Consider the following 57,100-nt stretch of genomic DNA (forward strand, 5'->3'; position numbering starts at 1 on the left):
AAGCAGAGAACAGATATAAAAACAGAGGCAGAGGAAAACAAACTTTGGCAGAAATACAGGGAGAACAGAGGGACCATGACAGAAACATTGTTAAAACAAAAATCACACAAATTTCCTTACTTTTTATGCAAACTTATTTCATAAGGCTTGAAAAAAGCATTTGAGACTTTGTACTCTTTATTTTACTTTTATCGAATCTGATGGCCCTTGGAAGAAGGTTAGTAGCACTTGCACATGGCTTCATTTTCAGACCAAACAAATTTATGTCAATCTTATATAAAGTCTCGTTGATTAGCTTCTATTCCAACATGGATTCATTTTAGACTTATTCTCATATGAACTCAAGCATTGCGGAAGTATGGAATATTAACCTGATTGTGTAAACTAACAGAAAATGTGGGCTCCACCAAACATAGTAAATGTGGAACTATTTCATTATGATTCAGTGGTTCATGTTGGCCAAAAGTTGTTTTTTTTCCCTTTAAAAATCTTTACTTTCATATCATCATTTCCAATTAACAGTGAATTCTGTATTTATAGCATTTGTGTCCTCTGCCTAATGGCATAACATTCTTGTTTAATTGTGTTCCTAGCAGAATGATCCTGATGAGGCTCTTTTCATGTAAACCAAATTCTTCTCTAATCATCAGTTTGCCTTTGATTTGTTCTCTGGCACAAAATGTGCATGTTTAAGGCTTTTGTAAATGAAGCTGGCAGCCCCTGTTGCTGCTTCAGTAACTAGACAGCACCATTCATTCAGAAACAAAGGGGTGATGGGTACACAGGCTTCAGTATTGAACAAGCTGCTCACTGACCTTCTCCCAATTGCTCCCAGGGCTGTTTTCTGGGATAAGAAAGATATCCCCGGAGGGCTGGAACTGCTGCCTCTGACTGGTGGAGGGGAGCCAGGCTTCCAAAGTAACCAAACTACTTATCCGGGATTTTGCAAAGCACAAGAAGTTTGGTGGTCTTAAGCAAAACAGCCATAAAGCTAACTATCATAAAAAACTATGAAAAAACATGAAGTTCCTTAATGCAAGACAGGGCTTGCTGCCAAATTGCCAGGTCCATGTTTCTGTTTTTTTTTGTCTTGGTTATAGAGCAAACACAATGCAGTTAAAATCTCCCTAATCTAGTTGAGATAGCAATGTTCAAATGTATCTAATGACTGGCTCTGCTCTTTACTTCATTTACACAGGTGATTTTATGTGTAACCATCACCCTGACTTCATGCATACAAGCAACTGAATTTGCTCTAACAGACCTGAATAAATATCAATGGTATTGAAAGTAGCTGTACATAATGTTATATCTGGAGATGGCCATGAGTATTTTTTTCTCTAGTGGTTAAAATTTTATTTGTGAAGAAATTCATGAAGTTGTTACTAGTTAATGTTAAAGGAATGCTTGGCTCAACAGAGCTCTGACTTTTTAAAGGTGTGCATTTGAGAATTATACCAGGGAGTAACTAAACAAACAAACCAACACAATGATCAGAAATGTGCAGGAGCGGCAGGTGAAGAGGCCATGCTGCTAGCAAGTTGTTATGAGCTAAGCTAAGCTAGCAAACTCCTAAAGACAAAAAACTATAAGTCTGCTGACTGATGTGAAACTTATTGGCACAGTCTGCTGCTGGCTTCCACATCCAGAGAACAAAGAGACAAAGAAGAGAAACTTCAAGATGTGAAAATTTTGAATTTCCAGGGATGCTATAAAAGACATGATTCAGGATTACGCCTCAAACTGATGTTTGTGGAACCCAGAGAGTTCATGAATTGCAGATGTTTTTCATTTGTCAAGGGAAATAGGAAAACACAATACAAAAGGCCCTTTTAAATTAAAGTCCAGTTAAAAGTTCCTTTAGTCAAAGTTAATGTGATAACTGGGAAACATCAACAGTGATTGTGAATATGAACATAACAAGCACCTCTGTTAGACAGTGGAAAACATAGTAGTGCTAAATGCTAAAAACGAACCACCCAATGCTAGCATGCATCTAAGGCAGTGGTTCCCAAACTTTTTTTGCTGGGCCCCCCTTTGTTTTACAAGAAAAATGTTGCCCCCCCCCCCCCCGCACACACACGCACGCACACATCCTCCAACCACACACACCCATATTTTGCTCCATTGCGGTTTATTTCACACCTCAAACATTTAGTAAACAATTAAGCAAATACAAGTCACCTGCAATAAATGACAGGTAGTAATAAAATAAACTACTAACTCTTTTACGCTAACGTCCGCACCTATATTGTGAGGTATTTTTGAAAACGCAGCTGTTTCGTCCACACGTAAACGGCGTTTCGAATCACCGAAAACTGAGATTTTTTAAAACTCCTTTTTTGCGTTTACGTGTGGACGAGGAATACAGAGTTCTTCACGCAACGTCAAAGGTATGCGCCTTTTTTTACGTCACGCTGTGCGCCACGTTATTGTTTATATGAGATGAATTGCAGAATGGCAGATAGAGACAAAATACTGTTAATCTGACTATCTGCAGGTTTTACACGCTTACATATACACAAGCAGTTACTGTCCCTCCATTTACAAAGGCAGAGGCGTCACGGTGAAATTATTTTACGTGTAGTTGTTTTTTTCCCTGTGTAATAATATTCAACATTGCTATCAATACATTTTTCAAAAAATGCCTCTCTGTGCAAAATGGGTTTAAAAACATAAACAACTGTGGGATCCTGTTTGTCTGTGATTTGAACCGGAGGAACAAATCGTGGCAGGATCAGCCTGATATTATTTGTATCCAGCTGTAACTTTACTGTATAAAGTATAGTATACTATGTATATCTCCAAAATGTCAGGAGTAGTAAATCATTCCAACAAGTGTTTGTGAACTAAAAATCAAGAATGTGGGATACTGTTTGTCCGTGATTTGAACAGCCCAGCGCTGCTCCCGATGAAGGGAAAACCAATTCTGCAGGGGAGACCTAACTTGGCACTTGTGCAGGTGAAGCCAAAGGGCAGATGTGCTTCACCATATTTTCTAGTCTTTGGCTTAGAATGAAGTTGGTTTGGAAACATATTCAGCGATGCTTCATCTCCTGCTTTGTGTTTCTGTAGGCGCCCGTGCTAGCAGTGTCCAAGCGTTTTGTTTTTTTCTCCCCCCCTTTTCATCCCGCGCCCCCCCTGCCATGGCTCTGTGGCCCCACACTTTGGGAAGGTCTGATCTAAGGATTACAGTATGTTAATTCTAAATTGCTCTTAGGTGTGAATGTATGTATCAATGCCTTTCGCTCTTTCTCTGTTGGCCCTGCAACTGCCTGACAACTTGCCCAGGGTGTACCCTACCTCATTCCCTATGGCATGGCTCTTGCCCCACCACGACCCTGAATTGGATAAGTAGAAGAGAATGAATGAATGGATGGATCGATGAATGTTTAGCTGTATTTGTTTTGTACATTAACACTAGTAGCCCAGGTTCCACCATGCTCTTATCATAAGAACCTGTTGGTCGCACTAATCATGCTAAAAGGAATATTTTCTGGACACTGAAATATGTATGCAGACGGTGTTTTGTTCAACAATCTGCATTCTTGTTTTAGGCTGTGTTAAATCTAGTTGTTTTATTATTTCCTCAGGACCACTTGCTGCTTTGAATGACAATACACAAAGAGAGACCACGTTATGCTTTCCGGGGCTTTCTCTTTCCTTTGGAGTATTAAAGCTTTTGCTTCATATGTAAAACATTTGCAAAGTTGCAAAGGCCAAAGAGACTTTCTCCCACTGCCTGATATGCCTTATTGGCAGGCTTTCTTTTGGTATGTTTTTTCCCATGGAACACATTTGCATAATTCCTTCCTAGCAGCATGTTTGGTACATGCTTCAACAAAGCTGGTTATAGCAGACGCCTGGGAAGAGTTTAGCTAGAGGTGTCACAATAGTGAGATTGTGTGCACTAATCAAGGCAGAATGGGCTTCTGGGATTGCGAAAGAAAGAAAAAAAAAAAAAAGGAGACTTTCAGACCGAGAGTGAAAAAAATACCACATAAGACCACAAACGTAGTAAAGATGACATTTTGACATCCAAGTCTATGGAGAATGACTCATTTTGGGAGCCTGCAGGTTGTTGCTTGCTTTAACAAATCAAAAGAGCATTCATCTTGACAGCTAGACTGATCTGTGAAATCAAATAATATCACACAGTCTGTACCACACAAACTGCATAAAAACTGCATCAGTTTTTATCACAGCCTCCTATAGGACCTCATACCTTGTGAAAGACAGGTAACTTTTTGGGTTTCAGTCAGGAACAGACAAAATTTTATGACTTGATAATTGCCTAATCTGACTTAGTGACCACTGCAACACAATTTGTAATCTTTTAGCAGAACTTTGTCTCCAGTTTTTAACAAAAACATTTCATTTAGCTACAGTTTCAGTGTTATATATTAGGTTCACATTTTTACGTGCAAGATACTGCTAAATAGCTTACGATCATCAGGAATAACTGATACCTCTGGTTGTAGCATCCAAATCTAAGGTGGGAACATTAATGTGTGCTTAACCTATCTGAAAGAGAACAGGGTGAAAGAAGATAATTACGAGGAGAAAAGTGGGGGAAATGATCATGGGGCCTTTCTGCCCAATTATCACAATGAAAGAGCCCATTAATTGTGCGTCAGTATCCATAATATATCTGCTCTGACAGAAAACAGAAGCTGTGATCCTTTGGTAAATTGCAATCTGGCTGCGGAACCTGGATTTCTAATTGTGTTCCCCCAAAAGTGCTGGGTGAAAGGGTGGGGTAGGATCAGCATGGGAAGCGAGTGCGTTTCCTCAGTGAAGCATCAGTATGGTCAGCAGAACATTCAGTCACAGCCAGTGACCTAGAAATGCTCTGCAATCCCCAACAAAGCAGAAGAATCAGGACAATAAAGCTCTTATTACCCCCGGACGACAGTTTCCATCTGACAGAACAGATTATACAGGCAGCTGAGCTGAGCCAAGCTGGGCCAGGCTGGGACCAGACTGCCAAAGCACAAAGGGTGACGGCTCTACCAGGAAGAGACTGTGGATCAGTTCTTTTTTGACAGTTTATACATGTACAGTGAGGCCTCACGGTGGAAATAGTATCACCAAAGAGTGACGAAATTATGTTCACCTGTCTTGTTCAACTTTCCCCTCTACACCTAACCCTATGCTGAGGTTTAGTTAACAGTGTTGGATGTATTTGTTTACTTTTTAAAATGACTAAAATAGTTGCAGAATTTGTCTGACTGTGTAAATCACTGCACAAAGCTGCAAAGTAGTTATGTATCCAATCCTTTGATTATGTCTGTGCATGTAATTGTAATCAGAATCAGAATCAGAATACTTTATTGATCCCTGGGGGAAATTATTTTTTGTTACAGTGCTCCATTATAAACCAACATTAAGACAAGACAGACAATATGCTAACTAAGAATAGTACAATATATACATATATATACATACATACATAAGTCACTCATAAATAAATAGCTGGAAAAGAAACATGTGTAGTTGTAGCAGTAACCAGTGTGTTAAGTGGATGCGTTGTACAGGGAGATGGCCACAGGCAGGAAAGATTTCCTGTGTTGTTCGGTGGTGCTTTTCGGTAATCTCAGTCTCTCACTGAACGTGCTCCTGTGACTGACCAGCATGTCATGGAGTGGGTGGGAGGTGTTATCCAACATTGTCTTTATCTTGAACAGCATCCGCCTCCCCGACACCACCTTGAGGGAGTCCAGCTCCATCCCCACAACATTACTGGCCTTATGGATCAGTTTATCGAGTCTGTTGGCATCTGCGACCCTCAGCCTGCTCCCCCAGCATGCAACAGCATAGAGGATCGCACTGGCCACAACAGACTCATAGAAAATCCTGAGCATTTTCTGGCAGATGTTGAAGGACCTCAGTCGCCTCAAAAAATAGAGACGACTCTGGCCCTTCCTGTAAAGTGCTGTGGTGTTTTTAGCCCAGTCCAGTTTATTGTCGATGTGTACTCCAAGGTATTTATAGTCCTCCACAATGTCAACACTGACCCCCTGGATTGAAACAGGGGTCAAGTGTTTCCTGGTCTTCCTGAAGTCCACGATCAGTTCCTTGGTCTTTGCCACGTTGAGCTGCAGATGATTCTGCTCACACCACGTGACAAAGGAGTCGACCACAGCCCGGTACTCTGTCTCATCATCCCTGCTGATGCATCCAACCACCGCAGAGTCATCAGAAAACTTCTGAAGATGGCAGGTCTCTGTGCAGTGGCTGAAGTCTGTGGTGTAGAGGGTGAAGAGGAAGGGGGAGAGGACAGTCCCCTGTGGTGCCCCTGTGTTGCTGATCACCTTGTCAGACACACACTGTGGGAGACGTACATATTGTGGTCTTCCTGTCAGGTAATCAACAATCCAGGACACCAGAGAAGCATCCACCTGCATCACTGCTAACTTATCACCCAGGAGGGTCAGCCTGATGGTATTGAAAGCACTAGAAAAGTCAAAAAACATGACCCTCACAGTGCTCGCCGGCTGGTCCAGATGGGTGTAGACACGATAAGGTAAGGTAAGGTCACTTAGCTAGATTTCAGAGGACAGCTGTTACACTGTGATTCACTATTATGTTTTTGATCATTAATGTCTGTCAGCTGTTAAGGAGCTCTAGTTCAAATGTTAAAGACGCACCTGTAAGATAAGTACACCAGTGCTGAGATACCAGGGAAGAGAAGAACAGGACCCCTGATTTAGTAGTTTTTTTTTTTTTTTTTTTTTTTTTTTTACAGTCTTTAAATCCAAATCTAGTAAAACTATAAGATGTATTTTTATATATAAAGCTAACCAGCAGTGTATAATCTAGCTGCAACATTAAGGTGATATGCAAATCACCGATAATTATGATGACTGATGACAGTGTTGTTTTATGTAATTTCATCTGAATCTAAGTAATAAAAAAGTAGTGCCTATTGTTTTTCTACAGCAGTTTACTTCTGACCACATTCTAATTAACTGTGTAAGAATCAAAGAAAAAAACAAAACAAAACAAAGAAGGAAAAAGCTCAGAATTTCAAATGGTTGCTAAACTTTCAAATCACAGCAGAAACCAGGAAGAGAACCCAGACATAAAATATTCATGCAGCCCACAACAGGCAGGCAGATACTGAATTCTTCTGAATGCTGACCACTCCTGAATATAGATGAGAGGACGTGAACAGAAGCCAAACATGTGTTCTAACATAAAATGTCACTGTGCCCTGGAATTCAGTTATTCACACAACTAAACAATGAGTGAATGTCTCAGTACTGCACTCTGCACATACCACAATACAGCACATTTTTACAGCGGACAATGCATCTTGTTGTCACTTTAACGTTTTGAATCATTGTATTGAGGCAGGTTAGTCTCCACTTATTTCCAGTCTTTATGGTAAGCTAATCTAACCAGCTGTAGCCCTGTGTTTAACATGTGGATGTGAGTGTGGTAATAGTCTTCCACTCTGCATCCCAGTTAAACTTTTCCTGTAAGATATGAGCACTTTTAACTCAAATCTCCCACTATTATAAGCAGAGATGGGCAGTAACGCGTTACTTGTAACGCGTTTGTAGCACTTACGTGGAGTTACATAAAGTACCAATGGATAATTACCAAAGTAATAAGCAATTTGGGCTAGTATCAGAAGACCGAGAACGACTCTTAGAGCTCTGGTACACGAATGGCAGAGAAACCAGACAAACACAGTTGTGTGGCTTTAAAAGTACTTTAGTGATGTTAAGCCTTGTAAAAGAAATTTGTAAACAACACAGTATCACAACAGGTTTTAACAGAATGTCAAGTATAAAAATTTCCCCCAAAGTAGCAAAAAAATAGAATTAAATAAAAATTGTGCACAAGTAAAGGAATTAGTCTTTTTTTAAGTCCAAATGGTACCGGTGGGGCCCATAGAATTCATCTGACAAGGAGTGTGTGTGTGATTGTCTGTCCTACCGTACTACTTGTACAGTAGAGGACTGTAGTCCATCAATGTGCAAATGAGTGTGCGTGTATATGTATATCGCCTCCTAGGATCTTGGGTTGGCTCGCCATCCAGTGAACACTGGAACACTCTGGGTTCTGGAATCGCTGACCTGGTCTTTGGATTCGTCCCATATAAAAACCTGACCTATAAACAATGGCCAAATATATGTCACGTACCCTTTAAGGATGACTCTCACAAATTAACCTAAGGTAGTGTCACAGTGCAGTAACAACTATTCAGATCAGCTATCATCAATTCAATCATCATCAGTTCAGTCATGTTGTACAACATTAAAATGTCAAGTTTCAAAGGTCAAAGTATCAATATCCAAAATTTCACAGTATCAAGGTTCAATACTTATTTGTAACCTGCAGTAACATTAAAGATTATCTACAAGGTTGCAAACATTCAGGAATTATAGTCACCATATAATTCACTTTCATTGTAAACATTAATTACATCCATCAAAATAACTCACTGTACATATATATCTAATCACAAATAAATAAGTATATTACCCCTTTTAAGAAATGGAATAATATGCAAATGCTTATCAGAAATTGAACAAAGTGCAAATAATCAATTTCAATAACACGTAAACACAAGGACTCAGTCCACAAATAGGAGTATTAAAATAGACGTGCTTAATCCCGCTTGTACCATAGGCCTACTAGTACAAGTGGAAATACACTAAAAATTACCTCCAAGTGTTCAATACTGAGTATTGTAAAACAACTGATTGACATCAAAATTTAAACAGGAAGCAGGATAAAGTCTGCTTACAATTATCTCTCATAAAGTTATTTTTAGCTGCTTTAACCATTTACAGCTTTTCACATGTTAATGACTTAGTTAATGATCTAACTAGCATAACAACAGTGCGTTTCAGAGACATCGAACAACTGTACCCACACTCCGCACATCACGTGTCTGATTAGCCACATTTAGCTTACCGCCGTCGAGTGGATGCTCAGCATTTACGTGGAGCCACAGCTCAGTAAACCCTCCGGTTTCGCTCTGCCCTTGACAACAACAAGTGCAAATACATAATTTGTGAAAAATATCAGTTTAGATGGTATTTTTTTAACTCGTTAGAGGTTAATTTCTCCAGCTTACCGATAACAAAAGTTTTAGTCCGTCTGCTCTGTTCGGCTGTAGAAGCAAGAGACTGAAAACTTGGGAGCTGGTACTAAGGAGGGACAAGAGCTGCCTAGAGCTTCACCGATTGGCTGACATGTGAGGAGTGGAGTAAAACAATAGGCTCTCATCAGAGCTCATCAACCCTCTGAGAAAACTTAACCCTTGTTTGACCAGAGTATATCATATATAACCTGCGTCCCTTCTATGTTTAAATAAATATTTTGATCTCATTTCACTTTCATTAACCGGGACAGTAAGGACAGAACAATGAACATTAAATGTTTTAATTTTTCTTCTCTTTTTGTTTGAGATGATTTTAGGAACTGGGTTACACCCTCCCCTCTTGAATTCATGCAAGTCCCTTTGCATGCCTACTGTGAACTGCATCATCTAAGAACAATAATTCAGCTTTAGCATTTAAAGAGTCAATGAAAGCTGTGGTTAAACCCTGAAATAATGATTTGACCACAGTGACAAGGGGATTTCCCAATTCAGCATAGTCTAGCCTTCTTGGTGGCTGGCGACTTCTTTCTGATCTTCGAACAGGAATTTCTTTGCTTGTTTGTTCATCTCTCTCTTTGTTTACTGTTTCCCTGTCAAATATCAAGTCCTCTCCTTCCTCATCACTCCCTAACATGTCTGAAAGAAGTAGGATTTGTTCATCCCTCATGTCAGGGCGATCCGTAGAAGGTAAGTCTCTTTCCTTTGCAGGTTCGTCACTTCCGGGTAAGTCTCTTTCCTTTTCAGGTTCGTCATTTCCGGGTAAGTCTCTTTCCTTTTCAGGTTCGTCATTTCCGGCTAAGTCTTCCCCATACGAGGCTTCTCCATAACTCGCAATCTGATTGTCATAAGGTTGGTTATGGTCAGCATGACTGGCTGGAACAACATCGGAGATGGTGTCTGCACAAGCTGGGGTATTACCAGCCAACTTGTCTTGATCTGCCGTCACATCATCTTGACCAAGACTTGATTTATGGGTCAGCAGAAGATCTCGCTTGACAATGTACGCCGAGTCATTTGGCACTGATCTATCTGCAAACCAGTGGACTGAAACAATATCATCCTCGTCCGAGGGGTGATCTGCTCTTTCATTGTCTTTCTGAGTGGTCCGTCGCGTTCTGGGCCTTTTCTTGGGTTCTGGTTGTTCAGGTTTCACTTCCTTGGCTGCAGAGAGGAACCCACAAGGGAGTAAGAGGTCTCTGTGTAGGGTGCGTATGGGGCCATCCCCGCCCTCTGGTTTAACAGTGTAAACGGGGAGGTCTCCAGCTCGTTTCACCACCACATAGACGGTCTGCTCCCATTTATCGGCGAGTTTGTGTTTTCCTCGAATGCGTATGTTCCTGACCAGCACTCGGTCCCCGATTTCCAAGGTAGATGTGGCCACATGTTTGTCAAATCTGGTTTTGTTCCTTTCGGCTACCTTTGCAGCACTCCGTGTAGCTATTCTATAGCTCTCCTCAAGATGGGATTTGAGGTCTTTAACATATTGGGAGTGTGACTTGTTTTGTCGTTCTCTCACAGGTAAACCGAAAGCCAAATCGACAGGCAACCGTGGCTGACGCCCAAACATCAGCTCATATGGTGTGAATCCAGTTACCTCGTTCTTGGTACAGTTGTACGCATGAACTAAAGGCTTTACAAAATCCTTCCAATGTAACTTGTCTTTGTTCTCCAGAGTTCCAAGCATACTTAAGAGTGTTCGGTTAAAACGCTCCACTGGGTTGCCCCTGGGGTGGTACGGCGTAGTCCGAATCTTCTGTATGCCTGCTACTTCACACAGCCCCTTGATCAACTGAGATTCAAAATCAGGCCCTTGATCGCTGTGTAATTTTTCAGGAATGCCATAGTGTACTATGAAATGGTCCCACAGACACTTTGCGACAGTCCGAGCTTTTTGGTTCGATGTTGGGATAGCGACTGCATATTTAGTAAAATGATCTGTGATGACAAGAACATCTTTCACATTACTGCTGCCTGGTTCAATGGATAGGAAATCCATGCAGACTAACTCGAGGGGTCTTGTCGTCATGATATTCACCAAAGGTGCAGCCTTCTCAGGTAACGTTTTCCTGCGCACACACCTGTGGCAGGTCTTTATCTTTTTCTCCACATCTGAGGACATTCTTGGCCAGTAGAACCTGGCTCTGACCAGATCGAGTGTGCGCTCTATCCCCATATGACCCATGTTGTCATGTAGGCTTGTCAACACAGACTCTCGCAGGTCTTCAGGTAAGACCAACTGGTAATGTTTATTACCGCCTTCTCTTCGTGTTCTGTAGAGAATGTCATTGCACAGCTCAAACCTGTTCAACTCTCTCAGCAACAGGACTACGTCTGGAAGTTCTTTCCTCAATGTGGGAGGGGGTTTCTCCCCACTCTCCATCTGGGTAATAACATGTCTGATGCACCGATCAGATCTCTGGCTGTCTCTGAGATCTGCCGGTGACAGGTGGGGAATGATGTATAAGCCTCCCAATGTTTCTTCCTGCTCAAAGCTGTCAGGTACAGCATCTCCAGAAATGGCAAGACTTTCGACAAGGGTTATACCTGCATCATCACCCAAAGCTTCAGAGGTGGTTGAATGATAAACAAACTGTCTCTCACAGATAGCATGAACAACGTCCTGATCGACTGAGTCAATATTGTCTGGATCTGACAGATGTTGTTTTGCGAACTGGCATATTCGGTCTCTCTCTTTTTGAGATGTAAGGTCATCAGGTAGCCTGCCATGAGGACGACGCGAGAGTCCATCGGCATCTCCATTTTGTTTTCCAGAACGATACTGGAGTCTGAAATTGAAGGTAGAGAGGGCCGCCAACCACCTGTAACTGGTTGCATCGAGTTTTGCTGAGGTGAGGATGTAGGTCAGAGGGTTTGAGTCTGTGACAACGGTGAACTGATTGCCATAGAGGTAGTCACTCAGCTTCTCTGTTACAGCCCACTTTAAAGCCAAAAACTCGAGCTTATGTGCTGGATAGTGGGACTCACTACTTGACAAACCTCTACTCGCGTAGGCGATAACCCGCAGCTGTCCCTCCTGCTCCTGGTATAAGGCTGCTCCAAGGCCCGTAGTGCTCGCATCCGTATGAAGGATGTAAGGCAGCTTTGGGTCAGCAAAGGCCAGGACTGGAGGCGACGTTAGCTTGTCAATGATAGCCTGAAATGCTTTCTGGCATGCAGGGGTCCACCGTCCATGAAACGGCTCCTTTGGATCATGATACTGATTACTCCTCCCTTTTGATTTACAATGCTTCCTCAGTGGTGGATAACCGGACGTTAGATCGTTCAGCGGTTTCACAATACTTGAGTAGCCTTTAACAAACCGTCTGTAATATCCACAGAATCCAAGGAAGGATCTCAGCTCCTTAAGGTTCTGAGGGACTGGCCAAGTTTTAAGTGTGGCTGTCTTTTCTGGGTCAGTTTCTACTCCGTGTTGAGAAACAACATGCCCCAAGTACCGAACTGAGGACTGGAAGAACTTGCACTTCTCGGGAGACAGCTTTAAGCCATACTCCTTTAAACGTTCCAGGACTTTCATGAGTCTGGCTTCATGCTCCTCAAGGGTTTTCGAGAAAACTATGAGATCATCCAGGAAAACAACAACTTCCTTCAGATTTATGTCTCCCATGCATCTCTCCATAAGCCTCTGAAAAGTACTTGGCGCGTTTGTCACTCCCTGTGGCATACGGTTGAACTCCCAGAAACCTAGTGGACAGACAAAGGCAGTCTTGGGCTTATCACTCTCTGCAACTTCGATCTGATAATAGCCGGACTTAAGATCGAGTGTACTGAACCACTTGGAACCTGAGAGTGCGGTGAAGGTGTCGTCCAGTCTTGGGAGGGCGTATGCATCTTTCACTGTTTGTAAGTTTAACTTACGGTAGTCAACACACAGACGTACCTGACCGTTCTTCTTCCTGACCACAACAATTGGCGAGGAGAATGGGGACTCGCTCTCGCGGATTACTCCAGTTGCGAGAAGCTCTTGCAGATGCTTTCGAACAGCCTCTATGTCGTGCGGGTGAATCGGTCGGGCTCTGTGTTTGAATGGTGTCTCATCTGATAGCTTAATGTGGTGTTTGACCTTGTCCGTCCTTCCAAAATCCAGATCAGTCTGGGCGAAGACCTCTGGCATACTGCTCAGCTTTTGAGTAATGCGGTCTTTCCAGTCAGAAGGGATAGGAGAGTCAGCAAAGTCAAATGTCACACTAGAGGTCCTGGATGGTTCACACTCTGATGGCTCACTCACAATTTGTTTGTGAGATAGGACAGTCTGTATTGCACTGAGTTCTGCAATCACACTCTTTGCTGGGATGGTAATGTCATGCTCTGACTCATTGGAAACTACTACAGGTAGCTTGCACAACTGGTTACTTGGCAAGTCAAGGAGACAGGTTTGCACCAAAAGCCCCCCAGGCAGGGAAGATACTGAAGGATATTCCAACAGGGCAGATCTCTCAGTGTAAAATTCCTTGATTGATACTGTCCCCTCAAGAACGACTGTTTTCCCAGCTGGGACGATCACTTCATCCTTGCCACGCATCCTCACTAATCCAACGTTTTCATCTGAACCTTGCTTTTGCCGCAACTCCAGTACTTTGAGTACGGTTCTGTACCCATGAGGAATGGGATGGTAGCCCTCTGGATTTGCCTCTCTGTACATTTCATACACTACATCAAGAGTGTTTGTTCCAATCAATACACAAGACTTCGTTAATGTCCCGGTGTCTGGGACTACTAGAGCTAGCGTTTTGACTTCTAGTTCAGCACCAAGAAAGTCTTTAGGAAAGGTGATTCCAATCTCAACATAACCCAGGTAAGGTACAAGCTGCCCATTGGCCCCTTCGACCTCCAGAAGGTCATGTAGTGGCTCTATCTGTTGCTCAGACAAATACTGGTCATAGTAGGACTTGGTGACAGTGGTCACTTGAGAACCTGTGTCAAGGAGACAACTGCACACCTTACCTTTGATCGTGACTTGACCTGTACTCTTTGTGCCTATGAGCCTCTTAGGTAGTCTGAAAGGTTGTTCTCCAACATGGGATTGCCTCAAAGTGGCCTGTGCTCTTGGTTTAGCTTGACTTCCAGATTTAGCGGGACGATGTTGACCTGCTTCAGTCCCAGTTTGCCCCACAACTGAGACTGCGTCTAAAAATCCTGGTCAGCAGATGGAGTGTTTTGCATCTCCCAAATGCGACGCTTCTCTCTCAATTGCTTCCTCTTATCAGCGACAAGAGTGGGGTCTGGGTCATTACTGCAACTTGCTGAGATGTGGCCATCCTGACCACACTTGAAGCAGTACCATGGTTTTGGCTGGCTGCTCTGCCGCAAGTTGGCAGGCTTCGCACTTGTGACCTTGATGCTAGGTGTTGCCATAGCCATCTCACGTAAATCACACTCAGCCTTGTCCTTAGGCTTCGAGCTTTTCTTCTGTTTCTTTGCCATCAAATTAGTAAGCTGACTCTGTAGGGATGCAACTTGCTTCCTCAGATCTGTCAACGGGTCAGAATCAGATTGAGTCACTGCCTGCAGCTCACTACAGGTGCAAGACTTTTGACAGTGTGCCACAACCCGCTGCCGGGTTGAACCAAGGTGTTTCTTCATCCGTGTAGCTTTAGCTGCCAGTCTATCTTCTTCTGTTCGGAGCATTAATAGAAGTTCTGAGAATGTTGGAGGTTGGCTTTTCTTGTTTTCAAGATTAAGATCCGAGAGCAAAGTGTGGTCCCAACATCCACGACAAAACTGCTTGAGAATGTGTTTATCGGCATCCCCAGCAGAGACTCCTCCCCTCTTCAGAGTAAGGTTCAATGCGCCCTGAAGACGGCAGAGGTACGCAGAGGCCTTTTCACCAGGATCCTGAAGAGTGTTCATGAATTGGGCGAAAAGCTCCTCTCCATTTTCCACTGTTCCAAAAGCTGCATCCAACAACTGAAGGTAAGTCTCAGGTGTAGCTTCTGGGCTCAGTCTGTTGACAATGTCAGCTGCAGGGGACAACAAGCTCTCAAAGATCTTTCTAGATTTTTGAAGTTCAGACATGGCAGGGTCTTTCCTGAGAAGTTCGACATGTGAACGCCATGTGTCATAATCTGTCTCACCGCTGGGTCTGGGGATCCTGCCAGAGAATGACCGGAGTCTCATTGGAGAATATGAATGTGCAATCAAGTCATCTTTCTTCACGATGTGTTCCACAATGACTTTCTGAATTTCAGGTGGGTTGAAACTGTTTGCCGCACTAAATGGGCTCTTTTTGAAATCAACAGGTAGGTGTGGCTCCGCACCACCTTGAATCAATCCTACCTGGGGTGGATCTTCAGAAAACTGCTGGCGTGCAATCTCAGAAGTTTCAAGAGAGGGGTGAAGCTGGTTCTCCCTGTTTGGATCATCAACTTGCATGGAGGAGAGCATACATTCATCATCGGTCTCTGAACTCCCAATGATTTCACTGATCTCTGTCATCATCGACTTCAGTACCTCTTCAAAACTTTTGCCACTCAGTTTTGCCACCTGCTTTATTTCATCTAAGTAGGACTTAGTAGCACTGCCACCCACCTTGGCAGTGTAAACGCTGGAGAGAGCTCTTACATGGTATTTCACACCGGGCTTCCCTTCAACTTCATATGTGTACGGCAAAAGATCAGTTAAGGCATCAATGGAGTTACCACTTCGGTACTCAACGATCAGGTTTTTAAAAAATTCTGAGTTTGGATCTACAACTGGGACGGCTCTAAAGGTACCATACTGCTTCAAAAAGTCAAGAACCCCTTCATCATCCGATGAATTGAGTGTACCACTAACAATTACTGCATTGGGGACTTTGATACCTGAGCTCAATACAAAATCCATCTTGTGGCAATAGCAAAAGATGTTTCAATGACAATACACACTTTAAGGAGGTTTCACTGCTGATATTCATGCACCAAAGAGCTCCTGGCTGGCTCGCCACTTTTGTAGCACTTACGTGGAGTTACATAAAGTACCAATGGATAATTACCAAAGTAATAAGCAATTTGGGCTAGTATCAGAAGACCGAGAACGACTCTTAGAGCTCTGGTACACGAATGGCAGAGAAACCAGACAAACACAGTTGTGTGGCTTTAAAAGTACTTTAGTGATGTTAAGCCTTGTAAAAGAAATTTGTAAACAACACAGTATCACAACAGGTTTTAACAGAATGTCAAGTATAAAAATTTCCCCCAAAGTAGCAAAAAAAATAGAATTAAATAAAAATTGTGCACAAGTAAAGGAATTAGTCTTTTTTTAAGTCCAAATGGTACCGGTGGGGCCCATAGAATTCATCTGACAAGGAGTGTGTGTGTGATTGTCTGTCCTACCGTACTACTTGTACAGTAGAGGACTGTAGTCCATCAATGTGCAAATGAGTGTGCGTGTATATGTATATCGCCTCCTAGGATCTTGGGTTGGCTCGCCATCCAGTGAACACTGGAACACTCTGGGTTCTGGAATCGCTGACCTGGTCTTTGGATTCGTCCCATATAAAAACCTGACCTATAAACAATGGCCAAATATATGTCACGTACCCTTTAAGGATGACTCTCACAAATTAACCTAAGGTAGTGTCACAGTGCAGTAACAACTATTCAGATCAGCTATCATCAATTCAATCATCATCAGTTCAGTCATGTTGTACAACATTAAAATGTCAAGTTTCAAAGGTCAAAGTATCAATATCCAAAATTTCACAGTATCAAGGTTCAATACTTATTTGTAACCTGCAGTAACATTAAAGATTATCTACAAGGTTGCAAACATTCAGGAATTATAGTCACCATATAATTCACTTTCATTGTAAACATTAATTACATCCATCAAAATAACTCACTGTACATATATATCTAATCACAAATAAATAAGTATATTACCCCTTTTAAGAAATGGAATAATATGCAAATGCTTATCAGAAATTGAACAAAGTGCAAATAATCAATTTCAATAACACGTAAACACAAGGACTCAGTCCACAAATAGGAGTATTAAAATAGACGTGCTTAATCCCGCTTGTACCATAGGCCTACTAGTACAAGTGGAAATACACTAAAAATTACCTCCAAGTGTTCAATACTGAGTATTGTAAAACAACTGATTGACATCAAAATTTAAACAGGAAGCAGGATAAAGTCTGCTTACAATTATCTCTCATAAAGTTATTTTTAGCTGCTTTAACCATTTACAGCTTTTCACATGTTAATGACTTAGTTAATGATCTAACTAGCATAACAACAGTGCGTTTCAGAGACATCGAACAACTGTACCCACACTCCGCACATCACGTGTCTGATTAGCCACATTTAGCTTACCGCCGTCGAGTGGATGCTCAGCATTTACGTGGAGCCACAGCTCAGTAAACCCTCCGGTTTCGCTCTGCCCTTGACAACAACAAGTGCAAATACATAATTTGTGAAAAATATCAGTTTAGATGGTATTTTTTTAACTCGTTAGAGGTTAATTTCTCCAGCTTACCGATAACAAAAGTTTTAGTCCGTCTGCTCTGTTCGGCTGTAGAAGCAAGAGACTGAAAACTTGGGAGCTGGTACTAAGGAGGGACAAGAGCTGCCTAGAGCTTCACCGATTGGCTGACATGTGAGGAGTGGAGTAAAACAATAGGCTCTCATCAGAGCTCATCAACCCTCTGAGAAAACTTAACCCTTGTTTGACCAGAGTATATCATATATAACCTGCGTCCCTTCTATGTTTAAATAAATATTTTGATCTCATTTCACTTTCATTAACCGGGACAGTAAGGACAGAACAATGAACATTAAATGTTTTAATTTTTCTTCTCTTTTTGTTTGAGATGATTTTAGGAACTGGGTTACACGTTACTGTAATCTGATTACTTTTTTCAAGTAACGAGTAAAGTAAGGGATTACTATTGCAAAAATGGTAATTAGATTACCGTTACTTTCCCGTAGGAACGCTGCGTTACTGTGTTACTAAAACCGTGATTTTTTGCGAGAATGTCTCACGACAGTGACGTAAGCGAGTGCGCCGTTAGTGACAACAGCTGTGTGCAGATCAACAATGGATCATATATCAAGTGTGGGAGAGAGTATGAGCGTGCAGCGTTTAAAGCGTGGAAGTACTGACCTTACTTTGAGTTTGATTCCATAAAAAGTGACAAAAACATTAGTGTCCGTTGTGCGTGGGAAGAAAACTTCTTTTTACAGCGAAAAAACCCCTAAACAAGCACCGAGTGCGCAACGACGTAATGGGAAACTCACAGAGAAACTCGCGGATTCTTCAACTGACCGCAGCACACCTGCACCAGGGTAAACCTCCGCCTACATCAGTCCTGCTTTACAGGTGAAAATAGAGCAAAAGGACCGCTAGTCTGTGACTTTATTTATTTTCTGCTGTGTTTTACTTGCATCTATTTGAAAGACTGAGTGTAAACACAAAAAATATTTTATTTTATGTGCTGGAATGTGCAGAAAATTACGGAGCCCCGCAGGGGACATGGGAGAAAAAAAAAATAAGACGGACTTTTGCGAGATCTCGCAAAACAAACTCGGGATCTCGCAAAACTTTTGCGAGATCTCGCAAAACAAACTCGGGATCTCGCAAAACAAACTCGGGATCTCGCAAAAGTATTGCGAGATCTCGCAAAAGTTTTAGCCACATTCTTCGGAGGCCGCCAGCTCGAAGCCGACCGGGAGGTCGAGGCACGATGTGCCGGGAAAGCGGTGTTCCTCCCGGCTGTAGTAGGTCTCGACCTCCCGTTAGCTTCGAGCTAGTGGGTGTCAGATCTCCAAAAATGTCGGAGCACTTTTGCAAATATGTGATGTCTTGTAAACCGAGCAGGTATCTGACGTTTACACAATTACATTCACGCCTCAAAATATCTTAAAAGTGTATTTTGTGACCCAGAAAGAGTAATATTACAACTAAGTAGCTGCCGCCATTGTTGGAATTCAACTTTCGCGAGAAAGTTTTGCGAGATCCCGAGTTTGTTTTGCGAGATCTCGCAAAAGTTTTGCGAGATCCCGAGTTTGTTTTGCGAGATCTCGCAAAAGTCCGTCTTAATTTTTTTTTTCTCCCATGTCCCCTGCGGGGCTCCGTAGAAAATAGGTTTAAATGTTAAACTAATTTATTCAAGTCAGAGAATGTTGCATATAATTAAATTTTTGCTTGATGCATAAAGTTAAAAGATTAAAACTGATAAAACAAGTTTTAAAAAGAGACTTTTCCATTTGATTACATTTTGTATGATGGATTATGCAGAAAAAGTGGAATTGGGCTGAAATATCTATCGCTTTATCACCTATTCAGGTTGTAAATCGTGTTTTTAAAAAGTAACTAAGTAACTAAGTAATTAATTACTTTTGAAAATAAGTAATCAGTAAGGTAACGGGATTACTTTTTTGGGGAAGTAATCAGTAATTAGTTACTGATTACTTTGATCATCTTTTCTAACACTTAGGGTTGAAATACCACAGTAGTAATTCTTTCTGTTTTTTATGGCAGAAACATTTATGGAATTGTAGAATTTTTAGCATGCGTATTCTTGCATGCAACTTTATTCTTCAGTGCAAAAATGCCCTTTCTGGACCTCATTAAAATTCAGTTGAATGTCTTGCTTATTCCAGTTGTTTGTAATGCATATCTTTTTAAGAGGTGCAAAAAATTTTGATTTGGAAATAAAATGATGTTCTTTTTTCAGATAGAAAAGGGGGTTGCTTAAGTTGGTGTCATAGAAAGAGCACCACCTGTGTCTGTTATTAAAACACACCTGACACTAAATTGTTCAAAAATCCTAATGCTAAGCATGTTATATTCACTACTCACTAGTACAGTGACAAAGAAATTATGTTAGTTGCAGCTGATAATTGTTATCATAGTTATTTTATTAACCAGCTTGCTTTAAGTACCACAGCAGATCAGAGCCAATTCGAGGGCCAGTAGCAGGGCCTGAGGTTGTTAATTTTAGCATCACAATGTTGCATTTTTTTATTGATTAAATTTTGGGAGGCTTTTATTGTGTAAATGTCTAATAATAATAGAATAAGGCAGTATTTGGTTGTGAATTTTGTGCTGGTAAAAACTCCTACTGTGGTGACCTCTTGTGGCACGATAAGAGCCATTATGGAACATGGCACAGGATATACCCAGTTCTTTCTGATCTTTGGTGTCAATTATCGGTATATAATTGACAGGTAATCACAAAAACACAGGTTAAGTCCATTTTAACCCTTTTTTAGTTTAGACATATTTTATGAAAGAAGGCTGTTGAAATGAAATAAAAAGTTCCTTTAAACAAACTTATGATCGTCTATCCACCGGAGGCAAAGGCAAACACACATACACAAACACACTCACTTACTCACTCACAAACACCCACACCAAGACACACAAATATAAATGTACATGGAGGATGGAGTGTGTCCTATCAGCAGCGCGGTTCCTTGTGTTGATGACTGCGTCGTGAATGACATTGAGCGTAATGACCGACCGGCATGGCTTTTCAGTATAGCACATGCAGTCAAAGTTTTTGTCGAACAAGTTGATGTCATCTTGTGAGAGACCACCGCTCACAGTCAAAGGTCCACCCAGGTGTTGCTGCTTGGTCTGGTAGTGACATGAGTGCAGATGAAGGAACACGTCATCATCCCAGTGCTTCCTTATACAGCGACCTTGGCCCTGGCAAAGTGCATCACCACAGAGGCGTGTTGCAGTGGAAACATTCACAATGTACCTGTTCATAACCTGCTCCAAGTGATGTTGTGCATCAAAGCAAGAGTCCTGCAGGGTTGTGGGATATTGGAACATTTGATTAAAATGTTATGATTGAAGTCTTGCATGAAAGATACCTAAAAGCAACCAATTTCCTATCAAAAGTACAATCTACCTCTGTGTCTGTGACATTCATGTCTCCCCAAGATATGACGCCAGCAGCACCCAGAGCAGCAGCTTCTCCAATGGTGTTAACCAGATCAAACTGCACAAACAGAACAGAAAGAGTCAGAGTAATGTTGACTGATAGTTGAAACTCATTATTCATGTATAAGACTAAAACAAGTCTATTCCCTAAAATACATACTTTGTAGCAATTACCTAATACCTAAACATGTGTTTGTGTGTGTGTTTTTAAATGTCATGTATTGTTACAGGTTTTTATGAAATCATTGTTTAAGACTGAGTGTAGGAACGTGGGTGTAATCCTGAGTATAATGGAAGATTTGATAGGAAATTAAGTAAACAAACCATGTTTATTGTTGTTCCCTTAAAGCTTTAGCTTAATCCAGTGAGTAAATAATACACTATAAAAGTTTTAACTCTAATAAAAGATAAGGATAACAAAGAATGTAGCTTCAGGACAATTAATACTGGTTTCACTTTTGAAGGCTTTTAAAAATTGAAACATAAGAACAAAAAACAGAATTGTATGTTTCCATGTACTCTGTGCTCTGCTAAAGTAGCTTTCCATGATTCACTGTCTACTTTGACATCAGAATGAATAAAGATGAGGAAAACATCTGCCTGAAAAAAAAAGTTTTTTGAATAGCCTGAAGCCTGAGCTATAGTGCTGGAAGATGTTAGTGAACAAAGTTTACTGTGAATGAGAGCCTTGTACTTAGAAAGTAGTTCATCCCTAAATTCTATGTTGGATGGCAGATACCTTTCATTCCATCAAGGATTGGTGAGGCACACAGAGCACAAATTGTTTCTCAAGGTAATACAATACTGTGTGTTGAGCAGTGATGTCTTACTTCTGACACATAGTCATCAACGCTGTCCTTGTACACAGGTCTTATGTAGGCATAGATAGGGATTGAATGGGTGCTTTGGGGGAGGGTTGATACCCTCATGGCTTCCTGGATGCGATGGCAAACAAACAAACGAGCTTTCCAGGAGTCTTTGAGGACCAACTCCAGGTAGATGGAAGGAAAGAGTGCCGTGGACTCTTTTCAGAGCCACAAAAGATTTTCATTCCTCTGCTTCTCAATATCAGGACACTCTCCAGTGAAGCCCACCATGTCCTGGTTGTAGTCATAGTTATAGCAGTCAGGATACAAGTAGTAACCCCAAAGTCTTTTTGGCCTCAGTTTCTTCCCAATTTGGATGATTCGGACAAAATACCTCTTGGCTGCTCTTTCAAACACAATCTTTGCCCTTTCCTCTGCCTCATCTTCAGAAAGTGAAGTGTTCTTCTTTTTGACCTTTTCGATTGAAACCTCTCTGTAGATATCTTTGCTTCCCCAGTTTCGAATCCACTGCGGTCTCCACTCTTCAAAGTCAAGCACAGCCAGGCCAGGTCCATCGGTGGGAATATAGTGCTTGATGTCATCTGCAGCATCGTCATGGTGGTCCTGCATGTCTGTTATTTGCGGCAAACCTTCATCATGCATTTCTCCAGTGTCTTCGTCAATATAGGGAAAGATGCCAAAGCGGTCAATGTAAAATATGGAGATGCTTTGGTTGGTCACCGTTTTCAGGGTGCTGCTGACAAAGCTGAAGTAGGAGAGGTCAAGGGGCATACCAAAGTGGATGTTACACAGTTCAGTTGGAGCATTCCACGTGAACATGAAGTGATGGCCAGGAAGGATAGGGTAGTCTGTCCTTGGTAAGGACCTACAGGAGGATATCAGGGCCATTGCGCTGACAAACAGGAATAAAAAAATGTTGTGTTTCATGGATCAGTTTCACTCCATACATTTTGTAACAAGAATGAGATCTGTCATAAAAGGAAACAAACACCAGTTAGGTTCGAGGCCCTGATATTGATATTCATCTTGCTTGGACAGATTTGTGCTGATGCCAGACTTATTGCTCTTTTTCTGTCTTCAAAAGGGGCAAAGTATAAAAGATGGAATTTCATTAATGAAATCATTTCTTAATTTTCCCAACATTTTCTTGTTCTTACCACATTCCAACATTTATTTTGTGTGCATGACAACAAGACGGGCTTGCCCCTGCATGTTCACAAAGTGACGACTTCAGTATTTAGCTTCACATGCAAAGACACTAAATTCCTAAATTCCTTTTGCAGGAGCAAAAGTTTTTATAAAGTTACATTAATAAGAGCACTTATTAATAACACCATATATCCAAACAAAATTCCATCTTATAAAATCTTCCAAAACAATAACTTTTGGAAGATTTACAAATGTTGCAAATACAGTTACAAACACAATAAAATTGCTAAATCTTCATCAACAAAGTTTTTTTTCTTCTTCAAATTTTCAATTTTAGTTTTATTGAACTTGATGAACTAATGATATAGATTCTTGTTAGTAAATGTAAGAGAAGTTGGGTTAAGTAATGGCAGGGTGCAAGTCTTTAGAGCATCTTATTGATTCAATGCTCAAGATTATTTTTCACACAAAGCGATTTCTCCAGGATTTAGTTTTTTCCCCATGCTTTGCAGACAGCAGTGAAACCTTATGACTTGCTCTTTTTTTTAGCAGAAGATGTGTTGTGTTCTCAATATACTGAAGAAAAAGAGCTGACTAAGCAATTGCTTGGCTTTCCTTTTGGTCTTCCCTTGTTGTATAACAGAAATGTAGCTACTCAGTAGGTACAGTTAATGTCTCTGATGTTCTCAATTCACTCGGAACAGTTACAAAGTTACAAGAAATATTGATAATAGCAATGTGAAATTTCCACAAAATGTTTCCACTCTGAATTGCCAAAGGCTGTAGGGGGATGTCTTTTTATCCTTAAGAAATGAAATCATCACTTGAAAGTATTTTGTATTTACCTTGGTTACCTTTGTTTAATATAATTAAAATGTTTCTGTTGATCTGAAATATTTAAATGAGTTGATTGCAACAACTAAATAAATGTTAAATGGACTGCTGTTTATATAAAGGTTTCGTATTCTACTTCTACTTTACTATACTAGCAGTCACCTATGGTGATAAAATGCCCATCCCTACGAGTTTGAAGGCAATGTTTGGGCTCAAAATGTGGTTTTAGTGTCAGGCTTCCAATTAGGTTATGGTTAGGTTTAGGCTGAGGTTTAGGATTAGGCATTCATTTTTGATGGTTAGCGTTAGGATAAGCGGCTATTGTGTGTGTGTGTGTGTGTGTGTGTGTGTGTTTGCGTTAGGAACCACTAGTAAGCCTGCAGTGTCAGAGCAAAGTGCTCTACTTTGGTGAAATGGTATTATGAGGTCTTTAAGATAAGATGAGGCCTGATTATTTAAACACTTTGTATGTGAGGGGAAGGATTTAAAATTTGATTCTGGATTTAACAGGGAGCCAATAAAGAGAAGCCAGTATGAGAGAAATATGCTCTCTCTTGCTAGTACCTGTCAGTGCTCTTTAACCATCTATTCCTCAAATCTACATCTCTCCTAAGAAGAAATTAAGCCTTTGGATCAAATGCAGCATTTTGGATCAAATGCAGGCTTTTCAGGGAGTTTTTAGGACATCCTGATGATAATGAATTACAATAGTCTGTTGCCAGTTAACCTGATTAGTTTTCAAATGTTCATCCAATTGTTTTTTTTATAGTACAGTTTACAAAAAATCAAATTTAAAATGAGTTAATATTTTTTTAACATTGTGTTTCTTCTCAATTCAAACATTTAATATGTTTGTTGTTTTATTGTGAATAAAATATGGGTTCATGAGATTTGCAAATCATTAAATTCTGTGTTTATTTACATTTCAAACAGTGTTAAAGCATTTTGTGAACTGGGTGTAGTTTTGCAAGGACCATCCCTGGGATTAACATAGTTTTAACAGTTATTAAAAAAACCCTTGACCTTAGAAAATGTTTCCTAACCCACATAATGACAGTTTTATTTGAGTTCTATTTATTCAACACTACACTCTTGCCAAGTTATATTTAAAGTAGAAAGCATTTCAGAGGTGCTGGCAAACTTGACCCTATAATAAATCCCTACTAAACTCTCAATCAAACTTTAAATATAAACATGTTAATCAGGTCAAATGAAGTCTCATTAATTATGTACTTACTTGTTCTGGGGGTCCAATTTGTTTTGGTCCAAAGTAAGCCCTCAGTGAGTAATTAATACCCGTTAGTCTCCTCGTTAAATAAGCTCTTGCAAGTGCTTGAATTATAGGTGGAACACTTGTGGTAGCTTGTCAGAGCTGAATGATCTGCTTCCTTGAGGTGTTCCCTCCTTTTTGGGCTGTCTTGATGTGTTCCAGGTTCCCTCCTTACTGCCTGGAGGAAGATAGCTGAGGAACCTCTGGGTTGAGGACAATCTGTCCTACCGCTACCACTCGCAGACAAAGTCTCTGTCCAGACACGCAAAGAATATGAGTGTTTGAACTTGGTCATTTGTTTGTGGAAATGTAATAAGAAGGAAATCCACCTTTAGGTTAGTTATCAAAGTGATAAAATGTATGGACCAGGTGGCTGGTTTCACCAAAGATCTTTACTCATAACAACAGATTTTAAATGTTGTTTTTACATAACAAAAGAAAGGGTATATTTTAAATAAATTTAAGTAATTAAATTCTGTAAACTGTTTCTACAAATTACTAACTTTGATTAACACTGGTCATTTTATACAGACCCATAATGTTTCTGTTTCAATGTTTCTTACGCATACTCCATGTAGTTTCACTCACATATATGTATACTTGTATGCTTTTTATTTTATTTTATTTATTTATTTGTTTTCCCCTTGTTGTATATTGTTTTCTCTTCTTACCTTTGCACCTTTGTGGTCCACCTACCCAGTTTCATTGTGCAAGAAACTGCACAATGACAATACAAAACTCTAAGTCTAAGTCTGATTTTAAGGAAATCTCTTGTTTGGTTAAGATTTGAAACCCAATAAGTCTACAGTACAAATAGTCTAACCTTTGTGGAACTATATACGGATGGGAATCAAGAACCAGTGCCCAGTAGTTCAGAGAGCACGATGCCATAGTGCAAACTGGATCCAGGACAGAAAGCAGCACACAGACAGCATGCTAACATTAAGCTAGCAAAGAATCCAGAGTAAAGTTAAATCTGAGCAAATGCTGATCTCACCCCAGCAGCCAGACCCTGAACTTCAACAGGTAAAAAAATGATGATCCTCTGTTTCTACCTGTTCAGGTTTCTACAATATAAGCACTGTGTTACAAAGACTGGTTTTCCTCTGCTTTGTGCCCATACTTAGCTAATAAGAGGAAGATAATATGTATGTCCTCATTAGGATGAGGATTTGTGCTGGTGTGTGGGACTGTAACTGATAGGTTTATATTCTTAAATGATAATTGTGAGACAACATATTTAAGTTTATTTTACATAGAAACAGTAATGTAATGTACTGCATTACTGTAAGAAAAATATTCTGTATAGTATGTGTAATACGTTACTCTTTTGAGTATCAAAAAATGACCCCAACAGTGATCTCAACAAAGAGGGGAAATACCTCCAACATGCAAAAGCATTTGACCACATAGCAGGCAGTCAGTCTGCAAAATAGTAACATTGTAATTCTGTTTAGCAATCATGATTACAACAGTGAGAATTGATAAGAGAATTGAATCGATAATGGAATCAGAATGGCTAAACTCTTATCAATTCCCAGCCCTAGTTCTTTAGTTGTGGAAAAAATGTTAAAATTTTGAAACAATGTAATGTTTATTTTTATAATGTTGAGTTTCAGGTTCTTGGGAGGCCGATAGTGTTCTGTTGTGTATTCTTCTATCTGTGTATGCTTTTACTGCATTACATGTTTGGGATCATTGCCATGCTGTAAAAGGAAACTGTTGTCAGGCGGGACGGACTCAGGCGTAGACTGAGGAATACAGTTACACAGTTCTTTACAGGGAGTGCAGAATTATTAGGCAAGTTGTATTTTTGAGGAATAATGTTATTATTGAACAACAACCATGTTCTCAATGAACCCAAAAAACTCATTAATATCAAAGCTGAATGTTTTTGGAAGTAGTTTTTAGTTTGTTTTTAGTTTGAGCTATTTTAGGGGGATATCTGTGTGTGCAGGTGACTATTACTGTGCATAATTATTAGGCAACTTAACAAAAAACAAATATATACCCATTTCAATTATTTATTTTTACCAGTGACACCAATATAACATCTCCACATTCACAAATTATAAGATGGCGCCGGTGAGGTCGGCTGCCGTCACGACTGCTCCGACCACTTTTTCTTTGTCTTTGTTTTTTAAGTTAGTTTTCAGCGTTTCTAAATCGGCAAAACCATCACCATTGGGTACATTAGGTATGACAGTGACACTCTTGTTTCTATTGGTATACAATGTACTCACAATTCGAAGTTTTTAACTCCGGACCCGAGCTGGCCGAGTGAGATCTCGAGGGAGAACAAAGAGAAGCGGCGGCGGCCTAGAGGGAAGCGAGCCGGCGTCAGGAACAGGCTGAGAGCTCGTGCACACCGCACACCTCTGCCTAGCATCCTGCTCGCCAACGTCCAGTCACTGGAGAACAAGCTTGACGACCTCAGGGCCAGGATAAAGTTCCAGAGAGACATTCGGGACTGCAATCTCCTCTGCTTCACCGAGACATGGCTGAACCCAGCGGTGCCAGACCACGCCATCCAGCGGCCGAGTTCTTCTCGGTTCACCGCATGGACAGGACACGGGACTCGGGGAAGTCAAGGGGAGGCGGCGTGTGTTTAATGGTGAACAACAACTGGTGCAACAGTGCGAACGTTGTTCCTCTCACACGCTCCTGCACACCAAATCTGGAACTACTGTCCATCATGTGTCGTCCTTTTTATCTACCTCGGGAATTTACATCGGTCATTGTAAGTGCCGTTTATATTCCACCACAAGCGGACACGGTCACCGCCTTATGCGAGCTGCATGAGGCACTCACACAGCACCAGACACAACACCGGGACGCTGCGCTTATTGTGACGGGGGACTTTAATAGCGCCAACCTCAAACGCGCAGCGCCGAACTTTTATCAACACATCACCTGCCCCACCAGAGGTGAAAGGACACTGGACCACTGCTACACTACGGTCAAGGACGGCTACAAGGCACAATCCCGCCCCCCGTTTGGCAAATCTGATCACGCCGCCATTTTCCTCATGCCAAAATACAAACAAAGGCTGAAACAGGAAGTTCCGGTTCAGAGGAAGGTCGCGCGCTGGACGGACCAATCGGTGGCCCCGTTACAGGACGCACTCGATGACGCAGACTGGGGCATGTTCAGGAACAGCTCCGACGATGACGTCAACGTGTTTACGGAAGCGGTTGTGGGATTCATCGGGAAACTAGCGGATGATACCGTGGAGACAAAGACTATCACAACGTTTCCCAACCAGAAGCCGTGGGTGGATAAAACCATCCGCGACGCTCTGAGATCCCGCACCGCTGCCTACAACACGGGACTCATGACGGGGGACATGGACCCGTACAAAGCCGCGTCATATAACGTGCGGAGGGCGGTGAAAGAGGCGAAGCAGCGCTACGGGAGGAAACTAGAGTCACAACTCCAACAGAGTGACTCTAGGAGCCTGTGGCGGGGACTAAGGACAATAACGGACTATAAAGCACCAACAACCGGTATGACGAACGCGGCCGTGACTCTGGCAGACGAGCTGAACACTTTCTATGCTCGCTTCGAGGCTGCAGCTAAGGTCTCCAACAATGCTAGTGTTAGCGGCGCTAACGGCTGCAGACAGGAAGATGCTGCCAGCACCGGAAACGTGCTCGTCATCTCCGAGCATGAAGTAAGGAGAGCCTTCAAGAGAGTGAACACCAGGAAAGCAGCAGGACCAGACGGCATCCCAGGTCGTATCCTAAGAGACTGCGCATACCAGCTAGCTCCTGTGTTCACTGAGATATTCAACATCTCTCTATCTCAGTCGGTGATCCCCACATGCTTCAAAGAGTCCATCATTGTTCCTGTCCCGAAGAAACCCCACCCTGCTTCTCTCAATGACTATCGCCCTGTAGCCCTCACCTCAGTAGTGATGAAGTGCTTTGAACGCCTGGTCAGAGACTTCATCATTTCTTCACTACCAGACACACTGGACCCACTACAGTTCGCTTACCGTCCAAATCGTTCCACAGACGATGCCATCTCTCATCTCCTCCACACATCACTCACTCACTTGGACACTAGAAAGGGGAATTATGTTAAAATGCTCTTCATAGACTACAGCTCTGCATTTAACACCATAATTCCCTCCACACTCACCACCAAGCTGGAGCATCTGGGACTCAGCTCATCTATGTGTCAGTGGATCTCCAACTTCCTAACTGGCAGACCACAGGCAGTAAGGATGGGCGGACATGTCTCAGCCTCCACCACTCTCAGCACTGGAGCCCCCCAGGGGTGTGTTCTGAGCCCCCTGCTGTACTCTTTGTACACATATGACTGTGTGGCCACTACCAGCTCCACCACCATCATCAAGTTTGCTGACGACACCGTCGTGGTGGGCCTGATCTCTGATAACAACGAGACGGCCTACCTGAAGGAGATTAGGAATCTGGAGAACTGGTGCCAGAGGAACAACCTCCTTCTAAACGTCAGTAAGACAAAGGAGCTGATAGTGGACTTCAGCACAAAGCAGGAGAGGAACTACCAGACCCCCGTCATCAACGAGTGCCCAGTGGAGAGAGTGGACAGCTTCAAATACCTCGGAGTTCACATCACGCAGGACCTGTCATGGTCCTGTCACATCAACACCGTGGTGAAAAAGGCCCGACAGCGTCTCTACCACCTCAGACGCTTGAGAGACTTCCAACTGCCCTCCAAGGTGCTCAGGAACTTTTACTCGTGCACCATAGAGAGCATCCTGGCGGGAAACATCTTAACCTGGTTCGGGAACAGCACCATGCAGGACAGACGAGCTCTACAGAGGGTTGTGCGGTCAGCTGAGCGCACCATCCGCTCCGAGCTCCCTGACCTGCACTCAATCTACAGCAGGCGGTGCTGGACCAAGGCCAGGAAGATCGTGAAGGACCTCAGCCATCCCAACAACGGACTGTTCTCTCTGTTGAGGTCAGGAAAGCGATTCCGCTCCCTGAAGACCAACACAGAGAGACTGAGGAGGAGCTTCTTCCCGCAGGCGATACGGTCTCTCAATCACACCACCACACAGTACTGACCCACACATACAGTTCTTACACACACACTGGACTTTCTGGACTTTGTTTTTGCACAACACTGGTCACTATATTCTTCATTTCCGGTTAATACTTGTACAGCTGCTGTTATTGTGTATATATTATTTATATTTAGATTTCTTCATACATTCTTATATAGTTCTATATTGTGTATTTTGTTGTACAGTTATTTTATTTTCAACTTTAATTTATATATTTTATCTTATTCTTCCCAGTTAAATTTACCCTTCATTCTAATTTGTGTTGTACAGTTATTTCTTTTTTAACCTTAATTTATATTTTATTCCTTCCTAGTTAAATTTACCCTTTTTAATTTTTCATATTTATTTCCTATCTTATTCATAGCCTTTCCTTTTTTTTGTTTTCTTTAGGTCACGAGCAGTTGTCCAAGCATTTCACTACATATCGTACTGTGTATGACTGTGTACGTGACAAATAAAATTTGAATTTGAATTTGAATTTTGAATTTGAAATATACATTTCTGACATTCAAAAACAAAACAAAAACAAATCAGCGACCAATATAGCCACCTTTCTTTGCAAGGACACTCAAAAGCCTGCCATCCATGGATTCTGTCAGTGTTTTGATCTGTTCACCATCAACATTGCGTGCAGCAGCAACCACAGCCTCCCAGACACTGTTCAGAGAGGTGTACTGTTTTCCCTCCTTGTAAATCTCACATTTGATGATGGACCACAGGTTCTCAATGGGGTTCAGATCAGGTGAACAAGGAGGCCATGTCATTAGTTGTTCTTCTTTTATACCCTTTCTTGCCAGCCACGCTGTGGAGTACTTGGACGCGTGTGATGGAGCATTGTCCTGCATGAAAATCATGTTTTTCTTGAAGGATGCAGACTTCTTCCTGTACCACTGCTTGAAGAAGGTGTCTTCCAGAAACTGGCAGTAGGACTGGGAGTTGAGCTTGACTCCATCCTCAACCCGAAAAGGCCCCACAAGCTCATCTTTGATGATACCAGCCCAAACCAGTACTCCACCTCCACCCTGCTGGCGTCTGAGTCGGACTGGAGCTCTCGGCCCTTTACCAATCCAGCCACGGGCCCATCCATCTGGCCCATCAAGACTCACTCTCATTTCATCAGTCCATAAAACCTTAGAAAAACCAGTCTTGAGATATTTCTTGGCCCAGTCTTGACGTTTCAGCTTGTGTGTCTTGTTCAGTGGTGGTCGTCTTTCAGCCTTTCTTACCTTGGCCATGTCTCTGAGTATTGCACACCTTGTGCTTTTGGGCACTCCAGTGATGTTGCAGCTCTGAAATATGGCCAAACTGGTGGCAAGTGGCATCTTGGCAGCTGCACGCTTGACTTTTCTCAGTTCATGGGCAGTTATTTTGCACCTTGGTTTTTCCACACGCTTCTTGCGACCCTGTTGACTATTTTGAATGAAACGCTTGATTGTTCGATGATCACGCTTCAGAAGCTTTGCAATTTTGAGACTGCTGCATCCCTCTGCAAGATATCTCACTATTTTTGACTTTTCTGAGCCTGTCAAGTCCTTCTTTTGACCCATTTTGCCAAAGGAAAGGACGTTGCCTAATAATTATGCACACCTGATATAGGGTGTTGATGTCATTAGACCACACCCCTTCTCATTACAGAGATGCACATCACCTAATATGCTTAACTGGTAGTAGGCTTTCGAGCCTATACAGCTTGGAGTAAGACAACATGCATGAAGAGGATGATGTGGACAAAATACTCATTTGCCTAATAATTCTGCACTCCCTGTATTAAGCAACACCAGGTGCTCTATATACAGGTGGGGGGAAGGTGGGGGTTTCCAGGGATCCACTGGGTTAGTGGAAACAGGATCGCCACACTCACTCAGCTCCTCTCGCTGCTCGCGGGGAATTCCTTCCTCACACTCAGGGGATCCAAGGTTCATGATTCGGGACAGGTCCGGGAAATCTATTTACAAAGCTAGCACTAGGAGAACCAGAAGTTTGCAGAGCCGAGCTTTTACTAACATGAGTTACTCAAAGAGGCCAGCAAACAAAGTGATGAATCACAGGTGGGTGATTAACTGCAGGTGTGTGGGTGAAGGCGAGAGCCCAACATGAGCTCCGCCCAGGCAGTGCGATAGTACCGCGCGCGAGAAAGCAAAAGCCAAACCAAAATATTTGTAGCCGCGGGGCTGAGCGGGCAGGCGCGGGGACTATGGCAGCTGTTTCAAATCACAGTCTTTCCAAAATCTGACTTTACTTTTCTGGATTAAGTAAAGTCCAACATCATTAATCCAACATCACTAGCTGAAATGCAGCCTCAAAGCACAACAGAGCCTCCTGTGTGTTTTACAGATGGCTGTAGACAATCACTGTTTAACCTCTCTTTCGACCTCCTACTTACTTATTGACAATAATGTTTAGCAAACATTACAAATTTGGTTGTTGTCTAATTTGGCATTCTTCTGCCTTTTATTCCCATTTCCCTTTGTTAAGAATGGCCTCCTGATAACCACCCATGAACTGTGACCATTTCTGATGAAGCTTTAACTATGGATGGATCAACTGAAGAGCCAGAAACATCTCCCAAATTCTGTATTAGGCCCTTGCTGGATTTTCCTTTTTTCTTAAGGACATGACTTTTAGATCCTGTCCTTCTGTTGTACATTTTTCATACATTAAAATGGGAATAAATTAAAATAAATTCAAATAAAATGTTTTTACAACATATAATGTGGCTACATATAAATTTTAAAAGGAGTTCTTAGCTAAGTTATATTTCTCATATTTCCTTATTTCTTATATTTTGTTTTGTTTTTTTCTTTTTCTTGTATTTTGTACACCACTATTGCTTCCTTTAAAAATGGCCAGGCACAAGGACTAGACTGAAAATCACTGAATAAGGAGTCAGTGTCCAAGGAAAATCTTTAAAGACCTTCAGAAAGCCTGGAGAACTTTAAACATTTTTTTAAGGAGTATGGAAAAAAATAACATATTTGGTCAGTCATGGGAAAGTTAGGATTATGGTGCAAATTTATGTGTTGCAAATCATTTTTGTAGGTTGTCACCATTAGTTGTTTTTTTCATAATGTGGCTTAGAAAAATTAACTTTTAATCCCGTTAATAAACCTGGTAAAGTAGCTATATACTTAAAAAGATCTATCAAACACAAAACACACTCATTCTCTTTGTGACACTCGTGTTTATTTCATTCATCAAATCATTCTGATTTACAAGCACATGAATAAGATGCTATAGAAGAATGATGTCACTGTTCTGAGGACATGAATGTATATTTGCATGTATTTGTATTGTTGTTGCTCTGCTCATGTCATTTATTAAGGAAACGTCTCCATTTTTTTGTATTATTTATTATTATTTGTTGATTCATACACTCAGCGGCCACTTCATTAGGTACATCTGTTAAACCACCCCATACTGTTAATGTGTCATCAGCCAATTAGGCCAGCAACTGAATTTAGGTGTGTAGCATGGTCAAGATGACCTGCTGAAGTTCAAACAAAGCATCAGAAGAGGCACTTTTTCTATTCTAACTGATCACTCAAAGCAATTTTAACTACAGAGCCCAATTATACACTGATGGATGAATCTGGGCCAGATTCAAAGTTCAAACCTATATGACTGGCCTATTTAAATTCATAAAAAATGACTGACAGTCGTGCTCAGATGTTTACAACACAGGTAATGTTTACAAATGTCTTTCCAAATAGTGTCTTTGTAATGTAACAGACAGAAGCTTCATCTACTCAACTTTAGATTAAGGTATATTTTTCAAAATTCGGTTTAGTTGAGCTGAGTTTAGTTTAATTAAGGCACATTTACTTTTAAATAGTTAAAACTGAAGTTTAAAGTATAGCTTGTCTTAACAATTATTATTATTATTGTTGATGTTGTTGTTATTAGTATTAATAGCACTATGTTTTGAGGGAATCATTTACTTACATTCCTTTCTGTTTTTGGAAAATAGATGAATGATAGATAATCACATGAACGAATTCTACTTTCCTCACACATTAAATCCAAATGAGTTTCATGGTGGTTGGGTGTACTAGTTTGGGAGAACAGTTCCGCCCTGCGTAGCACTGACAGGTAAAGTTTTCAGCCCAGGCACTGAGGTCAGCAGCAGAAGGGAGGCCAATAGCCGCATACTTCCTATCAGCTCGTATGATGTAGAAATGGGTGGGGTTTAGGTGCAGGTAGTGGTGAGAGTTGTTGCTCTTCCGGACACAGCGGCCCTTCCCCTGACACAAGACTTCGCTGCAGAGCTTGGCGGCTGCAGTCACATTAGCAATGTAAGGGTTCAATGTGGATCTCAGGTACTTGGACAGAGCATCACAGGACGCCTGCAAAGACAGGATGGAGTTTATATGAGAGGTTCAGGTGTTCAAAAAGTATGTACAAAAAAAATCTTAGAACTTCAAGATGAATGTCAGCAAAAATATTTTATTGGGGTAATTAAAGTCCAAATAGAACATATTGCTTAATGGATGTTTGTGTCCAAAGGAGGAACGTCAACTGGACTGAGAACACGGATAGTGGCAGTAAGACCATCTAAATGGTCTGTTTTATTCTTAATTAGAATTTGCATTCAGTTGTGTCACTTTAAATTGGTTGTAAGACAATAAGATATTGTGATTGTGTGAACATCGAATGACGAGAAAAAGATATACCAAATCAAAAAGCGGCTGCAGCAAATGAAGCTGCAATACCTCTTCCACATGTCTGGTAAACACAGATAAACAGTCACAACTGTTAGTTCCTCTTAAGAGAGGAAACAAAGGCATGTTAATTATTTGTTGATGCAAGGCTGGCCAGTTGTGTTCCTGTTTTCAGACCTGTGAAGAGTTACTAATATAGAGTTTTTATGGCTAAAGACAAATGCAGAAACTTCGGGTGGCTCGTGTGATACTTGAAGTCTTTTCTCTTCTCATGAAACAAACAAACACTGGATTTGCAATGTTGAGAAGGAATCACATTGCTCAGCTGGTAGATTTTTAATGCTGACGTGTCAATATTGTGTCGAGTTAGAATATCCTTTAATGACAGGAGATCTGATCAAAACATCCAGTAAATATCAGTAAGCTGTGAATTACCTTGTTGTTGTAGTCTCTGGAACCTCCCCATATTATGACCCCAGAAGCTCCAAGTGCTGCAGACTCTCCGATCGTGCTGATTAGATCTCTCTGAAAGAGCAGGAACGAAACTTTTTTTTTTTTTAAATAAAAAGGCTCAAAGTAATTTAATGCCCTATCGTCGAGGCCCCCAAAACACCCCACAGCTTCTCTCTCATTCACATCTTTTAGAATCCAGTATAGAAAACCTATAGATAAACCTTGGTAGAGTTGATATAAGGTACTACAAACTGTTCAAAGTGAATGAACTCCAAACCTTTATCACATTAGAGTTCTAAATTGAGTCCTTCATTCTCCTTTCAGAGCAGTATTAATTGATGTTTTTATGTCATTTTCAAAAGTTTTTAAAAAATAATTCTTCATTTGTTGAGTTGTTTTTCTGTTGTGTTCTTGTGAATGCTTTTTGCTCTTACGTGAGAAACTTAATAACTATTTAGGTTCAAATGACAAAACCCTCATGTGATGGGCTGTTTATTGTAATCATAAAGATGAAGTGAATGATGTGCATAAATGTGATTTTAACACAAACACTCACCCTGGTCTGAAACTTTTTGGTCTGATCCCGGTACAGTGGCCTGCAATAGACATAGACTGGCATAACGTAAGGACGTTTAGGCAATGCTGCCACCCTCAGAGCCTCAAGAACACGGTTACGAACAAAGAGCGCAGCCCGAGGAGAGTTCCTCAGATTCTGGTGAAGGTAGACTGATGGGAAGAGAGCTGTGCTGCGTTCCCACAACCAAAGCATCTGGTTGTTCTGCTTGTGGGTCTTGTGGGAGCACTCTCCCGTGTAGCCGAGCTTGTTCCATCCATAGTTGTAGCAATCAGGAAACAGGTAGAAGCCCCATCGGCGATTTGGACGCTCACCAGTACCAAGGCTAATGGTTTTTTCCATGAAGTGACGTCCAGCCTGCTGGAACTGTTTCTTTGCCAGTTTAAGAATTTGCTTTAATGATAAAAACGGGAGCATCTGCAGGGTACGACTGATGGACAATTTCTGATAAATGCGTTTTGAACCCCAGTTCTGGTCCCACAGGGGGCGCCAGGATTCCCAGTCAATGACAGCCAGCCCAGGAGAAGAATCCTGGGAGATGTAGTGATCTATTTGTTTTTGGGCTCTGGCCAGGTGTTCTGTCAGGTTGCCATTTTGGGGGACCCCACCGCTGTAGAGCTTATGCTTGACAGAATCAGCTCTAGGGTAAAGGCCAAGGCGGTCCTCATAGAAGATGGTGAGAAACTGGCCTGGCACAGCTGCGGGTGTTGTCACTGACTGGAAGGCTGCAGTGTCCAACGGGATGTGAAGACGTTTACAGTGCTCGACTGGCACGTTCCATATAGCCACAAAGGGATGGTTATTGATGAGCGGTGGCTCAGTTGGAGGTAGGGCAAGGGCTAAGGTGATAGATCCAATTACACAGAAGCCAACAGAGGAGAAGAAGGATGGGGCCATGGTAATAGGTCTGGACAAGCAGGGCAGACAGTGGATAAAAGTCAGCAAACATCAACATAAATCACAGCTATTTTTGACAAACTCTGTTTTCTCTTTAAAATAACCAAACTCCGTCTTCTTAAGGTGGGCTAAAAGTGGGCACTTTTGATCACATTTGAAGTTATTTGAAATATGACTCTCGGTGAAAGATGACTTTTCATAATTTTTACATCTCAAACAATTAATGGAGAAAACAGTTATTAGGTGCTCTATTAGATCATCAGTGGATACAAAATAGTTCTGAAAGAGCTCCACTTGAAGCTGCAAAAGTTAAATACTACTTTTATAATATAAATATAACAGGACACAAAGCTGTTTCTCCAGTTAGAATGTAAGATACTTCCTCCATTATTATTTTATGTGTGTGTGAAAGAGAAAGAGGAAGATAAATACGACATAGCTCTGCTACGTGCATGCTCTGTGCTCAGAGCTTAAAATGTCAGCAGTGGCCCCAATTTATGTAAATGATCATTATCAGCAAAACAGGGAAAATTAGACAATTTTAGGTGCTAGAACGTACACATAAGTGCTTCGAATGATGAACCAAATCTTGAAGTTCACCCAGTGGCTGAACAATCTGCTCTATTCACCTAGAGTAGTGTAAGGACACTCCCTGAGTGTTCAGAGTTCAAGTTCACTTGCCTAATCATCATCTGTAGGGGATAATTTATGAAAACAGACTAATTGTAGTCCCTAACAATTTCATATGTTCATGCCAAAAACTTTTATTTCATTATATATTTAAAAAATATTCATATTTATGACAAATTTTAAACAGCATATCATTTTAAAAATGATATTGTGTAGAACTGAACATGTTATCAAGTCATGACTCAAAATGCCATTAATACACATTCTAAAAAATATTTTAAAAATATGATTTATTTAATTTTAGTGTGACTTACTGATCTCTAACCAGGAACAACAACAAAATAGATTTGGCCTTTTGGACTGAGTCCTTTGCAGTTCTTCTTTTTCCTCTTGATCAATAACCATTTATACTGACAAAATTAACTTTTTGTTTGTGGATGATACTATTTGTAACTAGCAAAATAGTCATTTACAATGGATTTGGAATGATAAAAGTGCTAAATAATGATATAAAATAAAGATATTTGTAAAACCTTCCTTCATATTTGGTGTTCAGATAGAGCCCTTGTGAATGTGAATACATATGTTAACTACATTCTGTTTTTGATGTCCTTTTTGCTCATCCTGGTAAATCAATATAAAATTAAAAATGACTCAAGGATTTCGCAGCATATCTGTAAACAAATTGTCCACATTTTAAAAAGATCAAATCTTTTTAATAATATCCTTTATCTTACAAGGTTATCTCACTATTCTTTTCAAATCAGTCAACATTTTTTGGATATAATGTAGTGTTTTAGCTCCTACCTGTTGCTGTCTTCAGTGGCTTGTCATAATACTTCAGTGTATCTCAAGTAATTGTTTTGCTGTTTCATATGTCAGAGGAAACAGTTTCTTCTCTCTGGTAGATCCTTATCTAATTAAAATACTAACTGGTGAGTGGGTTTAGGGTGTCAGGTTAGAATAAATGATGCAAAGAATTTGGAAACAGTTTTGGACAAATACAATCAACAGTAAGATAATTTAGTGAAAAAGGTTTTTAAAAAGTTGCATATTTGCAAGATGAAAGTAAAACTCAGAGTGCATGAAAAACAGAATGGTAACGAAAGTTAAAAAATAAACAACAAAAGTTAAAACAACAACAACAGCCTGGTTCATGTATAATATTTCTGGTTTGTACTGATTTATCACAAAAATGACACGATGATGGCAACATGTTTTTCATACTTTAGCTTTGTGTCAATTTCATTTGTAAATCAGGAGATTGTAGTGCATATAGTATTTTACTTACTTAAGGTCTTCAGTGTTTTGACAACATAAATTAATCTTATTTTAACAGAAAAAGTTATTTAAAGTCAAAACTTTTCTGTATAAAAACATATTTGTATACTTATTATTACTTATTACTAAATATTCCGAAACATTTTCTTCGTTCTTTAGAGTTTGTCTCTTAAAAAAAAAAGAAAAAAAAGATTGGATCCAAAGATTGGATCTAGCTGGGACTTGATGTTTGAGTTAAAAGGGCCTCTGAGCAGAAAATATTCTTGCCAGGGCAGTCATCTCACACCAGTGACTCAGCATTATCATTAGTTCAGCCTTCTGTTCCTTTTTCTCACTAACTGGGTCTGAGGTTTAATGACTGACTGTAGAAAAGGTAGTCAACGTTTTTCAAGACAGTTTTTTCATTGTTTGAAAACCTAATATAAAGACAAAGATAAATAATGTCAACTGAACGTGAATCTGCCCCATCAGATTCATATCCAATCTGATCTGGATCAGTAGATGATCCAGTTGGCTGCAACTCAACTCACTAAGCGGAAGATGTTTCTTTGTTACTTCCCCTGAACTCATCACTTTATGTAATAATGGCAGGAAAAGGAAGAAACACACTGTAGCTTTGGAAAGTGTTTATTAGCAGTGCATTTACAGTCAGGTAACATTTTTCATGTGTTGCATACTCCTTGTTACATATGTAGTTTACAATCTTAAGATTTAATAAAGAATACAGTGACTACAGGAAATTTACAATTGCTACACAAAGTCTGAAGTAAAAGCCTAAAAACATTAACCTAAAGGCAGGCTTGAGCCGTCCATGTGACGTGCTTCATTGTTGCTTAATGTTAAATACTAAAATTTATTGGTTACCCCTTCTACCCCTGTTTTCTTCTGTCTCTTTGACTACATAAGCAACATAGGCGGCCTTTTCATCAGCTATTTAAACTGCAACAAACTGCCAACTTCTCCAAAGGTAATGTTTCAGGTTAGTGTCATTACAAATACTCAATACTGTTTGTTCACACTGAATGTAAAGCAAACTTTAGGGGATTGATTTTATTTAGAAAAAGTAACAACATTGAATTTTATTATCTAATGACTTTGAGCCTATGACTTGAGAGCCACCATCTACCGGAACCAAATTCCTTGTATGTGTCTGCACATATACTTGGCCAATAAACACGATTCTGATTCTGATTCTTTAAACTGTTTTTGTTAGGAACAAGGATACCGAATTAGAAGATTTTCTTACATTGTGTTATGATTGGTAAAATCAATAAATTCCTAATACATTAATGAAAGTTAGACCATCTACAGTTTTATTACTGAACAAACAGTATTTGCTGATGGAGGCTGGTTCTAAAATGATAAATAGTGAATAGATATGACAACTTTGTTTTGTCAACTTTGGCATCGTAGTTATAAGTATGCTTTATACTTGGAATTATCCAAAGAAAAGCACTTTGGGACACACACAGAGAGAGACTGAATAAAGAGTTTCACGACAACCTGAGGTATCAAAAAACTGGTAAACTTTGGTAAAAAGGTGAAATTAAAGGACCTCAGTTTCCAGAGGCTGTGTCTGTCAGATATAGTTTGTGCCATCTCCTGCATCCAGTTGAGTGCTTCCTTGCACTTGCAGTTGTACATTCAGAGACAGTAGCCATTTACCAGTCACACTGAGATGAAGTAGAATCAAATACAAAATCCAGAGATCATTAATATAAAAGTCTTTCTGTTCTTTAGGGTAACAAACCCAACAGAATGTATTCTGAAGTTAAAAGCAGCTATATGCTGCATCCTAACAGGCTCCAAAACGGTTTGTGACATCTCCTGGAAAGACTACAAGTAATAAGTAACAATACAAAAATATAAATTTGTACATATACCGCAAAGTATAGTAACAGTTCATTCAAGGTATTGGAAATAAAGGATTCTTTAAAAATGCATCAAGTCTTTGTAATTGTGCTCTTATATATGGATGTGCAGTATTGTATTTTGAGCAGCCTTTGGTTTTTGTGGACAACACAAAACGGAGGATCATCATGCGACAAGCCAGCTCTGCCTTTTTTCATGAACTATAAGGCATTTCACATGATTTCTCTGCAATATGAGTTACAGTGAATAAATTCAAGCATGTATATTGGCTGTGCAATTCCATTTTTCCTTCTGTTTCAATGGGTACACTGCTGATTTAGGCCACAAATAATGTTTAGTCTGAATAAATGAATAATTGACTGACAGGCAATCATTTTCTGATTGGGTAAAATGTTTTCATGAGACATGTTTTCTGCATGTATTGTATTTCAGGTGGTATTTTGCAATTGTTTATAGCACATTTATCAAACAGCATCAGCAAGACGTTCCTATTTATGCACCATAAAGCTAATTGCATAAAGTCAAGTTTATGTCAGTATCCTTGGATAAAATAAAAAATAAATTTTGAATTAGAACATTATATTTACCGCAGTGTTGACATGTCACATCTACCCGCAGCTAAATTGAAACTAACTTTCTCTTTTGAAGCCATCTTCAAACATATATCTTTACTAATAATAAATTCAACAGGAGCAACAAAGTTAAGTGATGGCTGACGCAAGTTGGCGGTGCTGCACTCTCTCCTGCCTCCTGCTGTTCATCCTGTTCATCCTCCCACTCTGTCCTCTTCTTGTCGTGATCTTTGTACTCCTCCTCTTCCTCCCATGGCCCTTTATCTTCTCTCACTTTGTTGATGCTGTCGCAGTTCTCACCATTGTGGCCCTCATAGCAGTGGCAGCGAAACCTCTCCATTAGTAGCTGCTGTTCATGCGGTGAATGCCAGCCATTCACAGTAAAGTCCCCATCCTCAGAGGGATGGATGCGGTAACTGTCAGCACTCAGGTGGAGGTAATGCCGGGCGTGGGGGTCCCGGCGGATGCAGCGGCCATTACTCTGGCACAGGAATTCACTGCAGATTTCTGCGGCCCGTGTCACATTGGTGATGTACAGACCCAAGCGGTGGCTTAGGAAGGACTTGACGTGGGTGCAGCTGTGCTGTGGAAACAAGGTGAAATTCGTAATAGCTTTTATGATACTACAGCCAAAATTTTGAGTTTAGTGGCTTCACATCAAGTTCTGCTTTAAACCCAATGATGAACCAGACTCACTATAACAAAGATTCGCCAGTGCCTAAATATAACCTTAAAATGAAAATGTATAGGTTGGAATGGAGCGGCATCCTCACAGATTCTGATTCCTCATGGATGATGAAAGAAACTTTCAATTTCAGCAGAGGTTGAAATAATTATTTCCCCCACTGTAAAGCAACTTGAAGAGACTGTTATTGTCAACTGGCTGGAACAATATAAATAAAACTGAACTAAAATGAACTGAATTCCTAAAGATGTGTTAGGAGTTCAGCTTTATGTATAACATCGCTGCACATTAAAAATATTAATCACAAACGTCAGAAGAGCATATGCATGCACAGTCTCCTCTTGTCATTTTGTTAGATGTTCATAAATAAATCTCCATATGAACCAGCATATATGTTTGTAACATTGTTTTAAATGTTATATACCTATGTGGTATGTGACTTTTGTTGCCATGATGCCAGGTCTCTCTTGGAAATGAGATTTTTAATCTCAATGACATTTTTTACCTGGATAAATAAAGGATTAATAAAAAAAATATATATATGATGAATACATACTATAAATAATTTTACTTTGTTAATGTAGGGCAAAGACCACCTACCCTGGATGAGGTCAAATTTAAATCCCCCCAGATGACAAATCCTGCAGCTCCCAGTGCAGCACTCTCCCCTACGGTGTGGATCAAATCGTCCTACAGGAAAAATACAGGTAAACCATCACATGACATCACACATGTCTGTCACCATCACTACCACGCCACCATTTAAGGCAGGGATCTCAAATTATTGATGGCTAAGTGATGATGAAGTAGCTGAAGAAAAGAAAAGAAAAATAAAAGAACAATAAAATAATACAAAGGTCAACATATTTGAACATTGAATTTTTAATACGGCTTGGACCACACTGCATTTGTCAGTGTTACAGTGAGAAACTGGTTATGTTGTGCAAAGCTCCACAAGATCATACTTCAAAGAAATTCTTTAAATATCCTTCTTCTTTTCAAAGACATCAGCCGTTAACCTGCCGAATCAACAGATCATCCTCAAACATTTGGTTTTCCCTGAACCTCCACTAGATGGCAGTAGGGAGCAAACTCAGAGTATAGCCTGACTGTTTAAGCACATTGTTACTGAAAATGATGTTTACTGCATACAAAAATTAATAATTAAATGACAATTAATTTGAAGGGGTGGGTTGCAAGTTTAACTATTACTAATATGTAATCATATTAAGAATTACAGAAAACAATATTTGCTTTTTGACTTTTTCTTTGGAACATCAGGATTGGTGATTTAAATCTTTAAATTGAGGCCAAATGATGATTGTTTGCCAGGCATTTGAACACACAAAATTACAACATTTTCCACTATAAAATGCAGAACTGATCCCTTTGTCACATTGTCCCACATTGTGTTTGTGTGTCTGTTAGTACTCTGATGATTCCTTGTACTTTGATTCCTTGTTCCTATCCCGTTAGGGTTTTATTTATATTTTTTTTATTAAAGCTGCTTTTGTAAGTTGACCTCATTTCCAGAGTCTTGCATTTGGGTCTATATTTGAAGCTTGATAATGCACTGAAATTGACTGAGAAGATTAAAGTTTCTCCAGGATCTTTAATCCTGTCTTCTGTGAAGTATATCACTAAAGGCTGCCATTCATATTTTAACACAAGTTTAACATATTTTATTCCAGCCCTACTGATTTTGATGAATGTGTTGTCTCTATTGATGCTGAAAAAGCCTTTGATCGAGTTGAGTTTGAGTGTCTCTTCTTCCACAGATTTTGTTCTGGAGCAAATTTTATTGTTTGTTTTTTTGAGTGGCACAGAAGTGTAATAACTTGCTTCAAGGACCTTGTCATAGCCTGCAAACTGGCATCATTTAAACAACTTGCTAATACAATCTACCACCATCACACTTTTTAAGATGCTTGCAAGCCAGGCACTTTATTTGTTTCCAGATTTCAGGCTCAAGCCCTCTACCGAGGCCTACCGTACAACTTTATCCAACCAACAGAGGGCTGATCTCCCTGCTTTACAGTAAAATGTTAAACTTGACACATACCTCAAAATGTTATGGGAAGAAGATTTAGACTTAGGCCTCTGTACTCGCAACTTGACATCATTATGTGCCCGCCACTGTTAATCCAGTTCAAAGTGGTGCATGGAGCCCACTTCTCAATATCCAGATTATCTTCTATCTATCCTGAAATCACTCCATATTGTGATAGATGACAAACTGCTGAAGCTTCACTGATCCATGTCTGTGGCTCTATATTTTTCTACCACTGGTAAAATCCTGTTTTTTTTCTAGTCAAACGTTTTAGAGACCAGTATGGAACAGGACTGCACAGGTGCCAGTACTGTTACATATACAGTATAAGGAGCCTTACGTCAATGTGGAGGCTGAAACATATTTTCCTTTGCGGCTACCGCTGCTGTACTTTTTATCCCTTCCAACCTTTATCCTCTGACTCATTCTGACTTAACTAAGGTTTTGCTTATGTGTGCCAACCACCTTTTGCATACATCCTAAAATGCAGTTCAAATAGGAAAGAATATGTTCTGCTTAGAGGTTTCGATTCACATTTATTCATAAGACTGAAAATCAGAAAATTCAGACATTGCCTAAAGCTCTTGTTGTATGGTTTTGGAATTTTAAAAACCAAAAAGGCTATTACATTTTAAATTATCTTTTGAAAATGCATGTTGTATTTAATTAATCCACAATTTTTTTAATGGATTTTTGATCAGAAGGAAGGAAACAGCACAATTGTCTTTTATTGTCTAAGGAATGCAGTGGTTTTGATGTCATACATTTAAGACATATAGTGAAAGTGGCCAAGAAAAGGAAGGTACTGAATTCAAATTCTGATGTTATGTCATACTCCGCTGAGCTTATTGAATTTGAGCGTGAACCTCCTTTAATTTCTCAGGAATTTTGCAGAAGTTTGTGATGAAACTTAGCACACGTATTGTGTGGGTATCCAAAAAGAGGAACTCATTGAGTATTTCATGTCAACTATCAAAGATGATTTTTTAAATGCATTTTTGATATATCATCATGTTTAACTGACTTTGTTCAGAATTGAACCAGCAGTTAAACATGGTTCGGGTATCTGACAAGGATGCCCCCTGGGTGCCTCCTGGGTGAGGTGTTCTGGGCATGTCCCACTGGGAGGAGGCCCCGGGGCAGAACCAGGACATGCTGGAGAGATCATATCTCTCGGCTGGCCTGGGAACGCCTTGGTGTTCCCCCGGATAAGCTGGAGAAGGTGGCTGGGGAGAGGGAGGTCTGGGCTTCTCTGCTTGGGCTGCTGCCCCCGCAACCCGGCCCCCAGATAAGTGGAAGAAAATGGATGGATGGATGGATGGAAGTTCAGAATTGTCATTTATGTTTAAAATAATTTTACAGTCCAATAAATCTGGCAAGATTTGAATGACTTTCCCATAGAAGTTAATCATGAATGAGGAATTGCATTACCAGTCAAATTCAGAAGACAAATGAAAGAACAACAAAAAAAATTCTATTGGTTCTATTTTGTCTTAGTTTGCTCAAGATAACATGCAACAAGGCCGACCTACCACCCCTAAGCTGCCACAGGGTGAGATGGGATTCATCCTGGACAGGTCGCCAGTTTGCAACAAGACTAATGTAGAGACACAGACGACAATTAATTAAGCTATTAACCTAACCCCACTAACTGCACGTCTTTAAACTGTGGCAGGAAGCTGGAGTACCCAGAGAGAACCCACACAAGTATGGGTAGAACATGCAAGCTCACACAGAAAGGCTCTAGCCAGAAGGACTAAAACCCAGAACCTTCTTCCTGTGAAACAACAGTGCTAACCACTGTGTGTTATGGTATGTCATAGTGCTTTAAATAACAATTTAAAAATCAATTAAAAAAAATGTAAATAAAATATTTGAAAGAAAATAAATTGTAGGTTGGGTTTGTTTTGTTTTTGTTTCGTTTTTAGGTCTGCTTCAAAATTCAGATAAAACTGAGGCTATTGTACTCAGCCCTGAAAATCTTTGTGTCTATGGCATGGTACGGCTGGCATTACCTTCTCCGCGGTAATGGAGTGGTTTCTGACCATGATATCTTCTTCAATGCACATAAAACACAAATTTAAAACTACTCTATAATTAGAAACATGTCTCATTGTGATGCTGAAAAACTAATTCTTGCATTTATTACTTATAGGCTGGACTACCGCAGTTGATTATTATCATATTTTCCTAAATGCTCTCTGAAAAGCCTTCAGTTGATCCAGAAAACTACAATAAGAGTAGTGGCAGCGACTATTTGAAAGAGCATATTTCACCACATACTACTATATCTGTCCAATGGAGCATGTTGCTCTAGCCATACTTGTGGTTCTTAGGGTAGATCCTTCAGCTTTCAGGCCTTTCTTCTGTGGAACCAGATCCCAGTTTGGAATCAAGGATTATTGTAGGGTCTGTCTTACAGTACAACGTATTTTGAGTTGACTGTTGTTATGATTTGGTGCTTTGTAAATAAAACTGAACTGAATTGACTTGAATTGGAGCAGGTAACCCTGAACCCTCCCTTAGTTATGCTGCAACAGGCATAGGCTGCGGGTGATCTCTTTATTTAATTATTAGTTACTATAATCTCTGTATCTCTTCCACAGTGTGTCTTTTGTCTCACTTCCCCTCACCTCAACTGAAGGTTTCGTTTTGATAAAAGGGATTTTTCCTTCCCACTGTCGGCAAGAGCTTGCTCATGGGGGTCATCTGATTATTGGGGTATTATCTTACACTGTTAAGGAACCGTTGTTGTGATTTTGTGCCATAAAAATAAAATTGAATTAAAAGTATCCCTGTGAAAGGAAAACGAACTACTTTGTTGCATAATGGAAATTTTATCCAGAACACACAGTAGAAAAAAATATATAATATTTTGGTAAACTTTGCTCTTACTGTAGTGAGAAAGTTGAGGGCCTCATCTCGGTAGCCCAGCCTCAGGTACACATAGGTGGGAAGGTCATACTCCTTTGAGGTCAGTGAGGCAACTCGGAGCGACTCTCTGATCCTGTGCTGGGTGAAGTGCAGGTTGCTGATGCTGTTGCTGTGATGCTTCCTGATTGTGACAGAGGGATAGAGGGCCATGCTGCTGTTCCATAGCCACACCAGCTCGTCATTCCTCAGCCTCTCCAGCAGGGGGCAGAAGCCTGTATAGTTCTGATCATGCAGGTTGTAATTGTGGCAATCAGGGTAGAGGTAAAAACCCCAGAGGGCACTGGGCCGGAGCTGTCTCCCCAGCTGAATGGTTTTTAGCATGAACATCTTGGCACTTTTCTCAAACCTCCGCCGTGCCAGTTCCTCCACTTGTGCTGCAGTCACGTTGATGTATGCTTTCTTGGTTAGCTCCTTTGATTTGCGTCTATAGATGTCCTTTTTGTGCCAATTACGACTCCACTGAGGTCGCCAGAACTCCCAGTCGATAACAGCCAGGCCACGAAAGTCCTCTGCAGGTATGAAGTAGTTGATGTCCTGGTGGGCTTTGAACAGGTGTCGGTCCAGGCTGCAGTTTTGAGGTAGGCCACCAAAGACGGCTTTGCCATGTGGGGTGTAGTGAGGGTAGTAGCCCAGCCGGTTGGCATAGAAAATTGTGACGTTCTGGCCTGTCCAATCAGCACGTGGGCTTCCCTGGATGTGGAATAGGTGGTTAACGTTGGTGGTTATGTTGTACCTGAAGGTGCACAAGTCCAGTGGAGCATTCCAGGCAGCAATGAAAGGTTTTCGGCCAATCAGAGGCAGTTTGGCAGGTTTCTGACCAAAAGCTGAATGAAATAGCAAAATCAGCCAGGAGCAGGTGAGTGCAACAGGTACAGCATGGTGGGAGGAGGATTCCCCAAGTACTGGCACAACAGGCATTCTGGGATTCGGAAGGTCCAGCTGTCAGTCATCCTGACAAAGGGAAAAGTGACAGGGAAAAAGAAAAACAAATGAAAAACAAAACTCAGACATTTTTTTCATCTGTAAGACTTTTCTTTTTAATTATTATTTATCTATTGTTTCACCTTTGTAACCTGCATGAAAATTGTTGTATCATCTGTCTAATGAAAGTTACAATAACAAAATAGTAAAGGTAAGGATGGCTACAAAACAAAGCAACACAGAGCAGGATAGTAAGATTTTGTCTGGGGATTTTTCATATATTTCACGTGGCACCACCTTGGGTCCTGACCTCAGAGTTAAGAGACTCTGTTTTCACATATAATGCAGCATTTCACAAAACTGACAGAGACTTTTTTATGTATAAAATGCTGCAGTACATCTGGTAAGCTCTCCTAAATTTCATTTGCCCTGACTGTTTTTATATTGTTTGGCAGTTTTATTGAAGTCACATTTGATGAGCTCAACAGTTCTTCTGAATTAACAATGGTCTGGTTTAACTGTTTATTTCATCTTTCAACACAATAGAGGATCGTCAAAGCTTCAACATCTGACTTTATGAGTGTGCGTGTACATGGAAATTTGCCGTGTTCAAGTCTTGATAATATGTTGCATTCACTCAGTTTTGACATTCTACATTATTTACTCTTGGCCCTTTACTCTTTCCAAAATACATAAATGATTAAAAGGATTTGCATGGTATGAGTCAGAGGTCACATAGACTAAGTCAGTTGACACCTAGGTACATGGACTTCTGCTAGACAGAGCACGGCTTTTCTGTGCACATGTATTCTCCCCTTACCATAACTGAAGCCTCAAGCTGTAATGACATGTCTTCCTTCCAAATGTCTCGGCAAGTTTCAGTGTTTGCTGCATCCCAACTTTTTCAAGCAAACATCCAGTCACAGAGCAGAGACAACAATCAGATGTCTGAAACCTGGATGTTCAAAAAAATTTCATTTGAATTTCTTTATTAACGAAAATGCAATTTATTTATATGCTATTTATTTATTGATTACCCATTTAGTCATCTAGTGTGTGAGCAGCTTACTGGCTGAAGGTTTAGTAAAGTACTAATGGCAGACAAGAGGTGATCTTATTTGCTGAATATGGTTTGAATTTTGAACTAGTTATAATTGTAAAATATTTTATGCTAAAAAATATTTGAAAAGCATTCTGGCTAGAACAGGCCAACATCAGCCTGGCAAAGGCTCCGATCTGGCCCTTTGGATAGCTTTTGAAAATGTGGACGAGGGCATATCTTTTGGACTTTTAACTGTTTTTTTTTTTAAATAAATTTTACTGTTTGTCCTGCTGATAAAGACCCTCCCCACAGCCATTCATACTGCAGCAATAAAGTCAAATCAAAGTGGGTTGTATGTGGCCCCCCAATATATGATAACCTTGATAGCCCCAGTCTAGAAGTTTGGATGTTAAATTGTTTACTTTTTCACATAACATTTTGTTTTACAGAATGATATGTGATAAAGTAATGGTGTACATATGACATACGTTTGTTACAGAGACCGTTTTGTAACCATTTGTGAATGCCTGTTATTAAAGCTCAAGGTGAGCATTTCGCATCACCAGCTTATTTACACCATGGCAGCAGTGGTAACTGAGAAGCTTGGCTACAAGGTTAACAGCGCAAAGGAGCAGTACCCTTCATGGAGGAGGCTAGAAACCAGGCTGAAGGTAGCAAGGCGCGAAGTTATCTAACTAAGTTATCTAAAGGGATGGCTAAAATGTACAAGCAAGTTGCCCATAGCTGAGGTCTTAAAAACCGCCAAGGAAAGACTCACAGCCTTGGCCAGCCACCTGAAGAGGTATACCAGAGAGACAAACGCCAGGAAAATAAACAAACTGAGCCATCCAAGGTGTACTCTCAGTGGCAGAGGAACAATATAACAACCAAGGCTGGAGAAGGAACAGTAATGGATGGGCATTTGGGAGAAGAGTAACAGAGAGTTTGCATCCTTTCCAAAGTTTCATGTGTTCCTTCCTATGCTGAAAATTCAACCTGAGGCTGTAACGAGTCCTGTGTAATTAATATAAATCTTCTATTTTATCTTCTCACTGGTGTTCTTGAGATATAATGATACAGCTTTTTACATTTTGTTCTCTTATATGGAAAGGTTTTTTTCTCCCTCACTTTCAGTTTTGCTCAATACACAATATGAGAATCAAATTACTTTCCTTTATTTTTGCAGTCAGTTTCTCTCTGTATTCATTTGACTGCACTTACTGTTAGCAATTTAGTTTTTAAAGTTCACTATACTGTAGAATTACAGTAAATGCATAGATGATTTGATCAGAGGAATGTTAGTGATTATTCTCTTTGTTAGTTTTTGTTTTGAGCAAAAAGGTTGAGCTGATTCAACTCAGTTTTATTTGACTTATATAGCACCAAATCACAACAATTAGCTTCAGGTGCTTTATATTGTAAGGTAAAGACACTACCATATTAAGAAAAAACAGAGACAACTCTGACATCATGTGATCCCTTATGAGCAGTGGAAAGGGAAGAACAGTGGAAATGAAAAAACTCCCTTTTAACAGGAAGAAACCTCTGGCAGGACCAGGCTCAGGGAGGGGTGGCTATCTGCTATGACCACCTTATGCTGGTTAATGCACATCAAGACATAGCAGATTTCTTTTCTGGAACCCCTGTCTGTGGATACCATCAAAGATTAGGTCATTGGTTTATGCAGCTCTACAAACATGCATGTTTTAATTCTTATCCATTGTGTAGATCATGACGAGAACAATGGCTACATACAATTGTTGTCTGCTTTTGTTCAAATGATGACAATCTGCATGATACCACATGCTAATATTAAACCACATCCACTTCAATTTAGATCTTTTTGTGAAATGCCTTCCTAAAACAACTCATATTACCTTTTTTTTTAGTAAAAGTTGTCATGTTAGTCATGTTTAAAAGAGAAAGCTGAAGTTGATTCTTTAGAAAACAGTGAGATAAGAGTCCAAAAATCCTTTGCTTTGCTTTTTGTTTTCCAGGAAAACAGTTTACACATCCAAACTATTGTTGCTGTTCATAGACTGTATTTGAAAAAGATGGGCATCGCCACTGTCTTCTGTCAGATTTTGACCAAATTTTGACCATTTTACTTTTTTTGCAGCCGCCGTGTTTTTTGTGGTGGGGTTTCTTTTCTTTGTGTTGTTTCAATGAATGGGACGAGAACAAATTCATCAACTAACACAAGCAAGCTTGATTGACAGTCTAAGTTCACCATTGATGGTGAGCTGAACTAAGCTTTCATATTCTCCACTAAGTGGTCCTTATCACGATAAATGATGAAGGAGAAGCCACCTATTAAACATGCTGGAATTTATATTCAAAGTCTGGCTTTATGTCAAAATAAATTATTTATCCAGAGTAGCTCCGAACCACAACCCGGTCTGGCATTGATTAAGATAAGAGTTTGTTGGTGTCTGTGGTCCTTGTGGACTGGCTCCACTCATTCAACAAATATTGTACAAGAAAGTATAAGAATGTCTAATTTTCAGTGATTGTAGGAAAATTTGGGTGAATATGACCTACAGTTGCCAGTGTCTGAAATTTAGGGTTTATGGGAGGAATGTTGACATAAAATGGTATAATTTGCAGTAACTTACTCTTTTGTAAGTTCATATACAGTTTTGGAAGAATGGCAATTATTATTTTTGGTGAGTCATCTAGGTTTTGCTGTACAGCCTCCACAACCCTTGTGACCTCAAAGAAGCTAATTTCACACCTCTGTAGTGGACCTCAGAAGTAAATGCTACTCCCTGTGCGAGGTGTTTTTAAAAGAGGACAATGTTCTGAAAACAGAAATGTGAGGAAAGGGAGACTCATTTCCTGCTTTTGATGCTTGGGAACTGAGCCAAGTTCCCTGTGGGCAGGGCAGAGCAAAGAGTCGAAATAAAAGATATTCTGACATACACCGTCTGTCACATAAATATGTCTCGGCACCAACTAAACATCGCCAAGTCACATTACTGTTCTTTCAGTCAGATTCAGAAAGCTTTTAACATTGCAGGCTTCCTATTCGTTGGTTATGTCTGATTAAGAAGCAGACCTGATTTTAAATCCAACTAATAAAATGGCCTCAATAAAACAGTTGAATAAAGAAAAAAACAAACATCCTTACTAAATTAACCTACATGTGTATGTAGAAGTAGAATGGGAGGCAGATCCTTCAGCTTTCAGGCCCCTCTGCTGTGGGAGCAGTTCCCAGTTGGACTTGAGAGACAGACACCCTCTCTACTTTTAGGATTATGCTTTAAACTTTCCTTTTTTGACGATGCATATAGTTAGGACTGGATTAGCTGACTCTGAATTCTCCATTAGTTATGTTGCAATAACCCATAGGCCACTTGGGTTAGGATTGGGCACAGGGTTTCCCATGATGGACCAAGTGATTCTTCTTCAGTCACCTCTTTTCACTCACCATGTGTTTATACACCACTTTTTATTCAATCATTAGTGTTTCATCTGGCTGTCTCCCACAGCAGGTTTTTTGCCTTGTTTTCCTCCCCTCGCTGCTTACCACTGGCAGCAGATGGCCACCTTTCCCTGAACCCGGTTCTGCCAGAAAACTGAGAGAGCTTTTCTTTTGCACTGTCACCAAGTGCTTTTTCATAGGGGGTCATCTGATTGCTGGGGTTAACCTTACAATATATAAAACTTTGAAGCAACTGTTGTTGTGATTTGGCACTATTTGAACTATTTGAACGAACTTGAATTTAGTTCACTTAATGGATAAAAGGTCTAGGATGTCAACTGGTTTTAGGTGTAATCAAACAAACCTTTAGGACAAAAGGGTTCAAAGAAATGAAATGACAAAAAAATGAACGGCATTAACAATTCTGATCAACCATTTATAGAATCTGACAGAAAAGACACGTCATTCCAACCCAGAACAAGCCTGATGCGCAAGACTCAGGCTCATGACGGGAATCGTCTTCTTAAAAGCTATTGAAATATTTGCTACAGTAGCATCTTGCAGTTTATCATCTTTATACAGTGTTACATTCGTACTGTGTACAAATGTGAGAGTTGTGTAACAGGTAACAAAGAGCTTTGTTTTAAGTTTACCCAACTGATTTTGTATTGTATTTTCTCAAACTGAAAGTGGCCTGGCAGCTCGTCTCTGCTATCATCTCTACGAGCACTCAGTAACACGACTCTGCCTCAGAATTTTCCACGAGGCACAAAAAAGCTGGTCCAACCATGTTAACCAGAGGAGCGAGAGAAGCCTTTTAACACATGTTATTGCTGAGCAAATGTGGTCCTGATTCCAGAAAACAAAAGCTGGAAAACAGGAACTACCAAAGTTGAAATCATTCTGCCGAGACAAAAACGACTGGTGATTTGGAGTTTGGGGCTGGTTTGTCAGATGGAGAAAACACATGTATTTTCTGTTGGCGGATGTTTTTCATGAGATTGTACAGGTATGTTTAACTACATAAGCTGATTAAACCTGCAAATCTCATAGCTCAGTGAAAATATTATTGTGGCTCAACCTACAATGGAAAAAGTGATGAAAGTTTAGCCACAGAAGCCATGAGACTTGGTGAAATTAAAATATGATTAGTCAGTTGGAACTAGGTTAGACTTGATATATCACATCACATCTAATCATATATCATATATCACATCTAACATGAATTAGATGCTCTAGATTTTTAGGGCAGATATAAATCGATTAGGCTGCACAATGACATACAATCAGGATGGTATCTGTGCAACACAATATAAAATGAACTGGATTTTCAGACTTTATATAGAAGTCAACTGTGCATTTGATTTCAGTTATTGTAATGAATTATGCCATCTCTCCCTCCCCTCACCCCCAAACGGTGGTGACGGATGGCTGCCCCCCCCCCCCCCGAGTCTATGGCTCATTGTAAAGAATTCTGGTTTAGGCCATTTCTGCTTTTGCTTCATTTTCCAGACCTGGAAGCTACTTTCATCTTTTATAAACAGTCTAATGGTAGCTACCATCCCATCAGGTGTCACCTGGGCCCTGTACTATTAAACCAGCTCAGCATGCCCATGGTTTCTTTCTGTTATCTGGATTCACTTACTATGACAACAGCAATCAGGCAAGTGTTCACACAAATGTGATTATCAACTTAAGTGAAACCAGTTTCCCCTGTGTGGTAACATGAAATGTATGGCAAATGCGCGACCAGTCATATTTATGGTTAAGCGCTGCAGAGTGGAAATATTTGAAGAGGTTAGCATAATACTAACTCAAAGCAAGTGCAGCAGTGTAAATGTATTTGACAGGAAAATCACTGCACAACAATTTCTGTTAAAAGCTGCAAGAATGTATCAAATCAAAGCACTTTAGGTGCTTTGATCAATAAGACTGGAAAAGAACTGCTGTGTTAAAAACATTTAGCCTGTTTGAGACCAGGAAAGGAAGCCGACACAAATGCCAACTGTGTAAGCTTCCAGGCCTATCAATATCACAATTATATGATTATATTATGAGAGAATTTGAATGGATTATAATCAAATATTCAGTAAATTAATGTTTAAAAGACAATTTTAGTTTTCATTCTTTCAGTTGCATGTCAGAAAGAATAACTATAAAAACAGGAGTCGATAGTAGATTTAATCTATGCTCAAATTTGAAATAAGGTCAGCAATTACAGTATAGGTGTACGGTATAGGTGAGTATCCAGCTGCTTTTAGTAACAACCCTTGAAAACTGTGCTCTCTCTTGTTGTCAGGTATTCTTGCTGTGACACTTGAGTCAAAGCATCCTTAAAATGGGATTTTGTTACTGCCTCTGTTACAGCTGATGCACAGCTTGTGCCTGTTGGGTAAAATCTCCACTCAGATGCTTAAGAAATTTGCTGCCATGCATCTGATTTCTCAATGGGAAAAACTCCTCACTTTGAGGGTTATTTTTTAACATTGAGCCAACATTCCTTGGATGATTGGGCACTCCTCCTCCCCTTCCTGCATCACCCAGAGCATTCACCAAGGGTGGCTGCTTCCCTCAGGGTTTAAAAATAATTTTATCTTCCTCTTTGTGCAGCAAAACAAAAGGTCCCAGAAAGGCATGATCCTTCAGCCTGATAAAATAAAAGTTTTTAACAGTTATCTGGTGAAAACATGCTAAGGGTGTAAGAGCTCACCTATAGATGCTCGGGTCTCTTCTTCAGGGTTCAAAGCAGGATTCATGGTGGCTGTCTGTGCTGCATGCTTGCATTCATTCCTTCTTGCAGTCTGAAATACAAGCCAGCCATCTGCACTTATATACAGCACAGAGAGGAGACGAGAGGGAGGAGAAAGTGTGACTACCACAACACAGTGATTAGAGAGCAGAGAGGGAAGGAGGGAGGAGGGAAGAGAGGCACAGAAACAAAGGAGAGAGAGTGAGGGTTTAAATTCGTTAGCTTGTAGAGCTCATCAGATGTCTGATCCTCCCTGGAAAAAAAAAAGTCAATTCATCCACTTCAGTCAGTCTAGGACACACATGTAAACAAAAATGTCATCAACTGTCTGTGAGAAAGTCTGACCAGATCAAATCTCACTTTTTTGCATATGAACTTTACATTCAATTAAAATAAGTTGTCCCTTGCATTTTTTTACTCGAATATATTAGTCTATACGTAGTATTAACATCATATAAAGATGGATACAGCTTCTGGGTGTGAAAAATGAAACCACGTTGGCACTGTCTTAAACCTACATTATTTTTAATGGCATTTTTGTTATATTGTACAACAGTGTGCCGCCTACTTCATGTCTCAGAGTAACGGCCTTTGTTGAACTATAAAGGCTCCTTCTTGCCCTGCTGGAGCTAGAACACCAGAATCATGTTTCTCCTAAATGGAGTTCACCAAAAAACAGATGCCTTGTTATAAATGAGCTGAGACTAATTTGGTTCAGTTACCAGAAGGTTGCTGAATCAATCCAAGCTCCTCCTGTACATGTGTATGTATCCTCAGGCTGAGTGTGTGTGTGTACCAAAAACAAATAATCAGTTACAAATAACAGCACTGTATGAATGCCTGTTTGACTGGATCAGTGAAAACTGTAGAAAACTGTTTCAGAGACCAGTGCAGCATAACAGATGTTTGTATATTAGCAATTACAAATTTGAAGAAGATATCTTCTGACATATTTTTTTATCACCTAGGAACAATTTGTATTAGAGCCTTGATTTTTTTTCTTGACTTGCTCACCAAAGTAAAAGAAAATGTAGGCCCGTGTTTAGAAACAGTACCTATGTTTTAAAATTAAGTGACTTCTAGCAGTTGTGCACGAAAGGGTGTAAGAATAATGTGTTCATTTTTCTCTGGCAAATTCTGAAGAAATATGTAAATATGGACTTTTTTTAGAGCTCTGCTTTAGTAAATCTGAGATAGTGTAAAGAAAGTTTTGGTTTATTTTATGAAACAAATACCACCAAATTACCAATCAACAGTAATTCATTTGTGTATTTTTTCCTTTATAACCCTGGCTGTACTAATAACAGTCAGTGTCTTTCTTTGATACAGAGGCAATCTTATAGGCCTCTGCCTGTCACTGTATATTGAGGGAGCAATTGTTATGGAATAGAACTTGCTAGAGACTCTACTCTAGTTCAGTTCAATTTCAATTTAGTTTTAATTGTTTACCACCAATCCACAACAGTAGTACAGAATAAAAACAATATTAGAGACAAATTCAAAGAATCAGAAAATCTCAAGCAAGCATGAGGCAACAGTGCTAAGGGAACAACTCGCTTTTAATAGGACGAATCCTTCAGCAGAGTAAGGGAGGGGCAGCCATCTGCCACAACCGGTTGGAAGTAAGAGGAAAGAGAGGAGAGCCAAAAAGAGACAGGATAAAAGAAAAGCTATAGGTGAGAGTGCCAGAGTTTAGAGAGGCAGAGTTTATTAATTACTAATGATTAAATACAGTGGTGGTGTATACACAGAAAGAAAGAGGACAGAGATGAGTGAAAATAAAATAAAATAATTTCATCTTGTGAAGTCCCCCAGAAGCCTAAGCCTATTGCAGCATAACAAAGGGAGGATTCAGGGTCACCTGATCCAGCTCTCACTATAAGCTTTATCAGAATATAAAGTTTTAAGCCTAATCTTGAAAGTGGAGAATGTCTACCTCCAAATCTAAACTGGGAGAGAGGCCTGATAGCTGAAGGCGCGGCTGCTCATTGTACCTATAAAAGTGCTAGGAACCAAAACTAAGCCTGTGGGTTAACAGCAAAGGACTCTTGTAGGATAATAATGTACTATGAGATAATTAAGATGTGATGGGGCCTGATTGTTCAAGATTTTGTTCATTTTAAATCTGAATTTAACAGAGAGCCAGTGAAGAGAAGCCAGGATAAGAGAAATATGGTCTCTCGCTTTCTATTCTCAATTAGTGCATTCT

At 40.2% G+C, this 57,100-nt stretch overlaps 3 protein-coding genes and 1 long non-coding RNA gene across 5 annotated transcripts; all 4 read right to left on the minus strand.

The window, feature by feature from the left end:
- Positions 1-7,706: 7,706 nt before the first annotated feature.
- Positions 7,707-9,483, minus strand: LOC120730298. Its single transcript, XR_005695082.1, has 2 exons — positions 8,932-9,483; positions 7,707-8,122 (listed from the first exon to the last, which is right to left on the minus strand). It is a non-coding gene; the product is annotated as an uncharacterized LOC120730298 (long non-coding RNA).
- A 10,830-nt stretch (positions 9,484-20,313) lies between these two features.
- On the minus strand, positions 20,314-22,789 carry LOC120730299 (hyaluronidase PH-20-like). The gene is given in 4 exon segments (XM_040026593.1): positions 20,314-20,875; positions 20,982-21,071; positions 21,844-22,746; positions 22,748-22,789. Coding segments are annotated over 4 exon segments (1,458 nt in total). The 3' UTR covers positions 20,314-20,452.
- A 10,399-nt stretch (positions 22,790-33,188) lies between these two features.
- Positions 33,189-38,249, minus strand: LOC120730301 (hyaluronidase PH-20-like). Its single transcript, XM_040026596.1, has 4 exons — positions 38,169-38,249; positions 35,817-36,741; positions 35,243-35,332; positions 33,189-34,492 (listed from the first exon to the last, which is right to left on the minus strand). The coding sequence occupies exons 2-4, from the start codon at positions 36,729-36,731 to the stop codon at positions 34,163-34,165; spliced, it is 1,335 nt and encodes a 444-aa protein (XP_039882530.1). The 5' UTR covers positions 36,732-36,741; positions 38,169-38,249; the 3' UTR covers positions 33,189-34,162.
- Positions 38,250-38,782: 533 nt separating this feature from the next.
- Positions 38,783-55,277, minus strand: LOC120730300 (hyaluronidase-4). Of its 2 annotated transcripts, XM_040026595.1 has the most exons (5): positions 54,853-55,277; positions 48,497-48,631; positions 46,717-47,706; positions 42,372-42,461; positions 38,783-41,669 (listed from the first exon to the last, which is right to left on the minus strand). In XM_040026595.1, exons 3-5 carry the CDS (start codon positions 47,671-47,673, stop codon positions 41,169-41,171), a joined length of 1,548 nt encoding a protein of 515 aa, XP_039882529.1. In that variant the 5' UTR covers positions 47,674-47,706; positions 48,497-48,631; positions 54,853-55,277; the 3' UTR covers positions 38,783-41,168. The 2 variants fall into 2 exon arrangements, with proteins under 2 accessions (XP_039882529.1, XP_039882528.1); XM_040026594.1 differs by lacking the exon at positions 48,497-48,631 and having other exon boundaries at positions 54,853-55,276.
- Between the last annotated feature and the right edge of the window lie 1,823 nt (positions 55,278-57,100).

The sequence above is a fragment of the Simochromis diagramma genome, unplaced genomic scaffold (genome assembly GCF_900408965.1).
Source record: "Simochromis diagramma unplaced genomic scaffold, fSimDia1.1 OVJJ01000293.1, whole genome shotgun sequence".
NCBI classification, from domain to species: Eukaryota; Metazoa; Chordata; class Actinopteri; order Cichliformes; family Cichlidae; genus Simochromis; species Simochromis diagramma.

Excerpts from the sequence above, each read along its gene's own strand:
- LOC120730301 (XM_040026596.1), bottom strand. The coding sequence starts at position 36,731 with ATGGCCCCATCCTTCTTCTCCTCTGTTGGCTTCTGTGTAATTGGATCT. Across the intron at positions 35,333-35,816 it reads CCAAAAAGTTTCAGACCAGG|AGAGATCTAATCAGCACGAT; the intron begins GTGAGTGTTTGT and ends CTGCTCTTTCAG. Across the intron at positions 34,493-35,242 it reads CCAGAGACTACAACAACAAG|GCGTCCTGTGATGCTCTGTC; the intron begins GTAATTCACAGC and ends CTGTCTTTGCAG.
- LOC120730300 (XM_040026595.1), bottom strand. The coding sequence starts at position 47,673 with ATGCCTGTTGTGCCAGTACTTGGGGAATCCTCCTCCCACCATGCTGTA. Across the intron at positions 42,462-46,716 it reads CCCTCAACTTTCTCACTACA|GACGATTTGATCCACACCGT; the intron begins GTAAGAGCAAAG and ends TTTTTCCTGTAG. Across the intron at positions 41,670-42,371 it reads TAAATTTGACCTCATCCAGG|CACAGCTGCACCCACGTCAA; the intron begins GTAGGTGGTCTT and ends TTGTTTCCACAG.